The sequence below is a fragment of the Schistocerca cancellata genome, chromosome 2, assembly GCF_023864275.1.
Source record: "Schistocerca cancellata isolate TAMUIC-IGC-003103 chromosome 2, iqSchCanc2.1, whole genome shotgun sequence".
NCBI classification, from domain to species: domain Eukaryota; kingdom Metazoa; phylum Arthropoda; class Insecta; order Orthoptera; family Acrididae; genus Schistocerca; species Schistocerca cancellata.
In genome coordinates, this window is record NC_064627.1 from 211,554,072 (window position 1) to 211,626,160 (window position 72,089).

Here is a 72,089-nt window from a genome sequence, read left to right on the forward strand (position 1 = left end):
TACAGTATGCAAAACTGTATTAGTAATCAAGATGTTAAGTACACTGAGACTTTTTCACTATGCAGTGGGGTGTGCGCTGATATGAAACTCCCTAACAGATTAGAACTGTGTGCCGAACCATGACTAGAGCTCGAAACCTTTGCCTTTCGCAGGCAAGCACTCTAGCGACTGAGCTACCCAAGCATGACCTCTGACCATTCCTCACTGCTTTAGTTCCTCCAGTACCTCATCTAACCTTCCAGACTTCGCAGAAGTTCTCCTGCTAACATTTCAGAACTAACTGCAGAGTGAAAATCTCATTCTAGTAACATCTTCAGGTTAAGGCTAAGCCATGTCTTTGGACTATCCTTCCTTCCATTATTGTTTATTCCTGCAAGTTTCACAGGAGAAATTCTGTGAAGTTTGGAACTAAACAGATGAGGTACTGGAGGAAGTAAGGCTTTGAGGACGGCTCGTGAGCCATGCTTGGTTAGCTCAGTTGGTATAACACTTGCCCGTGAAAGGGAAGGGTCCCGACTTCGAGTCTCGTACCGGCACACAGATTGAATATGCCAGGAAGATTCAAGATGTATTGTGCAGGAGGTGAGGAACGCGATGTGATATGCTCACTGGGGATCAAGGGAGCTGAGCGTCTTCCATCTGTCTTCTGGGCAGCCCATCACGGCAGGGTAACACTCCACAAAGGGTACCATATCCACCGCTGCCCTTAGACAAGCAGAAGGAAGGAGAGGATGTCCACGCCCACACGCTCTCTTTCGCAGTGGCGCCGCGCCATCTGGCCAAAAGTATCGAGGACAAGGTGGTCTCCTAGTGATGAATTCCTTAGGGAGCCAGGAACGTGCCAGCTCATTCACTTTGACAATAACACGGCATCTCTTCTAGAGTGAGTCGCCACGCAGGGTTCTGAGAGCCATATCCATGACACGGCAGCTTAAGGTAGATTGTCCTCTGCCGCCCCGCAGAAAACAGGTGGGTTATCTTATCTCTAGAAGGGTATGCAAGGTGCAGAGCTGCAATCTCAAACTTCGCTCTGGCGCCTTTCTTTTCTGGAAGACGCACTTTTGGACTGCTTATAGTGATTATTAGCGCTTCACCACACAGGCATTCCTGTTCCTGTTTATGAAAGCCATGAGCCTCCTACGGTTGCAGAAGCATCGTCTCCTCTACCAATACCCTTGTGCAGCCTAGTTTGGTTCGTTGCGCTGCTTCTCAATATGACGAACCATGAGTCTGTCACAGATGGCAAAGTGGCCATGGAAGCACTGTCTATTCGATGATGTCTCTTGGGCGGACTAACTAACTTAGTAGAACAATGTAACGTTGCTAACTTTTTCCTTGATGGGAACCACGAGAGATTAGCCGAGCGGTTTAAGGCGCTGCAGTCATGGACTGTGCGGCTGGTCCTGGTGGAGGTTCGAGTCCTTCCTCGGGCATGGGTGTGTGTGTTTGTCCTTAGGGTAATTTAGGTTAAGTAGTGTGTAAGCTTAGGGGACTGATGACCTTAGAGGTTAAGTCCCATTAGATTTCACACACATTTTTTTGAAAAACCACGAGCCCCAGATCATTCACAAGGGAAAGGTACATGGAAGTCTCACTGGCTTCAGTCGCGGAACCTGTCAGCCTATCTCATCATGCGAACGCACTGACCAGACGCTTGGACAGCCACCTTTAGATGTTAGATTTGCACAGATATGAACTTCGTGAGGCCAATTCCATGATGCTACAGAAGCGTATGACTGAGGAAGTCCCTCTCAACTGAGCTGCATTGACTCATCATGTACATGTGTCTGTGTTTGTGAACTACAACTGTGTGCAAAGACTTAGCAGAGCTGCGCTAGGGCGAAGAAATGTTAGATCTGTGCTCTGTTTTTCTTTTCTGCTAGACTGTGACAGCAATGAATGTATATAAACATGTAGATGAATCATGCATGTCCAGTTCATCTCTAATTGCTTTGGAGTTACATTTGCCCTGCTTAGATTTACGCTCTATCGATCTAATATTTACAATCCGTTAGTCATCACCCCACAAAAAAATCTCCACAATAATTTACCCCTAAAAACCTGCAGTTCATTCAGATGCTCTACGCAGTCTTTAGTAACAGTAATTTAGATTTACAATTTCCGTAACTATAAGCTATTAGCATGGTGATGTCACAGTTTTATCTTGGAACACCCCCTGCCCAGTTTTACCTCTGTGCTGGAGGTGCTGAAAAATGGCAGTCTAACGGTGCACTAACATGTCTCATGTACCATTATTTTTGAAACATTTTATCCTAACTCGTATCATGTTTCTACCACTTGATGAATATCTGGTGATGGGTGAAACTGATGACTGGGAAGACAGAGCTACTAACAAACGTCTCAAGTTCCCTCTATGTCTGTAGTTAAATTCATGTCCTTTATTTGCTGTGCTGCATGAATCTTATGGAGTCTTGGATGAGACTTCATGGAAGGAGTGGCTGGAGGGCGCTGGTAACCAGCCCTCAGAGCTTGCTAGGAAGAATAGGCGGCTTCTAAGGACTAGGCTGCCTGGGGTAGGGGCGGAGACCTGGACACTGGCCTTCAGGCAGGCATTTACGAACCGATTTTTGTCTGGCTCAGCTACAACAGGACAAGAGCGGTGAAGAAAGCACCGACCATGGTGACCACGGTCTGTGTGGTCCCAGAGTCTGCCCAAAATGGAGCAGTGTAATTAACTGTGTCAAATGTCCATCCAGCTCAGAATAAATAATTTTTACAAGTCCATCTCTCTGCCTAAGGAACACGTTGGTGGAATGTTGTCCTGGAAAACTGGTGAATGAAAGTCTGGTAGGGGGATATTCATCTCTATTTTCTCATGTGAAGCTCGGTGGCTGTTTATTGTTCAATACTTTTTTCTTCTCGCCTAGTGGGGAAGGAAGTGTGAACTCCAAGTGGAATAAGATATTCTGTCTCTCACAAAGTGGGAAAGCAGCTCATTGGATGATCTAAAAATAAATCTGCTAGTGGAAGTTCAGGATGCCGTTTTATAGAAATTTTGGGTATCGGAAAACGGCCCATTTTGGGAACTAAAAATACACCTGAGAAATGGGAGTTTAGGAAACTCACTGGAGAACTTATAACACATTTACTTTGCTGGGTATTGGACCACTGTTTGAAAAATATCTCATTTTCCATTGTTTAGCGGAGCCTTCTCATTAGTGGAGTATTCTTTTGCACCGGTTAACTGCAGAGCAGAGACGATAGAGGGACTTTTTGCCCACTGTGGTAGGAGACACGAAAGTGGCTGCTCAGCTCTCGCAGACATGGAAAAGTGAACATTCAGGCTACGGAGATGTGGCAGAAACTGGGCTTGAATTTCTGACGATCAGCCAATCGTGCAATGCCTAGTGACTAGCAGCTGTCAGCGGACTCCGCCATTTGCAGTATTCGGCTCCCCGACTCGTCAGCTTGGTGACATTATTTTGCAATGCAGGCTAACAGTTCAAGAAACTAACCGTTAGAGAAACCAGCTCCGCATTTTTCGGTCTGTTGTTTATAAAACTGATTATGTTCCTTTATTCAACACCTTTTCAGAGATTTGAGCGTCCATCCATGACTGAGCAGACTTTGCCATTTACATCCAGATTCCATATGTCTCTGTGGCAGGATCGGCCCAATCATTGCACACCCATCCGTGGATATACTTTTTCGAGAATAATATGCTGAGAAGACGGCCACTCCCATCCCACTTTTTCCTTGGGCGCTTCGCCAAACAAACTTCTGATTTAAGTTCATTTCAATGTTTGTAACTGTTAGTTCATCTCACTTCGTAATTTATTTCTCACATTAATGTGTCATTATTTCTTATTTTTTATATATGTGCTTATGAGGAATAATTGAAATCGATTGGAGTTAAATTGGGACAAGAGTTTTAAGACAGTATTTCGATAAACTATCTTCTATTTAATTAAACCTTTAATGTTTTTGTGAGAACCAATACTCGGAATGTCGCTCAATCCGTTTCCCGACGTATTCCTTTCCAAATCTTAGTTCATGGGGATAGATGTGTCTCTCGGTCGGCACAACCAGTACAGATCATAATAGCAGCTAAAACACTTGCTAGCTTGGTTGACGTCTAATACTTTTAACCCCTTCTTATAATTTATGTAAGCTTTACTTTTAAACTTTGCACTGTCGTCCGTAACACTTTCACAAATCAGTGAGCTCCCTCAAAGTGCTTCCCCTTTTGAGCCTCACACTGATACCATGACGAGGGTTGGCCTCTGTGCCACCATATGGTCCAAACATTCGTCATTCACATAAAATTCAGAAAAAATTTCCTCATCTTTTAAGTGAAGCATGATAGTTAGAAGTGCTGGCGACATAACTGTACATCATGGCCACGCGGAGAGTAGCTTGTTTGAATAGCCTGTTCATCAGTGGTTGGCAGTGAAGGAGATGTCATCCGAGAAGGGAGCTCCCTAGCAAAACGTATGTTTGGCAGCATGGGGCATAGCAGTAGCTAAGTGGACCGGTGGCTAGTATCTCAATTCGACCTATGGGAATCAGTGCCCAATTGACGACCATAAGACAAGTGTTCCTGTTGAGTGGTCTGACTTACGTTAATGACTGCACCATCGAACGGTGCTTAAGCTACAATGATTTTACAGATGACAAGGCAGGAGCCTGTTCTACAGCAATCACTGACTTATTATCTTTTAACTGCTACGCAGGCGCTATTTACAAGGCCCTGGACCGGTGAGCTGTCGTTTGGACGCCACAGAAGTCAGTGACACCCAGAACAAGGATCGGGATTAATTTAAGGTAAGCACGTGGGAGGATGGCCCAAATTGATGCGTCATTTATAATTTCCAAACAAATATTTATATTTAACAACAATTCTATCATAAGCCGACTAACAGTTAACAGGGATCTTCCCAAATTCATACAAATAGTTAAGGTTTTTAAATTAATTTCCATTATGCATAAAATTACAAACGGTATTCGAAGAACATGTCAACTGTGCAATACAATGGTGGCCCGATTACAGACAGTTAACTGGCCCGATTACAGACAGTTAACTGATTCAGTAAACATGCGGCGGCACTCTGTCTACGGGACTAGCATCACAACTTTGGGCTAACCCCACAACAGCACTTGGAAACAAGTTCAACAAACGTTAAATAAAAAATATCTCCCGTGCAACAGTAAGCTCCAGGCCCACTACGATACAAGAAATTAGGCACAACAACATCTAATGTTGGTATCCAAAGTCCATTAGCCAGGTCACCACTAGGAAGTACACAAGCACGTTAAATTTTCCTTTTACTAACGACACTAGGGGGCATAGGGCAGACGACGACACTTTGGCGTTATAAGACAATGTTATTCGCTCCCGTATAGACAAGATACAAACTGGTCAAAAATGTACATGTGTATGATTACTCTGCTATTCATAATAAAGTGCCTGGCAGAGGGTTCAATGAACCACCTTCAAGTTGTCTCTCTACCGTTCCACTCTCGAACAGCGCGCGGGAAAAAGGAGCACTTGAATTTTTCTGTGTGAGCCCTGACTTTCCTTATTTTATCGTGATGATCATTTCTCCCTGTGTAAGTGGGTTCCAAGAGAATGTTTTCGCAATCGGAGGAGAAAACTGGTATTGAAATTTGATGAGAAGATCCCGTCGCAACGAAAAACGCCTTTGTTTTAATGATTGCCACTCCAATTCACGTACCATGTCTGTGACACTCTCTCCCATATTTCGCGATAATACAAAACGAAGTGCCCTTCTTTGTACTTTTTCGATGTAATCCGTCAGTCCCACCTGATGCGGATCCAACACCGCACAGTAATACTCCAGAATAGGGCGGGCAAGCGTGGTATATGCAGCGTCTTTAGTAGACCTGTTGCACCTTCTAAGTGTTCTGCCAATGAATCGCAGTCTTTGGCTTGCTCTACACACAATATTATCTATGTGATCGTTGCAATTTAAGTTATTTGTAATTGTAATCCCTAAGTATTTAGTTGAATTTACAGCCTTCATATTTGTGTGACTTATCGCGTAATCGAAATTTAGCTGATTTCTTTTAGTACTCACGTGAATAACTTCACTCTTTTCCTTATTCAGGGTCAACTGCCACTTTTCGCACCATACAGATATCTAAATCATTTTGCAAGCCGTTTTGATCATCTGATGACTTTACAAGACGGTAAATGACAGCATCATCTGCAAACAATCTAAGACGGCCACTCAGATTGTCTCCTATGTCGTTAATATAGATCAGGAACAATACAGGGCCTATAACACTTCCTTGGGGAACGCCGGATATTACTTCTGTTTTAATCGATGTCTTTCCGTCTATTACTACGAACTGTGACCTTTCTGACAGGAAATCACGAATCTAGCTGCACAACTGACGCGATACTCCGTAGGCACGCAGTTTGGTTAGAAGACGCTTGTGAGGAACGGTGTCGAAAGCCTTCTGGAAATCTAAAAATATGGAATCAATTTGACATCCCCTGTCGATAGCACTTATTACTTCGTGAGTATAAAGGGCTAGTTGTGTTTCACAAGAACGATATTTTCTGTAACCGTGCTACGTGTCAATAAATCGTTTTCTTCGAAGTAATTCATAATGTTCGAATACAGTATATGTTCCAAAACCCTACTGCAAATCGACGTTAGTGATATAAGCCTGTAATTCAGTGAATTACTCCTACTTCCCTTTTTGGGTATTGGTGTGACTTGAGCAATTTTTCAGTCTTTAGGTACTGATCTTTCTGTGAGCGAATGGTTGTATATAATTGCTAAATATGGAGCTATTTTATCAGCATACTCTGAGAGGAACCTGACTGGTATACAATCTGGACCGGAGGCCATGCCTTTATTAAAGATTTAAGCTGCATCGTTACTCCGAGGATATCTGCTTCTATGTTTCTCATCATGGCAGTTGTTGTTGATTGGAATTCAGGAATATTTACTTCGTCTTCTTTGAGGATGGAGTTTCGGAAAACCGTGTTTAATAACTCTGCTTTAGTGGCACTGTCATCAGTGACTTCACCGTTGTTATCGCGCAGTGAAGGTATTGATTGCGTCTTGCCATTGGTGTGCTTTATGTATGACCAGAATCTCTTTGGGTTTTCTGCCAGATTTCGAGACAGAATTTCTTTGTGGAAATTATTAAAAGCATTTCGCATTGAAGTACGCGCCATATTTCGAACTTCTATAAAACTTTGCCAATCTTGGGGATTTTGCGTTCTTTTAAATTTGGCATGCTTTTTTCGTTGCTTCTGCAACAACGACCTGACCCGTTTTGTGTACCATGGGGGATCAGTACCATCACTTATTAATTTATGTGGTATATATCTCTCAGTTGATGTCGACACAATCTCTTTGAAAACATAACACAACTTTTCTACACTTACATGATCAGATCGGAAGGAGTGAAGACTGTCTCTTAAAAAGGCGTTAAGGGCATTTTTATCAGCTTTTTTAAATAGATATACTTTGCGTTTCTTTGTGATTCTCAGCCTAGCAGCAACTGCCTTCTGGTCGCTAATCCCTGTATTCGTCTCAATACTCACTATTTGTCCAGGATTATTTGTTGCTAAAAGGTCAAGTATGCTTTCGCAACCATTTACGCTTCGAGTGGGCTCATGAGCTAATTGTTCAAAATAATTTTCTGAGAAAGCATTCAGTACAATTTCGGATGGCGTTTTATGCTTGCCGCCGGTTATTTGAAACGAGACTCAAGTTTTCTTTGAAATGTTCAGCAACTATATCTTCTGAGTCGCGGGGTCGGTAAAACGATCCAATTAATAGTTTAGTCCGATTGTCAGGTATAACCTCTACTCATACTATTTCACACGAACTATCTACTTCAATTTCGCTACAAGGCAAACTACCTCTGACAGCAATAAATACTTCACCACCAACTGTATTTAATCAATCCTTTCTGGACACTGTTAGATCGTTTGAAAAAATTTCGGATGAACTTATTTCGAGCTTTAGCCAGCTCTCTGTACCTACAACTACTTGAGCTTCAGTGCTTTCTATTAGGGCTTGGAGCTCTGGTTCTTTCCCGACACAGCTACGACAATTTACAACTACAATACTAATCGTTTCTACAACTACCTTCCTGTGTTTAGCTGCCCACTTTTAGACGGACGTCCCTTCTGTGGTTCCCTGAGACTGTCTAACCTACCCATTTGTAAAAACCGATGCAAACAGTAATACTTCACTGATTGGACGTAAGGCCGCTACACATAAATCAAGTACTTAAATAAACTAGGAGGCCCCTAGAACACTATTAAAAGGATAATGACAATTAAATCCTCATTTTTTAAACACATCAAGAAACTCAGTCCTCACTTTGCCCAAAGGCTTTCATCACACAAGGGTATTACAAATAATAGAAATAATGAGTAAATTACTTCCTCAAAATCACTAAAACAGTCCTAATCCGGCGAAACTCCCGCCGCGTCAGGATACCAAAAGAATGACAATAAATTATTCAAACTGAGGCCGGAAATCGGAGATCCGCAGAAGCTGCCAGCACCTAGGCCTCGTGCGATGACGGGAAAGCCGCCGAAGCAGAAGGAAAACGCGTCCGTGGGCCGGACCAGCAGAACAGCAACAACGCTCTAACCGCTGCCGATACAAAGCTGTCAAAATATACCAACCAGCAAACAAGTTTGATAGAAGTTAACATACACAGCAATACTCAAACAGGCAATTATTCTCAAGGAAAGCAATTATTAAAACTTCAGTCTAGGAGCGGCCTCCTCATAAAAACGGCAAGTTAACCTTCCTAACACTAACAAGAACTAATGTACAAAGTCATTTAATAGAAGAATTACATAACAATTCAAACAAGAATACATAAGTCAATGTATTTAATGTATTTTTTTTGGTAAGGAGCTACATCTTCACCTTACAGAACGCTCCTGAATGACTAAGTGCAAGGACTTGACCTTGGGGGAGGGAGAACTTCATTCACCCTTTACTGCACACAAAGTTTTATTCGTGCAGACAATAAATTCGAATAACAATTTTAGCGAAAAGTTTTCCAAAATGGGTGGTTACCAGATGTCTAAATAGGCAAAGTTTGCCCTTGAGACAATAATTCTGATACAGCTACAATCAGTAAAAGCAACAAACTAGGATTAAGCAACAGTTCTCTGAACATCTTGTCGTTATAGTTATCACTAGTTACACAGACGGCGGCAGCCGATTTACGATAATGCAACTTTCATGGAATTATTGTACCATGATTAGCAGTAGAATGATAGGGATTAATAGTTACAGATCAAACAGCAGAAGGCAACATACGTTAATGCAAATCTAATGGCATTGTAGTAATACAATTACAGTAAAATGGTTTCGATGTTAAGTATCTCGAGGACTAGAATAACGACAAACTGGACAGTGACAAAATTGACTTACAGACAGTAAATGACGCGCTGGGGATATGCTTTCATAAATGAAAAATTAAATAAGCAACATTAAACATGCAACTCTTTCATCTGAAACACAACTTAGCCACCGCCTGAAAAATACAGGCAATAATTATATTGGTAGAGCACTTGCCAGCGGAAGGCAAAGGTCCCGAGTTCGAGTCTTGGTCCGGCACACAATTTTAACCTGTCAGGAACTTTCATATCAGCGCACACTCCGCTGTAGAGTGAAAATTTCATTCTAGAAACATCCCCCAGGCTGTGGTTAAGCCATGTCTCCGCAATATCCTTTCTTCCAGGAGTGCTAGTTCTGCAAGTTTCGCAGGAGAGCTTCTGTGAAGTTTGGAAGGTAGGAGACGAGGTACTGGCGGAATTAAAGCTGTGAGGACGGGGCGAGAGTCGTGCTTGGGTAGCTCAGTTGGTCGCCGGCACGGTAGCTCAGCGTGTTCGGTCAGAGGACTGCGTGCTCTCTGTAATAAAAAAAACTGAGTTAATCGATCAACAACGAACTTAAACGGATGTCTTTCGAGTCCGCCCCGAGCAGATTCAACGAACAAAAGCAAAAAACATGAGATTAAAAAAAAAAGTTGGTAGAGCACTTGTCCGCGAAAGGCAAAGGTCCCGAGTCTCGGTCCGGCACACAGTTTCAATCTGCCAGGAAGTTTCAATAATTACGTATACAGAAATTCTTTTTAAACTCTGTCAATCAGTACCAAGGCCAATAACTGCTTGCATAAGAGGCAGAGGTGGACGACAGATTACTGACTTTCGCAGTTCCTGAAACTTTGTCTCTTCACTAAATCATCCACTGTTTCTGAAACTGTAGTCATTTGTTTGTCTGTGCATATACATCACATCCATCGATATCCGTCCCATTCGGATAATTCCTTCTTGGGGTGTCGCTTTTTGTCTTCGAATGTATTTAGATATGGGGACTCAAGATGTCGGATGTTAATCAAGTTTTATTTAAGAAGCTTAAAGAGGTTTCACCTAAAACATTCGGAAGGGGTTACTTTCCAGCACGCCCTAGTAGTTTTCTAGAACATATTGAAACTTCTTTATTAAAATATTTTACTTAAACAGCTGAGTGCAATTGAATGCTGTGAACCTACTTTCTCTTTACTTATTCTTATGCCGCGCGGGATTAGCCGAGCGGTCTCAGGCGGTGCAGTCATGGACTGTGCGGCTGGTCCCGGTGGAGGTTCGAATCCTCCCTCGGGCATGGGTGTGTGTGTTTGTCCGTAGGATAATTTAGGTTAAGTAGTGTGTAAGCTTAGGTACTGTTGACCTAAGCCGTTAAGTCCCATAAGATTTCACACACATTTTAACATTTTTGAACCTATTCCTATCATGTCAACACTGACCCACAATATTCTACCGCAACGCAATCTGACTGCTCAAAAAAATTACAACCTGACTTCTAATAATTAATTCAAAAGAATGGAACTGACTAAAAAGAAATCTTAACAATAATCTATAAATTTCATTAAGCACTTACCTCACAAAAATCTTCATTACGCGACAGCGAGCGTCAATACTGCCAGCTAAATAAAAGATTCTACCTACTAGAGCCACTAACTGCTAAAAGGCATGTGGTTAGCAAAGGAAAGATTTTGTTGGAAACCAAATATTGTATTTTTTTAACCTTAGTAATGTGACATCCAGTTCAGACACGATTCTAAACGCCGCCGCCACGTAGCGCTCTCTGTATGAAAATCACTGGCTGTGCTGTGTGCAGTCTGTGGCTAGTTTGCATTGTTGTCTGCCATTGTATTGTTGGGCAGCTGGACGTGAACAGCGCGTAGCGTTGCGCAGTTGGAGGTGAGCCGCCAGCAGTGGTGGATGTGGGGAGAGAGATGGCGGAGTTTCGAAATTTGTAATACTGGATATCATGAACTGCTATATATATTATGACTATTAAGGGTAATACATTGTTTGTTCTCTATTAAAATCTTTCATTTGCTAACTATGCCTATCAGTAGTTAGTGCCTTCCGTAGTTTGAATCTTTTATTTAGCTGGCAGTAGTGGCGCTCGCTGTATTGCAGTAGTTCGAGTACAAGATTTTTGTGAGGTAAGCGATTTGTGAAACGCATAGATTAATGTTAGTCAGGGTCATTCTTTTGTAGGGATTTCTGAAAGTCAGATTGCGTTGCGCTAAAAATATTGTGTGTCAGTTTAAGCACAGTCATGTATAAATTTTTCTATGCGGACGTTTCACCAACACTGCTGGCGATTAATTTCCAACTGCCCAACACTATGGCGATTAACTTCCAACAACGGCTCCAACCAGCCACAGAGTCTCTTACAAAGAAAGCGCAGTCAGAGATCCAATGCAAAGCGCTGCACAGCGCTGCCAACGCAGAAGCAGCCCACTTACAATATGAATGCCAGCGCCACTTCGCAATGCGGAGCAGCTGTCGCTCACTTGCTCAGTTGCATCGGTTGCAGAAGCCGTGGTCCGAAGAGGAGGGGCAACATGGCAGTGGGCGCACGCTGGCGGGCCAGGTGCTGTACCTGACGGTGGCCGGGATGTGGCCTCGTGGACGTGGAACCCCGTACCTACTGTATGTGGCGCTGGTGCAGCTGTGCGCCGTCTCCTACGTGGCCGTCGGTCTCGTCAGCATTCACACCGCCCGAGGGGATGTCAACAGCATTTCGTACACGCTGCTGCACACGCTCGAGGTCTTCTCCGGAATGGTCAAGGCGGGGCTCTTCTTCAGCAAGAGGCGGTCATTTTACCGGTTGGTGCGAGATCTGGACCTGATGGCGTCCGACTACTCGGACCGCGCCGAGCTTGAGTCGGCACGGCGCTGGGCCCGCCGGATGACCGTGTCACTGAGTGCCTATATATTCGTCGTCATCTTGCTGTGGCTGCCGACGCCGCTGCTGGCCGGCGGCGACCAGAACATGCTGCCGATGGTACAGATTCACGGTGTGGACTGGTCGCAGTGGCCGCAGGCGTATGCCGCGCTCTACGCCCTCCAGTGCGCCGTGCCCCTCACGCAGGTGCCCATCGTCATCGGACTGGACGGCTTCTTCGTGGCGGCCATGCTGTACGTGGGAGCCCTGCTGCAGCTGCTGGGTCAGCGTGTTTCAGGTCTACGGCTCTCCGGTGACGGTGCATCAGACCTGTCTGGTGACGCGGGTCTCAAGATGCGGCAAATGCTGTATGCGGAGCTCAGTGCCTGCATCAGCAGCCACCAGAAAATCACAAAGTAAGTTTGTATAAAGGTCGATAAACGCCTCCTGGGACATAATGGGAGATAGAAAGGAATAGAAAGGAACTGCAATACATTCAATAGTACATTTCAAATAATTGTAAGGGAAGGAATGTTACCGAGATTTCCAGGGTTGAAAGTTTTGATGCTAATGCTACTTACTTCTTACTTCTCAAGTAATAGAACCCAGTACGTTGTCGTCGATGGTGAGTGTTCGTCGGAGGTGAGGGTATCATCTGGAGTGCCCCAGGGAAGTGTGATAGCTCCGCTGTTGTTTTCTACCTACATAAATGATCTATTGGATGGGTGGATAGCAATGTGCGGCTGTTTGCTGATGATGCTGTGGTGTACGGGAAGGTGACGTCGTTGAGTGACTGTAGGAGGATACAAGATGACTTGGACAGGATTTGTGATTTGTGTAAGGAATGGCAGCTAACTCCAAATATAGGTAAACGTAAATTAATGAAGATAAACAGGGAAAAGAATCCCGTAATGTTTGAATACTCCATTAGTAGTGTAGCGCTTGACACAGTCACGTCGATTAAATATTTGGGCGTAAGATCGCAGAGCGATATGAAGTGGGACAAGCATGTAATGGTAGTTGTGGGGAAGGCGGATAGTCGTCTTCGGTTCATTGGTAGAATTTTGGGAAGATGTGGTTCATCTGTAAAGGAGACCGCTTATAAAACACTAATACGACCTATTCTTGAGTACTTCTCGAGCGTTTGGGATCCCTATCAGGTCGGATTGAGGGAGGACATAGAAGCAATTCACAGGCTGCCTGCTAGATTTGTTACTGGAAGGTTTGATCATCACGTGAGTGTTACGGAAATGCTTCAGGAACTCGGGAGGGAGTCTCTGGAGGAAAGGAGGCGTTCTTTTCGTGAATCGCTACTGAGAAAATTTAGAGAACCAGCATTTGAGGCTGACTGCAGTACAATTTTACTGCCGCCAACGTCTATTTCGCGGAAAGACCACAAAGGTAAGATAAGGGAGATTAGGGATCGTACAGAGGCACATAAGCAGTCATTTTTCCCTCGTTCTGTTTGGGAGTGGAAAAGGGAGGGAAGACGCTAGTTGTGGTACGAAGTACCCTCCGCCACGCACTGTATGGTGGATTGCGGAGTATGTATGTAGATGTAGAATGATTGAGGGGAGGTGGCACGTTGGAGTCGTCAAGTACTTATAAAATGATATCACTGAACGACACATGGGTCAAGAGATATGACGTCATAAATATGGAGCAGGGCGAAATTTGCTAGGGACGTAGATCAACGATGTTTACAAATATGTGTGAAACATGCTAAATACACTCCTGGAAATTGAAATAAGAACACCGTGAATTCATTGTCCCAGGAAGGGGAAACTTTATTGACACATTCCTGGGGTCAGATACATCACATGATCACACTGACAGAACCACAGGCACATAGACACAGGCAACAGAGCATGCACAATGTCGGCACTAGTACAGTGTATATCCACCTTTCGCAGCAATGCAGGCTGCTATTCTCCCATGGAGACGATCGTAGAGATGCTGGATGTAGTCCTGTGGAACGGCTTGCCATGCCATTTCCACCTGGCGCCTCAGTTGGACCAGCGTTCGTGCTGGACGTGCAGACCGCGTGAGACGACGCTTCATCCAGTCCCAAACATGCTCAATGGGGGACAGATCCGGAGATCTTGCTGGCCAGGGTAGTTGACTTACACCTTCTAGAGCACGTTGGGTGGCACGGGATACATGCGGACGTGCATTGTCCTGTTGGAACAGCAAGTTCCCTTGCCGGTCTAGGAATGGTAGAACGATGGGTTCGATGACGGTTTGGATGTACCGTGCACTATTCAGTGTCCCCTCGACGATCACCAGTGGTGTACGGCCAGTGTAGGAGATCGCTCCCCACACCATGACACCATGATGCCTCGGTCGTATGCAGTCCTGATTGTGGCGCTCACCTGCACGGCGCCAAACACGCATACGACCATCATTGGCACCAAGGCAGAAGCGACTCTCATCGCTGAAGACGACACGTCTCCATTCGTCCCTCCATTCACGCCTGTCGCGACACCACTGGAGGCGGGCTGCACGATGTTGGAGCGTGAGCGGAAGACGGCCTAACGGTGTGCGGGACCGTAGCCCAGCTTCATGGAGACGGTTGCGAATGGTCCTCGCCGATACCCCAGGAGCAACAGTGTCCCTAATTTGCTGGGAAGTGGCGGTGCGGTCCCCTACGGCACTGCGTAGGATCCTACGGTCTTGGCGTGCATCCGTGCGTCGCTGCGGTCCGGTCCCAGGTCGACGGGCACGTGCACCTTCCGCCGACCACTGGCGACAACATCGATGTACTGTGGAGACTTCACGCCCCACGTGTTGAGCAATTCGGCGGTACGTCCACCCGGCCTCCTGCATGCCCACTATACGCCCTCGCTCAAAGTCCGTCAACTGCATATACGGTTCACGTCCACGCTGTCGCGGCATGCTACCAGTGTTAAAGACTGCGATGGAGCTCCGTATGCCACGGCAAACTGGCTGACACTGACGGCGGCGGTGCACAAATGCTGCGCAGCTAGCGCCATTCAGCGGCCAACACCGCGGTTCCTGGTGTGTCCGCTGTGCCGTGCGTGTGATCATTGCTTGTACAGCCCTCTCGCAGTGTCCGGAACAAGTATGGTGGGTCTGACACACCGGTGTCAATGTGTTCTTTTTTCCATTTCCAGGAGTGTATATGTAACGTGTGCGTAACGTGGGTGAGAGACTCCTCCGAAAACCCTGGGTCGATTTCAACCAAACTTGCTACACATACTACTTACCATTTGGAAAGAAGTACTGTGGAGCTTAGAACCAGCAAGATCCTTTTGGGGCAGGGCTGATAACGTGGAGAGAGAAGGGGGTAGGAAGAGATGGACAAACGGAGAAAGCAGGAGGATATGGACTCAGACAAGGGGGGATGAATGGACTTAGAGGGGGTGCGGTGCAGATAGAGGGGAGAAGGAGAATGACTTAGAGGGAGGGAGGAGAAGATGGATAGAAGGGGAAGGAGCATATTGACAGAGGGGGAAGAGAAGATGGACAGCGGGAGGGGGACGAGGAGATGGATGCAGAGGGTTAGAAGAAAGTGGATAGAAAGAAGGGGTAGAAGAAGATGGCAAAATAGAAGATTGGAATAAACGCACAGCCGGGCAACGCAGGGTATTCGCCTAGTAAAAAGATAAAGTGACGAAATAATTTTCATGAAATAACTTTTCCTTAAGGTGAAAACAGCCAGTTATTTTCAAGGATGAAAATGAAATTGTTTTAGCTTTATTTAGTATTAAGCACTTGGAAAGATAAAACACAATGTGTAAAGTAAAAAGTTTCTTTATATTGCCTTCTAAATATTGTCTAAGTATGTGTATTGGTTGAGTATGTATACATTTTTTCCAGCAATCATTTTTCGATGTTTTAAATCGTTTCGACATATTCTTTTCTATTGTTTAACTTCTCAGAAATTTACCATATAAACCTTGTCAAGGACATATGTTCTGAATTTTGATTTGGCCGTTAATACACTATGTAATTCCTGGTCTTTTGATTCTAGTACTAAATTTCGGCACCGTAACCGTTCGGTGCGAGGTAATATGTCGACGTTTCATCTAGTGTGATCACGCCATTAACCTAAATTTCTAATTTAGGCGCATTATGAAGATTCTTTTCATTGTACATGTATCTTTCCATTCTTTTTGTGAATGGAGGGTACACACATGAGAAGTCTCACTCTTGGTAAACATGTTTCAGACAACGAACAGAAGATTCCAAACACAAAGTAAGATTATCTTAGTTAAACAGTACCATTCACGCAATCTTGTGAAAATAGCGAGTGTTACAGTTCCGCAACCAAGGATACTGTAGAAAATTTGCTGGCGAAATCGTAAGCGTGCTTCCATTAGAAGGACTACGTCTGATGCATACGACGAATCTGATAGTCATATCAATGAGAACTGTTTCAAAGAAAAAAGCTAGAAAATGTGGGTCGTATGTAAATACAAAAACATAGAAACCATCAGTACAGTGATTATCCTATCAAACTCGCAAATGAGCCATGCTGCATAAAGCAGCAATGGTACTGAAAATATTCATAGCAAAGAAGAACTTCCTAATAAATTTCGATACATACAATTCATAATCAGCCCCATGTTCTCAGTGAACAGAGTACACCCGTTTTCTATAAGGATAATGGATACAAAGAAATGCAGACTGGTCTTCCAGACGACCCTATGTTGCTGGGTTCTGTAATTGCATCTAGGGTGGGAAATAGTACAAACTACACGGAGTTTTATGTTCAGCTTGTTCGAAATTAAAACGAGGGATTTGGTCATACTGGTCCCCTCTCTTTCTTTAATTTCAAGGTTATTTACAAATCGTTTCGTATATTTTTTAATATTCACGGAATATTATTTTCTTTTTTAACTCGTCAATTCTCATGTTCTTGGCGCCCATTAATACACTCCTGGAAATGGAAAAAAGAACACATTGACACCGGTGTGTCAGACCCACCATACTTGCTCCGGACACTGCGAGAGGGCTGTACAAGCAATGATCACACGCACGGCACAGCGGACACACCAGGAACCGCGGTGTTGGCCGTCGAATGGCGCTAGCTGCGCAGCATTTGTGCACCGCCGCCGTCAGTGTCAGCCAGTTTGCCGTGGCATACGGAGCTCCATCGCAGTCTTTAACACTGGTAGCATGCCGCGACAGCGTGGACGTGAACCGTATATGCAGTTGACGGACTTTGAGCGAGGGCGTATAGTGGGCATGCAGGAGGCCGGGTGGACGTACCGCCGAATTGCTCAACACGTGGGGCGTGAAGTCTCCACAGTACATCGATGTTGTCGCCAGTGGTCGGCGGAAGGTGCACGTGCCCGTCGACCTGGGACCGGACCGCAGCGACGCACGGATGCACGCCAAGACCGTAGGATCCTACGCAGTGCCGTAGGGGACCGCACCGCCACTTCCCAGCAAATTAGGGACACTGTTGCTCCTGGGGTATCGGCGAGGACCATTCGCAACCGTCTCCATGAAGCTGGGCTACGGTCCCGCACACCGTTAGGCCGTCTTCCGCTCACGCCCCAACATCGTGCAGCCCGCCTCCAGTGGTGTCGCGACAGGCGTGAATGGAGGGACGAATGGAGACGTGTCGTCTTCAGCGATGAGAGTCGCTTCTGCCTTGGTGCCAATGATGGTCGTATGCGTGTTTGGCGCCGTGCAGGTGAGCGCCACAATCAGGACTGCATACGACCGAGGCACACAGGGCCAACACCCGGCATCATGGTGTGGGGAGCGATCTCCTACACTGGCCGTACACCACTGGTGATCGTCGAGGGGACACTGAATAGTGCACGGTACATCCAAACCGTCATCGAACCCATCGTTCTACCATTCCTAGACCGGCAAGGGAACTTGCTGTTCCAACAGGACAATGCACGTCCGCATGTATCCCGTGCCACCCAACGTGCTCTAGAAGGTGTAAGTCAAATACCCTGGCCAGCAAGATCTCCGGATCTGTCCCCCATTGAGCATGTTTGGGACTGGATGAAGCGTCGTCTCACGCGGTCTGCACGTCCAGCACGAACGCTGGTCCAACTGAGGCGCCAGGTGGAAATGGCATGGCAAGCCGTTCCACAGGACTACATCCAGCATCTCTACGATCGTCTCCATGGGAGAATAGCAGCCTGCATTGCTGCGAAAGGTGGATATACACTGTACTAGTGCCGACATTGTGCATGCTCTGTTGCCTGTGTCTATGTGCCTGTGGTTCTGTCAGTGTGATCATGTGATGTATCTGACCCCAGGAATGTGTCAATAAAGTTTCCCCTTCCTGGGACAATGAATTCACGGTGTTCTTATTTCAATTTCCAGGAGTGTATAACAAATCAAATGGCTCTGAGCACTATGGGACTCAACTACTGTGGGCATAAGTCCCATAGAACTTAGAACTACTTAAACCTAACTAACCTAAGGACAGCACACAACACCCAGCCATCAAGAGGCAGAGAAAATCCCTGACCCCGCCGGGAATCGAACCCGGGAACCCGGGCGTGGGAAGCGAGAACGCTACCGCACGACCACGAGATGCGGGCATTAATATAACATTTTTTGGTTAGTTAATTAATTGATGCAAGTTTGTTATTCTTGTGACCAGTTCGAAGATTGATTTGAGCAGCTCTCGATGCTAGACTATCACGTAAAATTCTTTCCAGTTCTGAACAATTACTGCGCCCTACATCCATTTGAGCCTGCTTAATGTATTGGAGTATTGGTCTCTTTCCATAAGTTTTACCCCTACGCTTCCCTCCATAACCAAATTAACCATTCCTTGGTGTCTGTATAAATGACCCATCAACCAATCCCTTCTTTGTCACGCTGTATATACATTTCTTTTTTCTCCTCCTTAGTTACTAGCTCTATCCATCTAATATTCAGCATTTTTCTTTAGCACTTCATTTTTAAATATTCTCTTCTTGTCTGAACTGCTTATCGTCTAAGTCGCTCTATTGTGAAAGGCTGCACTCCAGGCTAGTTCCTTCAGAAAAGACTTCCTAAGATTTAAGTTTAAATTCTTCTTCTTCTTTCGTTTCACCCTACTTGGTCGTGCGTTATATCAATAAATTTTTAATGTTTTCTGCCTTTCTGTTATCGTAGTATTGTTTCATATTTTCTGATCTTGGTTTCCTTTATTCTTCAGAGATTTGGATTGTTCTTTTGGTTTTCATTTCGACTTGGAACCTCCCTTTCTTGTCTGTGTGTTTATATGTTTTCAGTTTTATCTATGAGCATATATTCTCTGATTTGAGGTTTTCCTGAGTCCTTCTTCGTTTCCTTAAATCAATTTGGTCTATTGCCAAAGTAGTCAAATTTCTTTTGTTAATCCATTAGGGTTCATTCTGAGGATGTGTCCACAAAAATCAATTCTTTTCATCATTGTGTCTGTGAGTTTCTCGGTCGTTTGGTTAAGGTTTTCATTTTTCTATCTGAATTAGTTTGTGTTGTGGAATCTGGGACCAACGATTTTTCTTAATATCTTCGTTTCTTTGACCTCTAGCGTTCCAAATGGGCCATGGTTGGTTATAGACAAGGTTTCGTCCTCATACAGGGCTTCCGAGTTGCTTACTGTATTGTAATGTCTTATTTTTGCAGTCCATGAGAGGAACTCTTTGGTATATGTGTTTTTGGTGAGTTTTAAGGCCAGTACAGCGTTACTTCTTCTAGGTTCCCTTTCTTTTTTCTCGGGGTTATTCCAGCTGATTCATTCTCCAAGATATTTGACAGTGTCTCCACTTTAATAGGTTTTGGTGGTTTTTTATGTTCGTCGTTACCTTGGCCTTTTCAAATCACACTTTGGGACCTATTTTTCAGCTTGTTTTCGTAGTTTCTGTTATTTGGATTCATCCCAGGTTCGGCTAGTAGGACCATATCATTGGTAAAGCCTAGAAAATTAACTTTGATGCCTTTTTGTTCCCAGTCGGAGTCCACTATGGATCTTAGTGTTTCACTCTCTGGCTAATTTTATTAAGGCACAGTTAACTAACAGGGGGAGAGAACGTCTCCTTGCCGTACACTAGCCTTTATCTCAAAAGGGCCAGAGACTTCTCCCATGAATTGGACTGGTGCATGTATTCGTGAAGGGTTTCTCTGATTTGGTTTGTGGTTTCGTTGTCTACGTTTAATTCTTTTAGAATAATGTAGTATGCTTTCTGCGTCAATGAAAGTGATAACACATGATGTTGCTGTTGGCTTTTGATAGGCCATGAGGTTCTAGAGGTTTGTTCTGGACGGGATCTTCCCTTCCTGAAACCCAGTTAGTATTCTCCAAGCTGATGGTCTGCTGGGGTTCTGCCCTGTTTAGCAGAACTTTAGAGGATATCTTACTCATTTCATCTAGGATTGAAATCCTTCTGTAGTTCTTGGGGTCAGTTTTAGACCCTTTGTTATGAGAGCCTTCTTCTACTCCTCTGGGACTCTTCCATTTAACCAAATTTCTTCAAAGACGTTACGGAGACAGTCTATGGAATTTTTGTTGACATTTTTTCAGAAGTTCAGCTGTGGCTTGGTTTTCTTCTGGGGCTTTATGTTTTTTGAGATTTGAAATGACTGTCTCTGGTTACACAGTGGAAGATGGTTCAGAGTTTGAAATATTCTGGCAATATTTTGCAGTTATACCTATGGCTATGGGCAATATTTCCATTTTTGTCTTGGAACTGTAGGGTCGGCGGGCTGTAGTTGGTTATTTTTTGTTTAAAAGTCTTACAATTGGCCATTGTGCTTTTTTGATGAGTCTTAGTTGTTATTTAAGAGGAATTGGTCTTCTTGTGTTTTTTATTTTTTGATATTTTTTATCACTAATTTTCTGATGTTGAAGAAGTTTTGTCTGTTATTTTCATTTTTCTGTTACTGCCACTGTTGCCATGATTTTCTTTTTAGTTCGTAGAGTCTGTCACATTCTTCTTTCCACCAGGCATTTTTTTTTTTGGCTTTATTTATGGGAGCTAACTGTTCAGCTTTACATAATGGACTTTTTTTTCATACCAGTTTTGGTTTCGCATGTCTTTTCGAGGAAAACGTCTTGGTGTTTATTATCTTTTCTTGATGGTATTTTGCTCTTTTGGGGTTGTTGGTTCCATTTTTCCTTTTGGGTATGATTTTTATTTTTATTTTATAAGGTATTAATTAGAATATAGGTTGGTCTCTCTGAGGGCTTTGACACTTTGTATGAAACTTTAGCCTGACTGCAACGTGACCAAGTTGGAATTCGAGTAGGTGTGGGTTTGGTGATACCCATGTTTTCTGTTTTCGAAGTAGGTTTTTAAAGGCTGTGGATTTCAGAATCATGTTATTTGCTTGCCATAATTCTATTAGTCTGATGCTGTTTTGGTTAGTTCTGTTAAATTCAGCGTAGTTTCCAACAGTTTTTCTGTATTTCTTCTCCTTCCCTATCTCGGCGTTGATGTGCCCCAAAACCAGAAAATTGTGTTTTTCTTGAATTTTTTGAACAACTTCATCAGCTTGGTCCCAAAAATGTTTCACCTTCTCTTTGTCCTTTCTATCGTCTTGTCTTCATTTACTGAGGCATGTGCATTCACAACAGTGAACACTATGTTAGCAGATCTGGTGATAAGTGTGGAGATTCTTTCAGATTGTGGTTCAAACTCGATAATGGGGTACCGTACAATATGTTTTTGCTTATTCTGTAGACGGTCACAAGGTGCTGTGTGTTTTTCACAAGTTTTTGCCTATCTTCCCTTTTTATATCCTGAAGACTTCAAATCAAAACAATTTTCTTCCATGAATCTGATTTCTTGTAAGGCCATTATGAGAAGTTTTTGGTTCTTGAGACCCTCTGTAAGATGTTTTAATTTTCGAGTTTTTAGAAGAGAATTTCCGATAAAGATAGCTATGAAACTTGGTTTTCTATGCTTCGTCTATCTTGAGTTTCCAAGACGCTCTGATTCATCTCTGTATATGCTGCAGACTCCCAGAATCCGACTGTCCGCTTGTGCACTTTGGTGCGGTGGATTGCTATCTGGGTTTAATTTGTTTCACATCAGCTCTTCTATGATTGATAACGTTACGTTTGGGACGGTTTTTGTGATTAGAGCCACTGATTTACAACCACGGTTGTTAGCCCTGGAGGTTTTTCTCAGCCGTCCCTAGCCTCGATAATAGACGCTGACCAAAGGCCGCCAATCTGAGAATAGCCGCTGTTGGATTTTGAGTCCTGTGTCGGTCCGCGGGTGGTACTAAATTTTCAGTTTGGGACGTCCCCAGTAGGGGAACAACACCGCCCCCCCTCCCCCCCCCCCCCTCCCGCAGGTAAAATTTATATTCGCTCTGCTTCGGCCATCATCAGTTAATCTGCAGCCCATATATCAATTTTAGTCTCAGTTGCCAGCCTAATTCCATCACTATCATCAGTTTTTTTTTAATTCAACTACATCCAACGCCCATTTTTATACTTTTGTTAATATTTATCTTATAACCTCTTTGCAACTCCAATCCATTCTGTTGAACTTGTTTTGTAAGTTCTTTGTCATCTCTAACACATCTGCAGTATCATTTCCAAACCTTAGCTCTTGTTCTTTCTCCCTGAATTTAATTCCAATAACAGATCTGTCATTATTTTCAGTTATTGCTTGCTAAACATACAGATTCAATAACACTGGGTATGGGTTACAAACCTGTCTCATCTGTTCTCAACTACAGCTTCGTTTTCATGTCTTTATTATTCACTAAATATTATTTTCAAGTCAGTAAATTACATGCCTTTTGCGACCAGTAATATAACTTTCTATGAATACTAAATTAACTGATGCAAATTATCATCGCCATAAATGATGTCCTTCTCGTTTAAGTTAATATAAAGAAATTAGTGACCATTTTCGCATTACAGTATAGGAAAGCTTGTAGCTTGGAACACTTTTCAGACTTTCGCCTCTAGCTTAGCATGCAACGGAAGTTGAATGTACTTTTTTATTTCATTTTTTTTTCAAAGTGATAGCATTAATTTTTATGTGATGCAATTATTTCTTAATTTACAAAATTTACTTTCGAAAATTAAGGTTTTCCGAATTTGAAAAAAAACGGTTCCAAGTTACAAAATGATCATGTAGCATAGATAAAATATTGTATAGCTATTGAAACGTGTTGCAATCGAGAAAATTTTATTAGTACTGTATACTGTCGTTTGTCTGTTCGTTGTACATCTACTACACACCAACATTCAGTCAGGAAACCAACGTAAGCAGGAGTATTATCAAAAACTACTTACTAGTTAAATACATTTTAAAACTAAAGCTGGTGGAAGCTAGCACCGATTTGGATTTCAGAGACACATAAAACTGTTAAGATATTGACGAAACTCAGTTTGTTTGCAAATATCACACGTTCTATGTAAAGGAGATTTCTTTATTCTTGAATTTAAATGAATTATTCTATGAGTGGCCGGCAGATAGCGAAGTGTAGTGCAAGGTTCGCTTGATTAAGCAGGTAATGGTTGGCGTGGATAAAATTTCGAAATAGTAAGTAGAGATAAATCGATTAAACTCGCCACCGACTGCGGGCTCTCAATAGCGCCGCACCCTTAGCTGGCAATATGAACCACGCTATTAAATTTTAATCCTGAAAGTAAAGAAGAAGTAATCTTGCAATCTAAGAATAACTACACGCACACTGTAACACAGGGATACGTCTCATCATAAGGCAGTATAGACATTTATGCTCTAGGCGACAATCTGTTTTCCCAAGTTTACTCGCATCTAACTGCTATCATGAATCCATACAGAGTCCCTAATATTACATTCATTCGTAAGATAACAGATAACGAGTCAAAAGACTGGCCGCAGACAGAATAATAAGCACTTTACGAGAAAAGTCACTACAACTAAAAACCAGAAAAAGTTACAAATTTAACTTTTTTTTTATTTCCTTGATGACTAGTTTCTGCCGGGACCCATTTCCAAATCATAGTGCCAGATAGCCAAAATGATATTTCCAGAAATACCATGTCAAAAATACATATGTATTATGAAGTGCAAATGAACAGTTATAGCGTATGTAGATAAATGTATGCGTTGTAACTGTTCATTTGCACTTCATAATAAGCATATATTTTTGGAATGATTTTTGTATTTTTGGAAATACTGTTCTGACTATATGGCACGGTGATTTGGAAACGGATCCCGGCACGAAACTAGTCATAGAGTAAATTTAAAAAAAGTGAAATTTGCAACTGTTGGCTGGTTTTCCGTTGTACAGATTAACAGAAGTTGCTGACCTTTAGTTATTCCAGCATGCTGGAAGCTCGTAAAAGATCACTACAACACAGATAATAGGAACTCTGCTCAACAGAAAACTCGTAACTCGTAGCACACCTTGGTATACTATACATCGCAAAAGATCTTCTGCTGTTTCAAGTTACTAGATGGTAGACGACCGACGAAGTACGGCTTAAATGTCCACATGAAATAAAAGCAGTTTCAAAAACATATAGAACTTTCGTGGCCTAATATTCTGTAACTCAAGAATTAATAGTGTATTCCAAGTAGCTTTAATACGGTATGTTATACTGCACTTGAAATAGTTACAAATTTTGTAAAAACACGATCTCATTAGTAACAACAACAAAAACTGTTGAAAATGACGGAAAGTAGTTATGGTTCAAATGGTTCAAATGGCTCTGAGCACTATGGGACTTAACTGCTGAGGTCATCAGTCTCGTAGAACTTAGAACTACTTAAACCTAACTAACCTAAGGACATCACACACATCCATGCCCTACGCAGGATTCGAACCTGCGACCGTAGCGGTCGCGCGGCTCCAGACTGTAACGACTAGAACCGCTCGGCCACTCCGGCCGGCGTACATATGGTGATATCTAGTGGGTATTCCATCACGTGATTATCAAATCACCAGATTGAAATATCGACCAAGAAACATCGTGAGTTCCCAGGTACACTGTCCTCTAGGTACTACACTCTCCTCTACTTCACGTTTTAATCTTAATGTAAGATTTTTCTGCACCCAGCGTACAGACTCAAAGTTCAATAAACTTATTCTCTGACTGCGTATTCAAATGCCTGAGAAGTGGGGATGTAGTCTGCCATGGTCCAGAGTGTGATGTGATAGCCGCGCGGGATTAGCCGAGCGGTCAGAGGCGCTGCAGTCTTGGACTGTGCGACTGGTCCCGGCGGAGGTTCGAGTCCTCCCTCGGGCATGGGTGTGTGTGTTTGTGCTTGGGATAATTTAGGTTAAGTAGTGGGTAAGCTTAGGGACTGATGATCTTAGCAGTTAAGTCACATAAGATTTCACACACGCATTTCACACGCACCCAGTGTGACGTGATATGGCTGGTGCTGCAGGTTCCTGCGAGACCTGGAGTCCGCCATGAGTGCCATGGTGCTGGTGCAGCTGTCCTCCACCATGCTCAACCTCTGCATGGGACTCTACCACCAGACCAAGGTGAGCACAAGTGTCCACAGGGGCTGCTATTTGAGCAAATACCGTTTCTATTTTAAACAAACGCAAGTCTCACTTTTCAAAACAAACTAAAGTCATGTGACCTGATATAGCCACTTACCAATTGAGAGTAGTGAACATTATTAGACTCAGGAACACTGAAAACAGCACACCAAGAAGGAAGAAAGGTACAGATGCGAAACATTGCAAATAAGTTTACTGAGGTCCATATGTACACGATAGAAGTCTGGTGTGAAAGCGCATGCCCATAGACCCTGCAGTGGCGTTGCTACCGAGCAGGCCGCCTCATTTAAACGGCGCATAGTCGACGAGTCGTGCAGATGACGATCATGTCCGGAATCGAGGAGAAGTAGACGCAGAATGGCAGGTGTTAGAAGACATTTGTCACAGTTAAACCAGTCTGAGAGGGGCCTAATGCTCGGCGTGAAAACCGCAGCTGGTCAACACACCGGGTGACTCGTCAGGTCGATCGTTCGGAGTGTTCAGACAGACGATGTTGGCAGCAGTGGATACGAGATGGCACCCACGTGCAACATACCAGTCTGGAGCGCCGGGAAGACGATGAAGCGAGATGATGGAAGGATCGTGCAGCAAGTGACCAGGGATCCTGCAGTGACTAGCTCCACGATACAAGAGATGTACGGGTGCCAGCTGTTCCACAAACCCTTTCCAGACGCCTTGCGTATTCGAATTTACAATCTTGGCACCCTTGTCATGTACTACCGTTAACATCGAGACATCGAGGACTCTGTCTACACTGGCGCCAACCAGGACGACGTGGCCTGCCACCGAGTGACATTACGTGGCGTTTAGCCATGCATCCCGATTCGTTTTGGGGACAGATGATAACCACATATGGATGTGGAGGCAGCCGTGAACAGTACTCTTCCACACACGCATTCGCGCGCCACACCGCCCGCACTGCCGGTGTAATGCCTACGATGGCCTGTCCCCTCTAAATGCGAACATGGAACCTTAACGGGTCAGCGTTATTCTGATGGAATTTTTCAACGACATGTCAGACCTGTCCTACGCTGTTTACCAGAGAACTTTCCTAACAAGATAACGCTCGTCCGCAAGCGGCTCGAGTTGCTCAAGACTTTCTACATTATACGGTATTGCCGCGCCTTTGTATTCTGAATTACTGTGCAAAGTTCCTTTGGATATGTATGCATGTCCAGAGGAACTGTACATCGTAATTCAGAATAAAACAGGCACTGAAATATCGTATTTATTCGCCGACACCGGGCAAGCGACTTTCAAGTAAAATGTCTCACCTGTACGGGAATATACTTACTGGACGTACAAGTACAGATTGTAGATGCATGGTTCACAACATATACATACTAAACACCTTTTTCCAAAGCTGTTTCACAGAGGAGGACGGCACTGCAGTTCCTTCTCTAAATATTCGCACAAACGAAAAAATGGCTGACATCGAAATAAGTGTCCAAGGAATAGAAAAGCAACTGAAATCACTCAACAGAGGAAAGTTCACTGGACCTGACGGGATACCAGTTCGATTCTACACTGAGTACGCGAAAGAACTTGCCCCCCTTCTAACAGCCGTGTACCGCAAGTCTCTAGAGGAACGGAAGATTCCAAATGATTGGAAAAGACCACAGGTAGTCCAAGTCTTCAAGAAGGGTCGTCGAGCAGATGCGCAAAACTTTAGAACTATGTCTCTGACATCGATCTGTTGTAGAATTTTAGAACACGTTTTTATCATGTCATTTCTGGAAACCCAGAATCTACTCTAGGAATCAACATGGATTCCGGAAACAGCGATCGCGTGAGACCCAACTCGCCTTATTTGTTCATGAGACCCAGAAAATATTAGATACAGGCTCCCAGGTAGATGCCATTTTCCTTGACTTCCGGAAGGCGTTCGATAGAGTTCCGCACTGTCGCATGATAAACAAAGTAAGAGTCTACGGAATATCAGACCAGCTGTGTGGCTGGATTGAAGAGTTTATAGGAAACAGAACACACCATGTTGTTCTGAATGGAGAGAAGTCTACAGATGTTCAAGTAACCTCTGGCGTGCCACAGGGGAGTATTATGGGACCATTGCTTTTCACAATTTATATAAATGACCTAGTAGATACTGTCGGAAGTTCCATGCGGCTTTTCGCGGATGATGCTATAGTATACAGAGAAGTTGCAGCATTAATAAATTGCAGCGAAATACAGGAATATCTGCAGCGGATAGGCACTTGGTGCAGGGAGTGGCAACTGACCCTTAACATAGACAAATGTAATGTATTGCGAATGCATAGAAAGAAGGATGATTATATGATAGCGGAACAAACACTTTACTTCTGTAAAATATCTGGGAGTATGCGTGCGGAACGATTTGAAGTGGAATGATCATATAACATTAATTGTTAGTAGGGAGGGTGCCAGGTTGAGATTCATTGCGAGAGTCCTTAGAAAATGTAGTCCATCAACAAAGGAGGTGGCTTACAAAACACTCGTTCGACCTATACTTGAATATTGCTCATCAGTGTGGGATCCGCACCAGGTTGGGTTGACGGAGGAGATAGAGAAGATCCAAAGAAGAGCGGCGCGTTTCGTCACAGGGTTATTTGGTAACCGTGATAGCGTTACGGAGATGTTAAACAAACTCAAGTGGCAGACTCTGCAAGAGAGGCGCTCTGCATCGCGGTGTAGCTTGCTCGCCAGGTTTCGAGAGGGTGCGTTTCTGGATGAGGTATCGAATATATTGCTTCCCCCTACTTATACCTCCCGAGGAGATCACGAATGTAAAATTAGAGAGATTAGAGCGCGCACAGAGGCTTTCAGACAGTCGTTCTTCCCGCGAACCATACGCGACTGGAACAGGAAAGGGAGGTAATGACAGTGGCACGTAAAGTGCCCTCCGCCACACACCGTTGTGTGGCTTGCGGAGTATAAATGTAGATGTAGATGTAGATGTAGACATATGGAAGTTTGGGTCTGGCCGTGAATCTTGCGCGGGTAAAGCCATCGCTCGTTATAAGCGAGAAATTCGTATTAGGTCCCTATCCGACACAAATTTTCACTGTCGTCATTCCATTCTACAGCTGATGGTTGTCCAAATTCGCAACTGCGAATACACTTGATGTATTTATATGTTATGTTCCAACTCCTCCACGGTCGGCTTGCTCCCACGACTTGTCTCCTACTGAGCGTGTGTGGGACCAACTGAAACGCCATTTGCCTCTGTGTCACTCTGTACATTATATGGAAGTGACTCTTCAAAATTTGCAGACCAGTCTGCTTCAAGACAAAATCAGTTATCTAATCAATTCGATTCCGGACCACTCTGCGGCATGTATTGCAGCAAACGGTGCTCCAACGTGTTATTGATGTGGCGCTATATTTGTATACTTGTACTAATTGTGTTTGTTTATTTGCTTTGATTTTGGAATGAAGTGGTTCTCTCATCTCTATCATTGTGTCTAATAAATTTCATTTCCATTCGATGCCCCGTCTAGGTACGCTGTTTTCAGTGTTCCCGTACCTTCGCAGGTATTAAATTTGTTGACAACAATGAGGAGTAAATATTCACAGTTCTGACGAAGAAAGCGATGAAATATGCAAATGCTAAATTTGAGGAAGTCGTAGCATTCAAGAAAGGGCGCATACGACGCAGTGCAGAATTGGATTCAAGTGCCTGCCATAAAGAAAACAAGGAGCAAAGAGACCACAGTAAATGTTTCATTTACAACAGGATTATTATCTATTGTTTGATGGCAGTAGAAATACTAAATTATTATTTACAACAAACACACACATTTCTACACAGATACACTATCTCACCCCCCCCCCCCCCCCCCCAGAAACCGTGGACCTTGCAGTTGGTGGGGAGGCTTGCGTGCCTCAGCGATACAGATAGCCATACCGTAGGTGCAACCAGAACGGAGGGGTATCTGTTGAGAGGCCAGACAAACGAGTGGTTCCTGAAGAGGGGCAGCAGCCTTTTCAGTAGTTGCAGGGCCAACAGTCTGGATGATTGACTGATCTGGCCTTGTAACACTAACCAAAACGGCCTTGCTGTGCTGGTACTGCGAACGGTTGAAAGCAAGGGGAAACTACAGCCATAATTTTTCCCGAGGGCATGTAGCTTTACTGTATGGTTAATGATGATGGCGTCCTCTTGGGTAAAATATTCCGAAGGTAAAATAGTCCCCCGTTCGGATCACCGGGCGGGGACTACTCAGGAGGACGTCGTTATCAGGAGAAAGAAAACTGGCGTTCTACGGATCGGAGCGTGGAATGTCAGATCCCTTAATCGGGCAGGTAGGTTAGATAATTTAAAAATGGAAATGTATAGGTTAAAGTTAGATACAGTGGGAATTAGTGACGTTCGGTGGCAGGAGGAACAAGACTTTAGGTCCGGCGAATACAGGGTTATAAATACAAAGACAAATAGGGGTACTGCAGGAGTAGGTTTAATAATGAATAAAAAAATTAGAATGCGGGTAAGCTAGCATAGTGAAGGCATTATCGTGGCCAAGATAGACTCGAAGCCCACGCCTACTACAGTAGTACAAGTTTATATGCCAACTAGCTCTGCAGATGACGAAGAAATTGAAGAAATGTATGATGAAATAAAAGAAATTATTCAGATAGTGAAGGGAGACGAAAATTTAATAGTCATGGGTGACTGGAATTCGAGTGTAGGAAAAGGGAGAGAAGGAAACATAGTAGGTGAATATGGATTGGGGCTAAGAAATGAAAGAGGAAGCCGCCTGGTAGAATTTTGCACTGAGCACAACTTAATCATAGCTAACACTTGGTTTAAGAATCATGATAGAAGGTTGTATACATGGAAGAACCCTGGAGATACTAACAGGTATCAGATAGATTATATAATGGTAAGACAGAGATTTAGGAACCAGGTTTTAAATTGTAAGACATTTCCAGGGGCAGATGTGGACTCTGACCACAATCTATAGGTTGTGAACTGTAGATTAAAACTAAAGAAACTACAAAAAGGTGGGAATTTAAGGATGTGGGACCTGGATAAACTGACTAAACCAGAGGTTTTACAGAGTTTCAGAGAGAGCATAAGGGAACAATTGACAGGAATGGGGGAAAGAAATACAGTAGAAGAAGAATGGGTAGCTTTGAGGGATGAAGTAGTGTAGGCAGCAGAGGATCAAGTAGGTAAAAAGACGAAGGCTAGTAGAAATCCTTGGGTAACAGAAGAAATATTGAATTTAATTGATGAAAGGCGAAAATATAGAAATGCAGTAAATGAAGCATGCAAAAAGTTATACAAACGTCTAAAATATGAGATAGACAGAAAGTGCAAAATGGCTAAGCAGGGATGGCTAGAGGATAAATGTAAGGATGTAGAGGCTTATCTCACTAGGGGTAAGATAGATACTGCCTACAGGAAAATTAAAGAGACCTTTGGAGAAAAGAGAACCACTTGTATGAATATCAAGAGCTCAGATGGAAACCCAGTTCTAAGCAAAGAAGGAAAAGCAAAAAGGTGGAAGTAGTATATAGAGGGTTTATACAAGGGCGATGTACTTGGCAATATTATGGAAATGGAACAGGATATAGATGAAGATGAAATGGGAGATATGATACTGCGTGAAGAGTTTGACAGAGCACTGAAAGACCTGAGTCAGAACAAGGCCCCGGCAGTAGACAACGTTCCATTAGAACTACTGACGACCTTGGGAGAGCCAGTCCTGACAAAACTCTACCATCTGGTGAGCAAGATGTATGAGACAGGCGAAATACCCTCAGACTTCAAGAAGAATATAATAATTCCAATCCCAAAGAATGCAGGTGTTGACAGATGTGAAAATCACCGAACTATCAGTTTAATAAGTCACAGCTGCAAAATACTAACGCGAATTCTTTACAGACGAATGGAAAAACTAGTAGAAGCCGACCTTGGGGAAGATCAGTTTGGATTCCGTAGAAATATAGGAACACGTGAGGCAATACTGACCCTACGGCTTATCTTATAAGCTAGATTAAGGAAAGGCAAACCTACGTTTCTAGCATTTGTAGACTTAGAGAAAGCTTTTGACAATGTTGACTGGAATACTCTCTTTCAAATTCTGAAGGTGGTAAGGGTAAAATATAGGGAGCGAAAGGTTATTTACAATTTGTATAGAAACCAAATGGCAGATATAAGAGTTGAGGTTCATGAAAGGGAAGCAGTGGTTGGGAAGGGAGTGAGACAGGGTTGTAGCCTCTCCCCGATGTTATTCAATCTGTATATTGAGCAAGCAGTGAAGGAAACAAAAGAAAAATTCGGAATTAAGTATTAAAATCCATGGAGAAGAAATAAAAACTTTGAGCTTTGCCGATGACACTGTAATTCTGTCAGAGACAGCAAAGGACTTAGAAGAGCAGTTGAACGGAATGGATAGTGTCTTGACGGGAGGATATTAAGATGAACATCAACAAAAGCAAAACGAGGATAATGGCTCTGAGCACTATGGGACTCAACATCTGAGGTCATCAGTCCCCTAGAACTTAGAACTACTTAAACCTAACTAACCTAAGGACATCACACACATACAGGCCCGAGGCAGGATTCGAACGTGCGACCGTAGCGGTCGCGCAGTTCCAGACTGTAGCGCCTAGAACCGCTCGGCCACTCCGGCCGGCCGAGGATAATGGAATGTAGTCGAATTAAGTCAGGTGATGCTGAGGGAATTAGATTAGGAAATGAGATACTTAAAGTAGTAAAGGAGTTTTGCTATTTGGGGAGCAAAATAACTGATGATGGTCGAAGTAGAGAGGATATCAAAGGTAGATTGGCAATGGGAAGGAAAGCGTTTCTGAAGAAGAGAAATTTGTTAACATCGAGTATACATTTAAGTGTCAGGAAGTCGTTTCTGAAAGTATTTGTATGGAGTGTAGCCATGTATGGAAGTGAAACATGGACGGTAAATAGTTTAGACGAGAAGAGAATACAAGCTTTCGAAATGTGGTGCTACAGAAGAATTCTGAAGATTAGATGGGTAGATCACATAACTAATGAGGAGGTGTTGAATAGGATTGGGGAGAAGGGAAGTTTGTGGCACAACTTGACTAGAAGAAGAGATCGGTTGGTAGGACATGTTCTGAGGCATCAAGGGATCACCAATTTAGTATTGGACGGCAGCGTGGAGGGTAAAAATCGTAGAGGGAGACCAAGAGATGAATACACTAAGCAGATTCAGAAGGATGTAGGTTGCAGTAGTTACTGGGAGATGAAGAAACTTGCACAGGATAGAGTAGCATAGAGAACTGCATCAAACCTGTCCCAGGACTGAAGACCACAACAACAACAACACTATCTCAAGTACATAATGGGCTCCTACCTCTAAGCTCAGGTTTAAAATCCTGTCAGAAGCTTCTGCAGACTAATTGTGATGGTATTCCATTGTTCCTTTGATTCAAATGGTTCAAATGGCTCTGAGCACTATGCGACTTAACTTCTGAGGTCATCAGTCGCCTAGAACTTAGAACTAATTAAACCTAACTAACCTAAGGACATCACATACATCCATGCCCGAGGCAGGATTCGAACCTGCGACCGTAGCGGTCGCTCGGCTCCCGACTGAAGCGCCTAGAACCGCACGGCCACTCCGGTCGGCTATTGTTCCTTTGACTGCACTGAGGGAACATTCAATGTTTTGTAATGTACTGTATGGTGCTCTGATACGGTTCAGTATGCACCAGAGTCGTCGGGGTAAATGAAAACCTGCCTGTGGCTCCGAGGAAGTTTTGATTAATTGGCGATGCAAGTCAGAGTCCTGTAGACTGACTGCTGTGCGCCATGAAGGTTTTCTAGACCTAAGTTGCTGGGTTACTGATAGTGAAATTTCTGAAAGAGTTGGCAATTCTAGGTTGTTTTTTATTCTTGTCCACGCGCTTAGCAATTGCGTGTTTGCTGGACCAACACAACCTGAAACGAGGCGTATCGCTTGATTGAGCTGTGAGTGAATTACTTTAGCGTGAGCACTGTTTAGCCGTGGACCACTGCTGCTCACATCTGCAGGTATTACCTCTCCATTACCCTGACTTGTTCTCTGTTCTCTGGGTGGTGATAAGCGAGCGACTACTATTAAGATGAGACGGAACTGTCTTAAACGACTATCGGTCAGAGTCTAAGGAGGAAATATACCCAGAATTCTCAGGATACCCAACTTTGTAAGATTGAACCATCAGTGCCAATTTACCAACCGAACATAGAACGCGTAAGCATTGCAAACAGTGATCGTTTATCCAGAACACTAAAAGAACATGAGATTAATATCTTCTTGCTACACATAGGCTAAATGTAGTAATCGGCGCCAATACTGCAATATTATGGACAATGTATGGAAACACCATCTTTGACAAAACCGTATAGCTTTTGTCACAGATAACTATACTTCAGGAGAGACAAAAAATTAAAATTTGTTCTGGCTTCGGGATTCCGTATTAAAAGGTGCCAAACAGTATTGGTAAAGGAGAGGACACGAGTATGCAAAAACGATTTTCTAGACTGCATTAGAGTTCTACGACATACTGAAGTATTAGAATCAGAGTGCCCGGTGCTTTATTGAGATTATTCGTACAAATTGCACTATAAATAAATGTTCGCGAAGTAATAGTGTGTGAGGAGTACTGTCAGACAAAAGTGCCAGTTCACTTTTGATTGTTATGTATGCAGGCAGGTGATAAGAGCTTCGTTTTGGATTCATTTCTCATATATGACTATAAAAGAAAAACCTCATAATAACAAACAGATATGATCAGAAAAAAATTACCAAAACAAGTGTAGACCCAGCGTATTCCTAGATTACCTCCCAGAAGTAGATCCATCTTCGATAACGCTCCATATCAGAACATGCAAGAGGATAAAAGTTTAAATTATGCGGCTGACCAGAGCTCACCATACAGTGATCCAGACCTAAGGAAAACTGAACTTTTGGGACTAATTAAGAAGCATCAACCTTCTCCTGTTTCTTCTATCAATAAAATTTTTAGCGTTACCCCTGTCACCAACATTGCCTGGAAAGTTATTCTTGAATAATAAGAACAATAACCGTCAAATACGCTATGGTGTGGAACCTCTGTATTAATGTATTTTATGTGTTACTCAAAACTTTGTACTTCATTTGCTCACTCTGCACTCTATACTCTGTATTCCAGACATAGACTTAACCAGTCATTTGAAGTTGCTAGTATGCCTAATGATGCCTGCTCCTCTCAGAATTTTAGGACCGAGTGTGTTAAAGACATTCGCTTTGTACACTACTGGCCATTAAAATTGCTACTCCACGAAGATGACGTGCTACAGATGCGAAATTTAACCGATAGGAAGAAGATGCTGTGATATGCAGATCATTAGCTTTTCAGAGCATTCACACAAGGTTGGCGCCGGTGGCGACACATACAACGTGCTGACATGAGGAAAGTTTCCAACCGATCGTTCATACACAAGCAGCAGTTAACCGGCGTTGTCTGGTGAAACGTTGTTGTGATGCCTCGTGTAAGGAGGAGAAAAGCGTACCATCACGTTTCTGTCTTTGATAGAGGTCGGATTGTAGCCTATCACGATTGCGGTTTATCGTATCACGACATTGTTGCTCGCGTTGGTCGAGATCCAATGACTGTTAGCAGAATATGGAATCGGTGGGTTCAGGAGGGTAATACGGAACACCGTGCTGGATCCCAACGGTCTCATATCACTAGCAGTCGAGATGACAGGCATCTTATCCGCATGGCTGTAACGGATCGAGCAGCCACGTCTCGATCCCTGAGTCAACAGATGGGGACGTTTGCAAGACAACAACCATCTGCACGAACAGTTCGACGACGTTTGCAGCAGCATGGACTATCAGCTCGGAGACCATGGCTGCGGTTACCCTTGACGCTGCATCACAGACAGGAGCGCCTGCGATGGTGTATACTCAACGACGAACCTGGGTGCACGAATGGCAAAATGTCATTTTTTCGGATGAATCCAGGTTCTGTTTACAGCATCACGATGGTTGCATCCGTGTTTGGAGACATCGCGGTGAACGCACTTCGGAAGCGTGTATTCGTCATCGCCATACTGGCGTATGACTCCGCGCGATGGTATGGGGTGCCATTGGTCTCTTGTTCGCATTGACGGCACTTTGAACAGTGGACGTTACATTTCAGATTTGTTACGACCCGTGGCTCTACCCTTCATTCGAACCCTGCGAAACCCTACATTTCACCAGGATAATGCACGACCGCATGTTGCAGGTCCTATATGGGCCTTTCTGGATACAGAAAATGTTCGACTGTTGCCCTGGCCAGCACATTCTCCAGATCTCTCACCAATTGAAAATGTCTGGTCAATGGTGGCCGAGCAACTGGCCCGTCACAAAACGCCAGTCACTACTCTTGATGAACTGTGGTATCGTGTTGAAGCTGCATGGGCAGCTGTACCTGTACACGCCATCTAAGCTCTGTTTGACTCAATGCCCAGGTGTATCAAGGCCGTTATTACGGCCAGAGGTGGTTGTTCTGGGGATCTATGCACCCAAATTGCGTGAAAATGTTATCACATGTCAGTTTTAGTATAATATATTTGTCCAATGAATACCCGTTTGTCATCTGCATTTGTTCTTGGTGTAGCAATTTTAATGGCCAGTAGTGCATATTTGTGGGACGCTCATATTTCTCTAGTATCTCATTTGCGAAAGCTATTCTGGCTCACTCTCGACTTTTTCTACTTTGTTTAACAAGCTATACTCCGTTGAGGAAGTTAAATTTCTTTGGTTACTTGATTAGTCTTTCATAACTGATAGTATTATTTTTGTGAACGATGCCACCGAAGAGACGGACCAGTGGATATTTTCATTTTCTGTGTTGTCTTACATTAGTAAATGTAAAATTTTGCCTGCTGAAGATGGTCTATAAAGTAAACGGAAATGAAAGACTCATTAATTATGATGAAGGGTTAAGGGAACAACATTGGATTTGTAGCGCTAATTGGTTTCGCAAAGTGATCTCATGTGCTGTATGCATATTCTTTCAGTACACAGACATGGACTTCATCTATTATACACTGAAGCGCCAAAGAAATTGGTATAAGCATGAGTATTCAGAGGTATGTAAACAGGTAGAATACGTCACTGCGGTCGGCAACGCCTATATAAGAGTCTGCCGTAGCTCTTAGATCGCTTACTGATGCTACAATGGCAGGTTGTCAAGATTTAAGTGACTTTGAACGTGGTGTTATAGTCAGTGCACGAGCGATGGGACACAGCATCTCCGAGGTCGCGATGAACTGGGGATTTTCCCGTACCACCATTTCACGAGTGTACCGTGAATATCAGGAATCTGGTAAAACATCACAACTCCGACATCGCTGCGGCCGGAAAAAGATCGTGCCAGAACGGGTGCAATGAAGACTGAAGAGAATCATTCAGCGTGACAGAAGTGTAACCCTTCACATTTCTGCAGATTTCAATGCTCGGCCGTCAACAAGTGTCATCTTGCGAACCATTCAACGAAACATCATCGATATGAGCTCTCGGTTCCGAAGGCCCACTCGTGTACCCTTGATGACTACGAGGCACAGAGCTTTACGCCTAGCCTGGGCCCGTCAACACCGACATTGGTCTGTTGATGATTGGAAACATGTTGCCTGGTCGGATGACTCTCGTTTCAAATTGTACCTAGCGGATGGACATATATGGGTATAGAGACAACCTCTTGAATCCGAGGACCCTGCATGTCAGCTGGCGTAATTACGTGGCTGATTCTGTGGGCATCTCTGAATATTTGTGTGCATCTGCAAAAGTGTAATAGTGTGGTGTCACCAGCCGTTCCCCTCCCCCCTTTCAGGTCTGTTTCGTGTTTCGGCATTTCGGAATTTGGCAAGTGCATAAAATACACTCCTGGAAATGGAAAAAAGAACACATTGACACCGGTGTGTCAGACCCACCATACTTGCTCCGAGACACTGCGAGAGGGCTGTACAAGCAATGATCACACGCACGGCGCAGCGGACACACCAGGAACCGCGGTGTTGGCCGTCGAATGGCGCTAGCTGCGCAGCATTTGTGCACCGCCGCCGTCAGTGTCAGCCAGTTTGCCGTGGCATACGGAGCTCCATCGCAGTCTTTAACACTGGTAGCATGCCGCGACAGCGTGGACGTGAACCGTATGTGCAGTTGACGGACTTTGAGCGAGGGCGTATAGTGGGCATGCGGGAGGCCGGGTGGACGTACCGCCGAATTGCTCAACACGTGGGGCGTGAGGTCTCCACAGTACATCGATGTTGTCGCCAGTGGTTGGCGGAAGGTGCACGTGCCCGTCGACCTGGGACCGGACCGCAGCGACGCACGGATGCACGCCAAGACCGTAGGATCCTACGCAGTGCCGTAGGGGACCGCACCGCCACTTCCCAGCAAATTAGGGACACTGTTGCTCCTGGGGTATCGGCGAGGACCATTCGCAACCGTCTCCATGAAGCTGGGCTACGGTCCCGCACACCGTTAGGCCGTCTTCCGCTCACGCCCCAACATCGTGCAGCCCGCCTCCAGTGGTGTCGCGACAGGCGTGAATGGAGGGACGAATGGAGATGTGTCGTCTTCAGCGATGAGAGTCGCTTCTGCCTTGGTGCCAATGATGGTCGTATGCGTGTTTGGCGCCGTGCAGGTGAGCGCCACAATCAGGACTGCATACGACCGAGGCACACAGGGCCAACACCCGGCATCATGGTGTGGGGAGCGATCTCCTACACTGGCCGTACACCACTGGTGATCGTCGAGGGGACACTGAATAGTGCACGGTACATCCAAACCGTCATCGAACCCATCGTTCTACCATTCCTAGACCGGCAAGGGAACTTGCTGTTCCAACAGGACAATGCACGTCCGCATGTATCCCGTGCCACCCAACGTGCTCTAGAAGGTGTAAGTCAACTACCCTGGCCAGCAAGATCTCCGGATCTGTCCCCCATTGAGCATGTTTGGGACTGGATGAAGCGTCGTCTCACGCGGTCTGCACGTCCAGCACGAACGCTGGTCCAACTGAGGCGCCATGTGGAAATGGCATGGCAAGCCGTTCCACAGGACTACATCCAGCATCTCTACGATCGTCTCCATGGGAGAATAGCAGCCTGCATTGCTGCGAAAGGTGGATATACACTGTACTAGTGCCGACATTGTGCATGCTCTGTTGCCTGTGTCTATGTGCCTGTGGTTCTGTCAGTGTGATCATGTGATGTATCTGACCCCAGGAATGTGTCAATAAAGTTTCCCCTTCCTGGGATAATGAATTCACGGTGTTCTTATTTCAATTTCCAGGAGTGTAGATCACCCGGTAGGATCTCAGATGACGGAGTTTTGGACGCCCCTTGGGGAATTTGCGTCTTCAAAGGTACCTATGGACAAGGATTCCTCTCGATGATGAAGATATTGCTCCATACTATGACGCCAAGGGGATTTAAGAGCAGACTTGCTTCCAGTTTCTTTGCCGCCATCCAAATCTAATACCCTTCATTGTTGGACGGGTTCACGGTAGGCAGGTTTGTCTCTCTTAGTTCTGGTTAATCTAGTGACTGACGCAAGAGTAAACATTCTGTACTTCACAAATAACGATGATGATGATGCTCAAACCTTTAACTAATGATTTGTCTAAAGTACTTTATCGACAGATGAAAGCGAATGGTGGGTCTTGTCACTTTAAAGTGTAGTGCAGCGTACAATCTTCTTCAGCAAAATTGTGTAGAATGACTCATCACATCATAGTCAAATTGCCCCCGCAATTGTCGTCCGCAGTATATCTCCATGAACATTCGTTTGATGTTAACCCATCATTGGTGATGATCAGACTTTTCGAGATTCCAACGAGGTGGTGTCTGAACTGCAGAAACAAGTTTTTCAAAATTCCAATTGAAATCTGCTGTGAAATTACTTTAATCATTCGTTCAAACAAAGCTCACTGGTGTTCGACGAACACGATTTCCATAGCAGATACGATTTCTCGATGGTGTCAGGGGTCTAGGGCCTGACAGAAACCCTGTCAGATTCTGTACTGAACTTGTGGCTCAGTAAGCCTCTTTTTTAACTATAATCTACCGTAGATACTTCGAACAAAAATCTGCCCTGTAGTTGGAAGAATACACAGGTCATGACCATTTACAAGAAGGATATAAGAAGGGAGCCTCAAAACTGCCATCCGGTACCTTTGACATCCGTTTGATGTAGGAAAATTGGAAATTTGTGGTAAGGTCTTATAGGACCAAACTGATGAGGTCATCGGTCCCTAAGCTTACATACTACTAAATTAAACTAACTTACACTAAGGACGACACACACCACACACCCATGCCCGAGGAAGGACTCAAACCTCCGACGGGGGCAGCCGCGCGGAACGTGACAAGACGCCTCAGACCGAGAGGCTACACCGCGCGGCGTTTGATGTAGCATATTAGAACATTCGGAGCGCAAAAGAGATGAGATGTCTCAAATAGAGTGAATTCCAGCGCACCTGCCAGCATCGATTTATACAACGTCGATCATCAGGAACCCAACTCGCTCGTTCAACACCTGTCATGGGTCAAGGCAGTCAGGTAGATGCAGTATTTCTTGACTTCCGAAAAGTATTTGACTCAGTACTACACCTATGTTTGCAATCAAAGTACGATCGTGACTAAATTACGAAATTTTTGGTAGGGAGAACGCAGTAATTTATCTTGAATGGAGAGCAATTAACACATGTTGAAGTAACTTCTGGTGTGAGCCAGGGATGTGTGTTGAGACTCTTGGTATTCATGTAGTATACTGATGAACTTGCGGACAATATTAATAGTATCTTCATAATTTTTATTGATGAAGCAGTTATCTATAAAGAGGTGCTGTCTTAAATAAGCAGAACAACAGTCAGAGCTTGATCAGATTTAAAAGTGGTGCAAAGCATGGAAAACTGCTGCAAATGTTCAGAAATGCGAAGTCGTGCGCTTCACAAAACAAAACAAGAAGCCATAGACCAAATATGAATGAGACACGCCATCGGTCAACTCATATAAGTATGTGGGTGTAACATATTTTAGGAATATGAAATAGAACTACCACAGATTCTCAGCTGTAGATACAGTAAGTGGCTCATCAGTAACATACCGGGGAACTGCAATCAGTCTATAAATGAATTGAATACAAAACAGAAGTGCGACCCATCATGAAACATTGCTCAAGTGTGAGTGACCAGAATCAAACAGGACTAACAGGACAGGATTAACAGGGGATGTGAACGTATACAAGAAAAAGGGCAGCACGAATGGTCACAGTTTTATTTGACCCATAGAGACTCTCACGAAAATGCTGAAGGAACCGAACTGCAGACTCTTTAAGATGACGCAGACTGTCCAGTGAAAGCGTCCAGTGAAACCCTTCTTAAAATACTTCAAAAAGGGTTCAAATGGCTCCGAGCACTTTGGGACTTAACTTCTAAGGTCATCAGTCCCCTAGAACTTAGAACTACTTAAACCTAACAAACCTAAGGACATCACACACATCCATGCCCCGAGGCAGGATTCGAACTTGCGACCGTAGCGGTTCTGCGGTTCCAGACTGTAGCGCCTAGAACCGCTCGGCCATCCCGGCCGGCTAAAATGCTTCACGAATCAAACGTAAGTGAGGAATTTGGGGACACACTAAAACTCCCCACGCGACGCGAAGACAACTTTAGATTAAAGTCAGTGCGCACAAATGAGTTTAAACAACCTCATTTATTCATATGTAAAGCTGCAGAAGGCGTTGTACACTTCCTGACAAAAAGACTTGAGCATCCAGAAGGGAGGGAGCAAATGAAATGAAATATCACGACTTGAGAGAGTTTGTGATGTTATTTCAGCTATTACAAAATCAATTCAAATTTACAAAGAAGCTGGCATAATGAGATTAGATGTATCAGTTCGACGTTGCACGCTCTCCGAATTACATCTACGAGGGCGTGCTCAAAAGTAATGCCTCCATTTTTTAATTCAGTTCTCAATTTCGTCTGAGATATTACATGTCACGCTGACGCAAGTTACAACTCTCTGCCGCTAGAGCGATCCGAAATGTAGCCTTCAACGTGGCGGTGTGTATCGAAACTACCTCAATGCGTGAGATATCCTCAGAAAACTGAAAGCGCGAAATAGAATAGTTAGTCCGGACATGGAGCACCTTCTCTTTCAGCATGACAACACTAGACCACACACGAGTGCTTCGACATCTGCAACAATCCGACGCCTTGGGTTCAATGACATCGATCATCCTCAATACAGTCGCGACTTAGTGCCATCCGATTTTCATTTGTTTCCAAAACTTATAGAACACCTTCGAGGACTTCACTTCGATAGTGACGAAGCGGTGCAAGCCGAGTCAGGTTGTGGCTCCGTCAACAAAGTCAAATATTTTATAGCGTCGGTATCAACAAACTGACCTCTCGCTGTAAGAAATGTGTTCGTCGCCAAGGTGACTACGTTAAGAAATAAACATGTAGAAATGGTGAATAAATATGTAGAATTTTAATAAAGTTTGCTTCATTTAAAAAACCTTAAGAGGTTTCACATAAAAATTCGGACGCGTCACTCTTCACCACGTCCTCATATCGACAGTTTCAGTTCGTAAGAGTGTCAAAAAGCCATTGTATCCCCTCCAGAGGCAAGATGAACCACAGCTAATGGTTCTTTATACCCTGAGTATTGGCACCGGGCCCTTGTTGACGTCCGGACTGGTCCCATCTGTGACACATCTGGGGGTCTTACTTGCTACAGAAATATCTTAACATCACGCAGACAATTTGTAGAGACGCGTGGTATGTACAGCTATCACTCAACATCTGACACAGTTCACGACCCTTTCGTACCCCACGGGCCTGGTAACAACACTAAACACAACACCACCAGTGCATTCTGGCCGCTTTACCTGCCCGAGAGAAATACAGCTCTAGAGCGAAATTAACCTCTAATTGTAAGAACGTTTATTAAACTAAATTGTCATCCGACCATGTCTTCTACGTTCTTCTTTTCTCAGCCAAAGTACGTTGTAACTATTAGAATACAGATTGTACCGGACAGCATATTCTATCTTAAGTATACAGGGTGTTACAAAAAGGTACGCTCAAACTTTCAGGAAAAATTCCTCACACACAAAGACAGAAAATATGTTATGTGGACATGTGTCCGGAAACGCTTACTTTCCATGTTAGAGCTCATTTTATTAGTTCTCTTCAAATAACATTAGTCATGGAATGGAGACACACAGCAACAGAACGTACCAGCGTCACTTCAAACACTTTGTTACAGGAAATGTTCAAAATGTCCTCCGTTAGCGAGGATACATGCATCTACCTTCCGTCGTATGGAATCCCTGATGCGCTGATGCAGCCCTGGAAAATGGTGTATTGTATCACAGCCGTCCACCATACGAGCACGAAGAGTCTCTACATTTGGTACCGGGGTTGCGTAGACAAGAGCTTTCAAGTGCCCCCATAAATGAAAGTCAAGAGGGTTGAGGTCAGGGGAGCGTGGAGGCCATGGAATTGGTCCGCCTCTACAAATCCATCGGTCACCGAATCTGTTGTTGAGAAACGTACGAACACTTCGACTGAAATGTGCAGGAGCTCCATCGTGCATGAACCACATGTTGTGTCGTACTTGAAAAGGCACATGTTCTAGCAGCACAGGTAGAGTATCCCGTATGAAATCATGATAACGTACTCCATTGAGCGTAGGTGGAAGAAAATAAAATGAGCTCTAACATGGAAATTAAGCGTTTCCGGACACATGTCCACATAACATCTTTTCTTTGTTTGTGTGTGAGGAATGTTTCCTGAAAGTTTGGTCGTACCTTTTTGTAACACCCTGTATATTGGTACAAGGAAACACACTTTTCAACCACATATATGGCCCATCGGCTAAATTTAGTTACACTGTTCTCAATTGCAATACACACGCTCGTAAGAACAAGAGGAACAGAGACTGTTTGTTTGCAATTGAATTAATTGATCACATAAATTATTGCTTACATGTTAACCAACAATGTAGAAGCCTTTCTCGTTAATCCAGGATTCTGTTGCTTTTCTTAACATACAGCGTGTTAATTTGTTAATAAAAGATTTTTCTGTGTACAGAAAGTTTTATTTGTATATTTGTTAATCTGTTCCTGCGTTCTAAGCGCGAATTAAGTGAGAAGAAGCCTTAATATCTACTACGTAGAAAAACTCCCTCTGCCATGTACTTTATGGTCGTTCACAGAGTACAGAGGTAGATATAGATGTCGATGTTGTTGTAGGATAGTTGGGTCTAGCGCCTTATACAGTACATTTGTTTTATTCTTAATATAAGTGGACGAGGTGGGAAATCGGATGAGGATACAATTACGCAACTAGTAGACATTCGGAGACTATGTCAAGCCTGTCAAGTGATAGAAAAATCACACTACATAAAACTCTAGAAGCTCATTTATTGTCGGTCAGTTAACCCACCGACACGTGTGGCCGTAAGACATGAAAGAATAAGATCATGGAAACAGCATGTAGCACTGATATGCAGTGGTTTATTTCAGATACACCAGTAACATATTTGTCACTAAGCTCACTGTAATACCGAGATCAGGGCAACCTGAAAAATAAGAAGCGACAAAAGAAATTACTTGGTAATAACAAAGTGACCAAGTAAATGAAGTTTGCAATCGATACTTGAAACTCCATTCGTCTCTACTGTTTTGCTTCTATGGTAATATGACCTCAACGAGGATTCAGAAGATAAATGGCAAAGAGCACAGCTTACCCACTCAGTCACGGCTGGAAACCTACCGCCACAGAGATTTCTAGTGCAACCAGTGATGTTTGTCTAAATTAGATGTGGAATTGAGGACCATAGGCTGGCGACTGGGTTACGTGTCTTCTCCTGCTTGCTGTGTGATACTATCTTCGTCTTGACCACCGAATTTACGAAAGCACTCTTAAGGATTCGATAGCAGCTAAACATTTATGACAGGCAGGAGTATAAATGTCGTTTCACTTGCAGAAATTTAAGCTGTGTTCTTGGGTTTCCGTGTAACCACACCCTCGGAAACCACAATATATTCAGAAATAAACAGCCAATCATTTGTGACAATGGAGAACAACATGTCATTGTTGGTCGTTTCACTCGCAGCAATTCCATCTCTTGTTTTTTAATCATACTTAGATCACAAAATAGAAAAAACTCAGTCCTGGGAGAGTGCCCTCATGCATGTAAAAAGCATCGAATATTGCAGAAGACACTTCTATTACATGAGTAAAAAAGCCCTTGTACCTGATGCAAGTGCGTCATCCAAAACCAGCATTAACCGTCCTTGTATTGATTAACTAGGTGCAACAGGCATGGCACTCCATCCCACAAACAGACATCCAACACCTATATATATCTTCACCACAGTGAAGATATATAATTCTTAGCACTATTATTATTCATCTTATTGTCTCCTAAAGTCTTTTGCTGCTGATGTAACATCAACTGACATTTAATCATAACAAATTGTACAAAGAGTGACGTGTTTGTGATAAGCCTTCGAAGGATCATTGCCTTCAATCGGCATTCTGTCCTAAGGTGCAAGCTATAATACGGAAACAACTAAATAGACGGAAATCCAATATGGCGGTATCAAAATAGCGAGCGAGTCATCGTGTGACAGATTTTCAACACAAGCCAATAGTAGGCCATAGAGTGCTCATTTGAATCACTCATGGCACTCCAGCTGTGCGAATGTGCCGGCGAATGATGCTTAGACCATGTACCTTGCACAAATACACCAACCAACCCAAACGTTTGTCGAGTCCGACAAAATTTAGGGGTACCGTTTTGGCTGTAAGTGCAAGGAAAATGGCAGCATTAAGTCTTTGAACAAGATGCTGAGCGTGTGCTTTCCACTACAGAATGTTCTTTACTATTGCCTGTCGCTGCGCGTTTGTGATCGTCTGTTTGACTATTGCCGCTCTCTACTGTGGTGAAGTTTCTCTGTTTGCTCCGAGACACGATTTTCGCTGTTGTGTGACCTACTGTTACGCGGCTCGCGGTAATATGAACGGCATCCGTGCACCATTCACATAAGAATTTGGGATGAGAATGAAAAGGAAGTTCTCATATGAAGCATGAGATAAACCCATCAAAGATCCAAAAGAACAATGTACTCGTAAAATACGTTTCTTAAAAAAATTATAGTTGATCAAGCATTAAATTCGCTTGATAATATTTTCAGTTCTTGTATAACATATACGATTTAAACACCACTTCCAAAGAAATGCTACTGAAGCACAGTAAGCATATCCAATTATTTTAATAAATGGTGATTTTGTTGACATAGATGAGGCAGAACTAGCGGCCGCAATTTCAACGGTATTTGCGCTTTAGGGCAAAAAAAAAAAAAAAGAAATTTTAAGGAATGTACTGAGTTTAATTAGAAAGTTAAATTTTGCCCAACTTTTAGTAGTGCTATTGCTAACGACACGAATAACTGAAGCAAGTGACGAAATGAGTTTCTGTATGTTAAAATTAATTAAAAACCTTTTACGTTCGTCTACAGAAAATCATCTTAATAGTTTGGCCATTTTGGAAACAGAGCTTGAAACTGCGTATCAAGTAAATTTAAAAGATGTGATAAGAAAGTATGCAGAACTCAAATTAAGAAAAAACACTTTTGTGAGTAGCTGATTTTATCTTGTTTTATTTTCAAAATAATGGCATTTAAAAATGTTAATATTATGTGGTTAACAATTTGTGGCTGGACATAGATATTTCTTCTCTTTAGCGCTGCTTGATTTTAAATGTTAATTTATATGCTTTTATTAAAATTTGAGTAACATTATTTGATTATTTCGAAATATATATATATATATATATATATATATATAGGACGGTTAATGCTGGTTTTGCATGACGCTTGAGTTGTTGTATTATTATTATAATACAAATTTGGCCGTTAAAGACCGTGAAAACAGTTATTTCTTGCGCTTCTGGGAAGTCTTCTTTCTCTCAGTCCACACTTCTTTCATTCTTGCGCTGAAGGCGGCTTTTCTCTCTTCAGACCATTTAGTCTTCTTAATTTTCACACCGAAACCCGTGAATGAATTCAGTTTTTTTCTAAAATGGTTTCTGTTAAATATTGTTTCCTGATCTATGTCCATTTCTTTTAGATCGATTTCTGTGTTGATAAACCATAAATTTTTATTTTTTAGATTTGCGATGTACGAAAATATTTGTTTTGTAAGCCTACTCGGGTTCATCCTCATGATGTGAGCATAAAAAGAGCATCTTCTTTTTCTAATTTCGTCTGTAATTTTGCTGCACTTCGTATACACTTCTTTGTTGCTTTTTAGTCTGTATACGGGCTTGCCTTGATCATCTGTCATTTTCCTGTGTCCAAGAATTGTCCTCACAATTCTTCTTTCACGATTTTCTATCTGTTCTGCATATGTAAAATTTGCCAGTGTTTCTGATGCATATAGTATCTGCGGTCTAATGACAGTCTGGTAGTGTCTGAGTTTAATGTTTTTGGATATACATTTTTTTGAATACATTTGTCTGCAGTAGTGAGTTGCTGTCTCTAGTTTTTGTATTCTAGCCCTGCAGGCTGGATGACCTTTTGCCACAGGCTGAATTAGTTCACCAAGATATTTAAAATGTTTAGATACCTGTATTTTCCCATATTTCGTAGTTATTTTCTTTGGTGGATTTTTGATATTTGTAATGATTCTGTCTTTTCAAATGAAATTTGCAAGCCTGCTTTTTCAGCAGTTTCTTTAAGTAATTCTATTTGTTTTATTGTGTCTTTTTGTGTGTAAGCTAAACAGGCGAGATCGTCAGCGAAGGCAAAAAAGTTGGTTTCAATGGCTTTGTAGCACTTCCCCCCACTTTGGACTTTCTCAACTCCATGTTTTTGCGTGAGTTTTCTCCATTCTGCTATGACTTTATCAAGAACACAGTTGAAGAGTACCGGGGACAGCGCATCTCCTTGTCTGACGCCGGTTTTGACCTCGAAATGCCGTGAAATTTCTCCTTGGAATTTTACTTCTGATGTTGTATTTGTTAATGTTTCTTGGATTATGGTGATTGTTGTTTCATCTATTTCATATTCTCGAAGTGTTTTGATGAGTGTGTCCCTATCGATTGAGTCATAAGCTTTTTTGAAATCAATGAATGTTATGAAATATTTCTTGCTCCTTGTAGATAAATAGTTCATTGTTGTTTTGAGGTTAAAAATTTGTTCGGCACAGGATCTTCCTGGTTTGAAGCCAGCTTGATATTCTCCAAGTTTTCCCTCTATAATTGGTGGTACACAATTGTGCAGGGCTTTTGATAGAATTTTGTATGGGACTGGGAGAAGCGATATTCCACGATAGTTGTTAACATCCCTTTTGTCACCTTTTTTAAACAAAGGGTGAATTAGGGCAGTTTTCCAGTGACTTGGGATTTTCTTGGTTTCCCATACTTGTTCAAGTTCTTTGTGTAGTGCTTCTACTGATGTTTCTCCCCCAAGCTTGAGCATTTCTGCTGTAATTGTGTCTTCTCCACATGCTTTCCTGTTTTTGAGATTTTTGATTATGTTTGTGATTTCCTCTCGTGTCGGAGGTGTTGAATGTGTTGGTAATGTTTCTGGTTGCGTAAAACTGAGAGTCTGGATGGGTGTTTGGCAGTTTAGGAGTGTCTCAAAATATTCAGCCAGGATTTCACAGTTTTCAGTATTGTTGGTGGCGAGAGTCTTATTATTTCTCATAAGGTTTAGGCAAGGGGACTGGTATCCTCGGAGTTTCTGGTTGAATGTTTTGTACCAAGCTGCCGTGTTGCATTTCTTGAAATTCTCTTCGATTGAGTCCAGTTGTTGTTTTTCATATTGTCTCTTGGTGTTGCGAATAGTTTTCGAGGCATTTTTTCTGGCTTGCTTAAATTCATCAAAGTTGTTTTCAGTTTTATGTGAGTTCCACTTTTTCCAGGCTTTCAGTCTTTCATGCAGAACTTCAGTACAGTTGCTGTCCCACCATGGGTGTCTCGGTTTGCTCTTTTTTGGAAAGGTTGTTTCTGTTGCCTCAATCAAGTTGTTCTGAAATTCTTGGAGGTTTTGTGAAGGGGAGAATGTCTTTAGTTTTTTCTGAAAATCCTTGAGGTTAGAGTTGGGTTTAAGGCTGTAATTTCTCAGGGTCGTAAGCTCAAAATTTATTTTATTTCTGTTTTTATATTCACCGTTTCTGCTTTTCTGTTTGTTTTGTGGGATCAGTTTAGTTTTTATTTTCGTGAGATAGTGGTCGGAGTCGAGGTTTAGAGATTTTTAGAGATTTTCGGACACGTGTGTTCAATATTTCTTTTTCACATTTGGAGGAGATGGCAACGTGATCTATTTGAAATTCTCCGATACTCTTTTCGGAGATACCCAGGTTTTTTGTTTTCTGGGAAGATGTTTAAAACGAGTTGACATTAGCTTGAGTTTAAACTGCTTACAGAGCATAATTAACCTTTCTCCATTTTTGTTGGTTCGTTTGTGTGCGGGAAAGTTGCCGACAATATCGCGGAATTTCTTTTCTTTTCCAATCTGAGCGTTAAAATCTCCTAGAAGTATTTTTGCATTGTTTTCTGGGATTTCTGATATATGATCCTTAAGGTTTTCCCAGAATTCATCTGTTTCTTCCCTATTTTTAGCATTATTTTTGTCATTTGTGGGAGCGTGAACATTGATTAATGTGTATTTTTTATTCGCACATCGAAAAGTGAGGAAAGATGTTCTCGATGATGTTGACCAAAAATGTTCGACAGAGTTCAGAATTTTTGTGTTTGCAGCAAAAGCTGTGCCAAGCTGAGGGCATTTCTTCATTACAATTTTTCCAGGTTTTCCTTTAAATATTCTGAATTTGTTTGATTCAAATGTGTTTTCATCAGTGAAGCGAGTTTCCTGTAGCGCCACAATTTGTATATCTTCCGTGTGTAACTGGTCTGTAAGGTGCTTAAGTTTTCCCACTTTGAGAAGGGAGTTTATGTTGAGAGTTGCTATGTTGAAGATTTTTCTGGGTTTAATCTTGTTGGATTTGCATGGTGTTGCAGACTCCCCAGAATCCATGGGTCTGCTTGCGTCGTTGCCGACGGTGGATTGGCCACCTGGGGTAGTTTCGTTATTGAAAGACATTTCCATCATGCGTTAAGATTGTAACTGTTGAAATTCTTCAAAGTTGGGGAGATTACTTGCGTAACCCACCAGGAATACGACTAACGTTGTTAGCGTTAGAAGGTTTTCTTGAAACAGCCGCCTCTAACATGAGGAACAGACGCTGCCCACAAGCCGCCCAATCTGGGTACAGACGCTTGCAGTTATAGATTTTTGGTTCCTCCGCTCTCTCAGCCGTTGGGAGTTGAAAATTCCTCATCCGCCTATGAGACCGTTGACCGGTTTTCACCCGTAACCCTAGGCAGGGGCCCTCACAGGGTGCTACCATCCGGAGCCAGATGGACCCAGGTTTTTTTACGAGGTTGTTACTCCTCCCCCTCCTCCTCCCTCATCACTTGTAAGATGAGGATCCGGGCTTGGGACCGGCAATGGCGGAGTTTGAGTTGTTATATATATATAACAACTCAAGCGTCATGCAAAACCAGCATTAACCGTCCTTGTATTGACTAGCTAGGTGCAAAAGGCATGGAACTCCATCCCACAAACAGACATCCAACACCTGTATAACACAATCCATGCAAGTTTGCTTGCTTGCATTTAACATTCTGGCGGCTGCCCCGGTCATTAATGTACAAGTCTTTCACGGTTGCAAAAGCTTTTCTCGAGCGTTTAGATTAATTGTGATCTTGGAATGTTAATAACTTAAATGTGTTACCTAGACAAATGTAATTCTGAAGTTTAATTTCTCTGCATAAATTAATTTTTGGTGTTACAGTTTTTTTTCCCGTCAGTGAATTTCCTTGAAGAGAGCATTAAATATCGGGTTTTAAAGACCATTATCTGCAAATATGGGTGCTATATATGGACTGTTTTAACAATACAGATACGTGTACATGGTGACGGGTAGCTGATTCGGGACAGTTGTGCAATTGCTCGTCAGTTCCGTGCAGGTATGCAGACTATCGACAAAATGTTCACAAAAAAATTCTGTAGCTCGAAATTTTCTATAATCCTGCATATGAACAAATCCGTGAAAGAAACTGTTAAATTCTTAACTTACGCGGAGTAAGCGATTACGCTCGTTCTGAGAGTGTCTTCAAAAGAAGTACTGCAGTGTCGTGCCGGTCTGATAATTCCATGCTTCATTCATGGTTATAGTCTATAACACGATGAGTAAACAATCGTTAGTCACTCATAGAGAGATGGAAATACACTCCTGGAAATGGAAAAAAGAACACATTGACACCGGTGTGTCAGACCCACCATACTTGCTCCGGACACTGCGAGAGGGCTGTACAAGCAATGATCACACGCACGGCACAGCGGACACATCAGGAACCGCGGTGTTGGCCGTCGAATGGCGCTAGCTGCGCAGCATTTGTGCACCGCCGCCGTCAGTGTCAGCCAGTTTGCCGTGGCATACGGAGCTCCATCGCAGTCTTTAACACTGGTAGCATGCCGCGACAGCGTGGACGTGAACCGTATGTGCAGTTGACGGACTTTGAGCGAGGGCGTATAGTGGGCATGCGGGAGGCCGGGTGGACGAACCGCCGAATTGCTCAACACGTGGGGCGTGAGGTCTCCACAGTACATCGATGTTGTCGCCAGTGGTCGGCGGCAGGTGCACGTGCCCGTCGACCTGGGACCGGACCGCAGCGACGCACGGATGCACGCCAAGACCGTAGGATCCTACGCAGTGCCTTAGGGGACCGCACCGCCACTTCCCAGCAAATTAGGGACACTGTTGCTCCTGGGGTATCGGCGAGGACCATTCGCAACCGTCTCCATGAAGCTGGGCTACGGTCCCGCACACCGTTAGGCCGTCTTCCGCTCACGCCCCAACATCGTGCAGCCCGCCTCCAGTGGTGTCGCGACAGGCGTGAATGGAGGGACGAATGGAGACGTGTCGTCTTCAGCGATGAGAGTCGCTTCTGCCTTGGTGCCAATGATGGTCGTATGCGTGTTTGGCGCCGTGCAGGTGAGCGCCACAATCAGGACTGCATACGACCGAGGCACACAGGGCCAACACCCGGCATCATGGTGTGGGGAGCGATCTCCTACACTGGCCGTACACCACTGGTGATCGTCGAGGGGACACTGAATAGTGCACGGTACATCCAAACCGTCATCGAACCCATCGTTCTACCATTCCTAGACCGGCAAGGGAACTTGCTGTTCCAACAGGACAATGCACGTCCGCATGTATCCCGTGCCACCCAACGTGCTCTAGAAGGTGTAAGTCAACTACCCTGGCCAGCAAGATCTCCGGATCTGTCCCCCATTGAGCATGTTTGGGACTGGATGAAGCGTCGTCTCACGCGGTCTGCACGTCCAGCACGAACGCTGGTCCAACTGAGGCGCCAGGTGGAAATGGCATGGCAAGCCGTTCCACAGGACTACATCCAGCATCTCTACGATCGTCTCCATGGGAGAATAGCAGCCTGCATTGCTGCGAAAGGTGGATATACACTGTACTAGTGCCGACATTGTGCATGCTCTGTTGCCTGTGTCTATGTGCCTGTGGTTCTGTCAGTGTGATCATGTGATGTATCTGACCCCAGGAATGTGTCAATAAAGTTTCCCCTTCCTGGGACAATGAATTCACGGTGTTCTTATTTCAATTTCCAGGAGTGTATTTTGCTAAACTACAACAACATGGCGGCCTATGCACACTGTGGAAATCCCGAGGCACGCTGCAGTTCTGTGCTCAGAGACCGGAGTTCTGCACCCGGATAACACAGAGGTCACTGACCGCGAATCACATCTCAAAGAATTTAGTACAGCCAATATGTGTCTACCAGATATCTCAGTAACGGGGAAACCAATTAAGCATCGATATTTGCATAATGTAAACCTGTGTGAGATCGTGAAAGCAATAAAAAATATACTAGACTCTTCAACTTATAGGTCAAACACCCACAGAGCCCTACAAACCAACGTTCTCCACAGAAGTAAGAATAGACAACTTTACAGCAAGTTAATTATGATGCTATGTCCTCGTAAAAAAGTGGTCCCTTTGTTGTGGAACTGATATTTTCTTCCTTCTGGCAAGAAGTACAGGAAGTATTTGTGTTTGGTGCGTGTGTGCAGATAAGGGACGTCCTGACGGCTCTGCAGTACGCCATGATCCTGCCCTTCTACAGCAGCCAGATCTACTTCTACTGTTGGACGGCTGATGCCATCACACAGCAGGTGGGCCTTAGCTATGTTACGAGCAAAGTTTGGTCCTGTTTACGTGGCTAAGTGCCCACACTGGCTCTGCAGTGCCATCGTTGTCAGTGCTACGAGTGCGTGAGTATCCGTAGCGTAAGCTTTATTATGCGTCCTGCTATTAAGTTCCTGAGAGAAGGTGCAAGGAAATGCCCAGACGGCATGCTGTATCGGAACTGTGCTCAATAGTCCAGCATAAGGATTAGATACAGACTGAGCAAACATCATCTCTGTATATAGAAGGCTTTGGTTGTGCTGACGTCCCCTGTCTCGTTAACTATGCAGGTCACCCAGTGTTACGGTGTACTTGCACTAAGAGACAAAGTACTCCGAAGTCAGCTGCTAGTCTGTCAGTAAAGCGCGTGCCTAGAACTCGAGATCTCGCGGTATGGAATTCCGGTCGGACAACGGAAGTTTTCAATGTGACTTCAATTTAATTGTCACTTCTTAACGATGTGAAGAGTCGCTAGGAAAACGCGTGGTCCGTATTTCACGTTAAACTATAATACCTCTTTTCCCGACTGACAGCAGTAGCAAAATAGCCCACAATTTTATTTCTGGAATTACAATGCAATATAGAGTTGAGCACAAACATGTAGTTATTTTCAACGAGTAATCTCGGTAGAAAATGTTGTTTTATGACGTAAGTAATCAAGAAATTATTGTTTATTTTTGCAAAACATAGCTTGTTAGCATCGTCTCTAACAATGCTCCCACTAATACACAAATATTAATATAACCACAGCTGGGCAAAAATTTTCCGGCAGCAGAATAGCGCTTTCTGGTCTCTCTGAGCAGAAAAATTTTTAAATGAAAAACCACATCTACGATCCCTGGCCAATTAACATAAAATACAGGGTGGCTGTAATTAAACTTTCGCTAGTTGAGCAGGAAAATTATTTATCACATAGATACCAAACTTTAATGGAATGATGTTCAGACTGTGTGTTGCAGCCTTTGCGTTGTTGGTAGTGTTGGTGTCATGAACTGCTGTATGGCGCCGGTACTGAGGCGGCGGCATAAGGTTAAAACACAAGCATTGGTGAGCATTACAGCTGTAGACAGTCGAAATTGGCCTGGACACCAGACACTCGTAAAGCTGTTTTATCTGAACAACATCAGCAGTGCTGCTGCTCTTGTCGAGTGTCGAAGCATTAAAGGAATACGAAGACATCGTCTTCCCGCACCGAGCTTGAAGAACATGAGCCGGAAATACGAATTAACTGGCGATTTGAAAATTGTTCCTGGGATAGGCAGACGACCAATTGCACAACAGATTTTTGAAGAAGTTACTGTTGCCAAAGTTGAGAATGCTGGTCGCGCTATGTGACCTCCAAGCACTGCATGAGCTGTGTCACGACAACTAAACATTCCATGGTCCGTCTGAAAGTTTTCGGCCAACAGTAGAGTAATCTCTAGTGCGGATACTGGTTGTGGTGAAATCAGATGGTCGTCACACTGAGCAACGTTTGTAACCTAGGACGTAAATATGCTACGCAATTAACAAATTTACCCTCTTATGTGGGAATCAACATTAGTTTCTTTCAGTGGTTTATTTGTTGTTTCTCTCACACGTATCCTTACAAATGTTTCAAGAAAGTTTCGTTCTCCTATGATCACTCGATCACTCTTTTTCCACGGGGGACTTCTTAAGTAGCGGAAATTTAATATAACGACGCTGCACACCAACTTCACAACTGGTCTACACGAGCATCTAGGACATACATTGGCCAGACGGGTAGGGATTTTGCCACAAGGTTTAGAGATCATAACTATAGTAATAATAGTGGGCTGGGGTGCCATATGACGGAGACTGGACATTAGCTGGCCCCGATAGAAGATAGCCAAAGGATTCTGCATTTAGAACCAAAAGGGGAGATTTTAGATAACTTTGAAGATCTGGAGATCTATGCGCGTATACAGTACGCTGCCCCCCAAGTCTTTAATGAACAGGCTTCCGTTGGGAACAATTGGTTTCTTGGCTTGTTTGAACGGATAGTAATTTGAGTTTGGTGTCTATTAGTCCCTCGTAAGAAGTTATGATAGTGTATTTCATAGGAGCTGGCGGTGTTCTGTGCGCGTACCGTTGTGATATGCTAGGTTTTTTGCTGATTGGTTGGCTAGTTTAACGTCATACAGGGAACGTTAGATGGGTAGATAGGTTGTCATATACGTATTTGTTCACCACCGTACCCTTTGGGTGGTCCTTGGTGACAGAATGGTTTATTTTATTGAATTTAGACTTTTAACTTTTAACACTTTTAATGTTTTGTTTTTTGTTTTTAAAAATCTAGAGCTCTCCAGTATCCGGATAGCATAGGTAGGACTCGGGAAATTGTCGTGCCACTAGTTTATATAAGGAATGTGTGAGGTATAACCGAAGTGTGTTTTGGGATTTTATGAAAATGTTCTTCCTCTCACCATTAAACATTTTCCCATGTGGTAGAACAGTGTAAGTTGTTGTTTGAAGGCTTCTATTTGGGCAATCATGGCCCGTGAATATCACTTGGCTGTAATTCGATAGGCGGATGGCTGCCGCCGACGTGGTTGCCATTGGCTTTAACAGATGGCGCCTAAGACGTTTGCGTACGCGAGCTGATCACAGGGTTTTGGTTCATGATGGATGATGTTGGTTGTATTTAATTTGGTGGTATTCTTTTACAGATCTGAGAGATTGAAAGGTTTATTCATGAAAGAATTCCCCCCTATTATTTATTTTATATTGACATATGGTTTGAGTTGTGCTTAGTGCCACAACTGGCTATAGGTATAGTATGACAATGTAAAAAATTTTGGAGTTTTTCAAAAAAATTTAAAAATTCCTTTAATGTTAACGTGGACGGAAGTACTACTCCTGTTAGATGTTATATGATGAGTATATTATTATTAAGTTACATGTGAACACATGGAGCACATGACCATGCAGCGCCCCCTACCGAGGGCACTTCGCTGCTAATTGACTTGTTTAGCATCAGTATACGCTCTGCTTCAAGATTGCTTGTGTCACAGTTATAGTCATACGTTATTGGACACTTTCTTTGAGTTGTCAAGGCTGTACGCCTGGTTGGTTAGGAAGAAGTTGAAGTTTGTGGTATGTAACTCATACGACCCGATCTCATTTTCTGTAACGTTGAGACGTGATGAGTGTGGTGTTCACTTACGTTTTGTACTTTTTTGTAACAGATGTCTGAAGATGGGTGTAATTCCGGAACGCATAACATGTTCTAATAAAAGTGTCAATTGAACACCTCATGACTATATTGTGATTGTACAACGTTGGCTGCCAATTATCAACTAGGACCAACTGTAGCGCTTTCCCCTACCGTTATAATTACAAGAATATAAAGCTTGGTCACGACAGAGCATTGTGCTACTCATCATTACTTTATTCAGCAACGTTCTATGGATAATATTTTCAACTGCAATTTCAGTTTTAGCTAGTGGCCTCTCCTGGCGCTATCCATTCCTAGCGTATTCGATTTTAATATGGAAAATTCTGTTATCACACAATGAAATATGTGAACGTATGTCATAGATCTAATCCTCAACTCTAGGACTCCGTTCACGGACCCTGACCGATCGACCGCCTTTTCATCCTCTACCAATGGCGTCACTGGATGTGGTATGAAGTAGTGTGGGGTCCTCACTCTGCTCTCACGAACTTTGTCAGTTTTCGTGTAGTGTCAATAAATAATATCAGAGAATGGCTTTCTAGAGTCTTTGCCGTGAGTGGTAGGTAATCACTATTTTACGTTCATTTCCTTAAAATACGTATGTTCTTGAACTTTTTTGAAGTCAATTTAACTTGAAGCAATTTTCTGCTTCTAATTTTTCTCTCAGACCTGAAAATAGTTGTTTAACGACTGATGTTAGAAATAAAAGTAATATGATACATTGGCCCGCCCGGTTAGCTTAGTGGTCTAACGCACGGCCTTCCGGAGTGGGAAGGAGCGCCTGGTCCCCGGCACGAATCCACCCGGCGGACTTGTGTCGAGGTCCGGCGAGCCGGCCAGTCTGTGGATGGTTTTTAGGCTGTTTTCCATCTGCCTCGGCGAAAGCGGGCTGGTTCCTCTTATTCCACCTCAGCTACACTATGTCGGCCATTGCTGCGCAAACAAGTTCTCCACTTATGCGTACACCACCACTACTCTACCACGCAAACATAGGGGTTACACTCGTCTGGTGTGAGACGTTCCCTGGGGAGTCCACTGGGGGCCGAACCGCACAATAACCCTGGGTTCGGTGTGGGGGCGGTGGAGGGGTGAAGTGGACTGCGGTAGTCGTCGTGAGGTTGTGAACCACCGCGGTTGCGGCGGGGAAGGAGCCTCTCCGTCGTTTCTAGGTCCCCGGTTAACATACAACATAAAATATCATATATTTCTGCGATCAAGACATTTAAAAGATTTGGAATTTTTCTAATTTCAAAAAAGTTTTGTGTCATATTTTACAGAAATAAAATGAAACCAGTGAGGATGATATACAGGCGTCAATATATGTTTTTGAATAAAGAATAGAAAAATAAATACATTGTGATTTGCAGAAGATGGAATTTCAAATCCAAACTGAAATCTCAAAAACGAAAAAAAAAAGTCAGCAGGAGCTTCTAATATGTCAGTAACATGACAACTATCAAGTTCTTATTACTTTGTGTTTACAATTTCTCTCAGGCACATATACTAATTTTTAAATGAAATGCTGCGACGTCTTGTCATACAGCCTCCGTCCACTACATTGTCATCTCAGTATTTTTGTTTCACTTCCAAGTAGCTGACAGCTTCACGATATGATAAGAGGCCTCATATGTACACACAATAAATCTTAACAGTTGGCTAGGAAATTAGGAAAACCGCACAGATTTCACATCGGTGCATATAAACTTACTTTCAAATTCTTGCAGGCTTTGACTCTCACAATGTCAAACCACTTCCTCCGCGGCCTGACACCTACATTCAGGAGGGCTGCTTGCAGACTATCTGGTTTCGCTGTGTACGGTCAGTTCCAAGAAATTGTTTTCACGTTTGGGCCTTCCTGGTGCCCATCCTCAGGGGCAGCATGCAGACACTCTCATTCGTCAACTCCTCCTCCAACTAATAGCACTTCTCTGGAGAGTGCTGCTTCCCACCAGGCCTTCCACAAGTTTATACCCAACAGGTGGCGGAAATAATCTGCTACGGCGATAAGACTCGCTAGTTCTTAAGCTAGCACATGAGCCTCTGGTCGCAAACCACTTCAGCCGGACTACAGAAATAGGCTACTGCACACGTCAGCTCCAGGCGGGATGCAGATGGAAGTCAGATTCTGTCGCAAGAGATGCGGCTAGAAATGATGTGTTACAGTGCATCTTTTCATTGATCAGTTAATAACACTCAGTTTTTGAAAAATTTTATTCTTGATACTGTAAATCAAAACAGGTAATAAACATTGCATGGGGGCTTTTATATATATACGGAATGCAAATTTTTTTTTTTAGCTGTCTGTCCGATTACGCAAGTCTCGTAAACGGCTGGCCCTGACTAGTATTAGTACGCAATCTGACTGCATGAACAACAACAAAGAATGAAAGAAAACTTTCGTTAACACAGTTAATTAATTAAGTCCCCAGCAACCATAAAATCTACGAAGCCAACATAGCACAAGTGTAGCTGTTCTGTGTGTGGAAGTATGACTCAACGTACACATCTGGCACGGTTCTTCTTCAACAAGACAAGAATTTTTAAATACCAATTATACTGACGTGATAAAAGAAAATTAGAAATACTATGATTGCGCAAGAAAATTAGAATTACACTCTAATACAAGAACACACGCCAGATGCTTTGTTGACTGAACCTGTAATGACACATTATTCAGGTCACTGAAAGAATAAAAGAATAAAAGAAAATACCTCCATATATATTGACGAAATGCACTCTGACCATTACAATATCTCCATTGGAATAACATCTGCAATCTCTCCCATCAAACCACTGCATAAAACATGGAACAACACTCTCCACTACCACATCTCACTCTGACTTCACGACAAGCAGTGTCCACCACAACTTCTCGGTAAGAACTGCCTGCCGCTACGTCTCAATAAGCACTGCCAGTGGAGGCGGCGGAACAATACTCTCTGGCGCGATCTTTGGCGCTGTGGCTCAGTGTAGCCACCTTTCATATGCCCTTCCTCCACGGGCTAGAATTTGATGGTATTTTTGCCAGCATTGGTGGTGAAAATACCACCAAATTCGTCAAAAAAATACAGACAATAATAAAAGATAATATTAATACGTAAATATCATATAACTAGATAAAATTTTGGCTTTGCACTGACCTTACAATAGCCTAATATATAAAATACAGTAAGGAATACAAATTCTTTCATACATATGACTTTACATAATAGTTTACACAAATATCATGTGGTTAAACAATTCAATCGATAGCGTCAGCAATGACGAATATGAGCAGGTAAGAGTCTTATAACTTTTCACAAACAGTAATACACAAAAAATCAGTTTATACAAATATTCACATAAAATGTTTTCATAACAAGTAGTTGACAGTTCCAGCAGTAGCACCCAGCATTGTGGAACAGGTGGAGACTCCAACAGGTGACATCATTTCAGTAGAAGCAGTTCATCAGTGGCACCCAGCAATGTCGAGCAGGTGCAGACTCCCACAGGTGACATCATTTCAGTACAAGCAGTCCATCAGTGGCACCCAGCAATGTCGAGTAGGTGCAGACTCCCACAAGTGACATCATTTCAGTAGAAGCAGTCCATCAGTGGCACCCAGCAATGTGGAGTAGGTGCAGACTCCAACAGGTGACATCATTTCAGTACAAGCAGTCCATCAGTGGCACCCAGCAATGTGGAGTAGGTGCAGACTCCAACAGGTGACATCATTTCAGTACAAGCAGTCCATCAGTGGCACCCAGCAATGTGGAGTAGGTGCAGACTCCAACAGGTGACATCATTTCAGTACAAGCAGTCCATCAGTGGCACCCAGCAATGTGGAGTAGGTGCAGACTCCAACAGGTGACATCATTTCAGTACAAGCAGTCCATCAGTGGCACCCAGCAATGTGGAGTAGGTGCAGACTCCAACAGGTGACATCATTTCAGTACAAGCAGTCCATCAGTGGCACCCAGCAATGTGGAGTAGGTGCAGACTCCAACAGGTGACATCTTTTCAGTAGAAGCAGTCCATCAGTGGCACCCAGCAATGTCGAGTAGGTGCAGACTCCAACAGGTGACATCATTTCAGTAGAAGCAGTCCATCAGTGGCACCCAGCAATGTGGAGTAGGTGCAGACTCCAACAGGTGACATCATTTCAGTAGAAGCAGTCCATCAGTGGCACCCAGCAATGTGGAGTAGGTGCAGACTCCAACAGGTGACATCATTTCAGTAGAAGCAGTCCATCAGTGGCACCCAGCAATGTGGAGTAGGTGCAGACTCCAACAGGTGACATCATTTCAGTAGAAGCAGTCCATCAGTGTCACCCAGCAATGTGGAGTAGGTGCAGACTCCAACAGGTGACATCATTTCAGTAGAAGCAGTCCATCAGTGGCACCCAGCAATGTGGAGTAGGCGCAGACTCCAACAGGTGACATCATTTCAGTAGAAGCAGTCCATCACTGGCACCCAGCTATGTGGAGTAGGTGCAGACTCCAACAGGTGACATCATTTCAGTAGAAGCAGTCCATCAGTGGCACCCAGCAATGTGGAGTAGGTGCAGACAGCAGTCTATAATATTCACTATCACTAATCACACTGTTCATCAGTTTATAAGCAGAAAGTAAACATGTCCTATTGGCACCAATCATGTAGAAAAAGTACAAGTAACAGTCCATAATATTCACTATCACTGATCACACTGTTCATCAGCAGAAATTAAACATGTCCTAGTGGCACCAATCATGTAGAAAAAGTACAAGTAACAGTCCATAATATTCACTATCACTGATCACACTGTTCATCAGCAGAAATTAAACATGTCCTAGTGGCACCAATCATGTAGAAAAAGTACAAGTAACAGTCCATAATATTTACCATCACTGATCACACAGTTCATCAGCAGAAATTAAACATTTCTAAGTGTCACACATCATGTTGAAAAGTGCAGGTAACAGTTCATAATATTCACCATGACTGCTCAGACAGTTCAAGCATGAACAATAGTTTGAATACACATACAAATGCTTTTACACTAAACATACAAATCATAACAAACACACAAATGATATCAGATAATTGTCATATTACTATCACAAATACACAAACATCAGTAAACCTGTAACATTTATGGGTGTCAGTGCAAGCCACTACAAACAAATAAAATAATATTTAGGAGATAGGTGGGTAGGATTAGGAAAGGAAAACACACCAAACGCACTCACTCATCTTTCATCCACATTAAGTACTACTGTGTAATTGAATAGTGTTAACTGTTTAAATGCAATTCTGTCAAAATTTCATGTTCATCATGTGTATCAAGTAATAGTGGCAGCAATGTATAACAGTCAATAATAGTTAAGTCAACGTCATAGTCATCATGTCAAGACCAATGTTTGCCAAGCCAGATCAAAATGTACGGTTGCTGAACAACTGTCAGTGTGCCAAGATATGCAACTTCCTCTCTCCAAAAAAAAAAAGTACATACTGCTTAGTGATTTAACAAAGTGTGTGTAGACAATCTTCCTTCCATTTTAGTGTTCTAGTCTGCTATCTTCATCCTCCTTGTTCCATATAGACCAACAACAAAAAAAAAAAAAAAAAATATGCACCTCACTTATTTTACCTTTTATACAGCATAACTCCAAACAACTTCATATAATCTCAATACCTCCATAATCCTTCTCAATACGTCGATACATATAAACCTTATTGCCAGTATCATTTCACTTCCATAACAACTCTTTCCTCTAGTCAGTCTCCTCGATCGAGTACAGATAAAATCCTAATGCAAACCTCCTCATCCCATACAATCCGAAGACACACTGTCAACACACAACCTCTGTGTAATCCATCTGACCAAAATCTTCTACTCATTACGAATTATAAACAAAGAATGCATACATGACTTCTAACAGACTTAGTTCGAATAACTCTCAGTAATTAAGTACGATTACGGAGTGTGAATGATCCTAATATTTCACAGTGTGTACACCACTTCAAGAATTATGGCAAACAGAAGCAAACATGTGGAGTATTTCTTGTGTCAAGTGTCACTTCCTATTTCAATTGCTCACGAAAAATGCAGTGTAATAACTGTGTTGGTATGTCATGTCGTTAGCTTCCTTCCTATTGGCATACATTTATACAGCTTTCATAAAACCTCCAGCTCATGTGACTTCTATGATGTTTCTTGTACTAAAGTCGCTCGTCGAATTACTGCAGTTCATTTTCTTATGTTAAAATATAAAGCACTGAGCGTAAGCAAAACAAGCAACAGCGAGTAAATATACCAGTAGTGAACAGAATGTCAACAAGTGGATGCAGCACAATTTCTATAACGAGGCTTCGCCAAGCGAACAATCTGTAACTAGTACCATAGTGTAACCTAAACTCTATGTTTGTACACTGTACATCAGCATTGCTATATACCAAATTAAAGTATAGTTATGACAACAAGCAGAAATGTGTAAATGTGCAATCCATACGCATAGCAGTAAACATATATCTTACGTACTAAACAGGTCATTAGCATCGTATCTTAATAAGTAAACATGAAGGCGCAAGCAGATAAATCACAAAGTATAACTTACATACCTAACCACATCAGCACAATTAATCAGGTGACAATTATAATTTAAATAAATAAGCACAGCAGGCACATAATTAAAAATATGACATCAGTGAAAAAGCAGTGCAGCCAAGCGATGCATAATATACACAAGTAACAATCCAGTTCATTAATAATCATTGTCAAAATCAGTTAACGTACGCAAGCACGTCGCTTCACAAGTAATTTCATTGAACATGTAATTAGCACAAAGTATGAATAACGTAATCGCGAGCAGCAAATTACGTCGAAAGTACGTACCTAAGTGGAAATATGTTACCTGAAAAATAAACTCAATTAATAATTACCTTTTTAGTTTATTACTTTCTTCTTCAAAATGACATTTTTCCTGAAATTTTCTCGATAGCAAGTCGTCTTAACGTCGGACACGCACAGAATTTACCTGAAGTTCTTAAATATTTTATAGAACCGTATCCTGAAAAATACTGAATGTTAATAACATAATTCATCAAGTCACTATAACTTTATACTGATTTTATTCGGAGAAAGACTGTGTATTTGTTTACGGCTGTCAGTGCATTCGTACCGAGCGCTCGATCAGCTGTAGGCACGTGACGTAGGAAGCAATTGTTTGCGGTCAACGACTGCCCTGTGCGGCGCGCAGACTTGACTGTTGCTTTGAGTATGTGCCGCCGCCAAAACACAGCGCGGTATCCTTGTACTCTCCGCATGTTTACATACAACTGTTGGTTTCTCGAAAGTATGTCATTCCACAAAAATTTTAACGTTTGATATATGATGTATTCCCTTAGAGCGTCGTGATTTAAGAGTTTCTACTTCAACAGTGTTATCATGAATAATTTTGCGAATCCTATATGGACCGTTATAAAGCAGAAAAAATTTCCGACACAAGCCTTTTCCTTTGTGAGACAAACGATGAGCCTTAATTAACACCTTCTGACCAACTGACAAGATTTTTAAACGACCAGGACGCTTAGCTGATTTCTCTCTTCTAGCAGCCGCAGATGCAATATTTTGTAGAGCCAGGTTGACAACTTCAGAATGCCGCAGTTTCCGTGTAGGCGGAAAAGGAACGATTTCAGAAATGCGATTTGTCGGTGCTTTGTTTTTTAATATCACTATAGGTGGTAAAGAAGTTGAGTCGTTAGGAAGTTCATTCAGAATGTTTTGAAAAATATGAAGATACTGATCCCAAGTTCTGTGATTCTGATGACAATAAAGACGACACAATTTATTGATTTCCTTCATCCATCTCTCTGAAGCGTTAGATTGAGGGTGAAAAAGTGAAATGAAAATTGGTTTAATTTTACGACGCCGTAGAGTACGAAGCCAAATTTTAGAACGAAACTGTGATCCATTATCTGATATAACCTTATCAACATGACCAACTTCTTTAAGAAAATGTTTGATGAAAGCGTTAGATACTGAACGAGCTGTTGCTTTGCGTAACGGTGTAAAACACACATATTTTGATGTCAACTCCACTGCTACGAAAATATACGCAAAACCATTAGTAGATCGAACCACTGGACCGAACAATCAACTGCACCCATGTCCTTTAATTTCGCTGGAATGATAGGAAACAACGGTGCTCTGTGAGAAATAGTTGGCGGCTTTTGACATAATTTGCATAAACGAGGTGTGGCCAAATCGTCCAATCTAACAAAACGTCTAAGAAAATTACAGACGCCAAGGAAACTACGAACATCACGTTTTGTGGTAGGAACAGCATAATTACGAAGAGCGTCTAGTTTCTCTGGATCAGGAAGAATACCTTCTGTAGAAATAATGTGACCGAGAAATTTCACCTGAGAACGACCAAATTCGGATTTTTCTAAGTTCACTGTAATGCCAACTCTTGCAAAGATACGTAATAATGAATCCAAAATTTTGTTGTGCTCACTCCAAGAATTTTTAGCAATAAGAATGTCGTCAACATATGAAGTAATATTGTCACGAAGATAAACAGGTAAAATTTCATTTAAACTACGAATGAATGCTGCTGAAGGTAAAGTCCAAACGGTAATTTACGAAATCACATTTAGGTAAATAGTCATATCCGGTTATTGTTTACTTACTCACTAGATAGATTGATAGTCGAAGAGTTGTTTTGATAGATGCAAAGAATAGTAAAAGAGTAGGCAGCGGTACAGAAAACTAAAAGAGAAATAGCACCACTACAGCTCGGGGCCCTATGCTCGCTACGGCACATATTCACTTAAGAGTAGTGAATCCCCTGAGGACTTAAAAAGCTGCACATAAATTCCAGTTTGTGACTTTGTGGCACATCTGGCGGAAGTGCGTACGTAAATTGATCTAACCATGAACATGGATGTATCTCATTCTTAGAATTACGAAAGATCTTAAATTTCCGAACAGTCAAAAAGTGTTTATAGTCAAAGTTTTCGCCTCGTGACGACAAAGACCTACCGCGTCTGTCCCAGTCCGAATGTCGATTATTGTCAAGTTCGCGCGCCTGGCGCTCTCTTGTTGCATCCCGTAAATGAAACAAATTATTTTCTTCAAACTCCTCTGCTATCTGTGATTCCAAATTTCTTTTGCTATGTTTTCCTACAATTTCGCCTTCGATTTGTTTGACTTGTTTTCGTAATGCCTCAACTTCCCTTTTAACGCGTTCATTAAATTCTCCCTGATTTTCAACATGCTTATTTATGTTCTGGTACTCTTCGGTTTCTGAAAATGGCAATGGAGTTGTATCATCTGAATCTGTGTCCCCATTTAAACTAAGATTTGACAATTTATCTGAAATCTCCTCCACTCTTTCCGATAAGTTTACGTCTTCCGTAAGTGTCACGACTCGGGTTTCAGTATTGACACATTTGGTAGTTAACTGTTCATATTGTTGTGTTAAGTTATTTAATGTCATTTGGTACGGATTCCTCGATTCTCTCAAATATTTCTTTCTTATCGTGTGCACGTTGTAAATTTAACTCTGAAAATTTCTGTACTATCACGCGATCTCTTTCTTCCTGTTCTCTATCCTGTTCCCTTTGTCTAATCTCTACTGCAATTAATCTATTACTGTGAGAATTCAAAATCGGTTGTACTTCTTCTCTAATTTCTTTCTTTAATTCATCTTTCATGTTTTTGAAACATGTCCCTATTCGTGAGTCTAGCCGTGTTTCCATTGTTCCCATATCAGTTTTAATTGCTCCCATCTCAGTTTTAATTGTTCCCATCTCAGTTTTAATTGTTCTTATCTCCGTTTTAAATTCAGATCGAAAATTTAATATTACACTCATCAACTGCTCCATATTAACTTGTTCGAAATTCCTTTCGCCCCTAACATTTCCCACAAAACCAGCTTCCTTCGTCATAGCTGTAAAGCTATCTGTGTTCGATACTATTTCAGAATCTTCTATCGTTAATCTCGGATTCTGTGAATTTTCTGATTGAGAAAAATTTTGAAATGGTTCCGGACTATTTTCCCGACTTATTACATTGTTTTCCACTTCATTATCCATCATACTGTTTTCCTCTGTTGGCGAGTTCGCCATGTTAACAATTTCGTCATTCTCACTATTCATCATTTTTGCCTTTTTCATCGATCGCGTAATCATTTACTAAATGTACAAAACTCGTCACTATATGAAAATTACACACAATGACACTTTACCATCAACAATATCATTCACACGAAATGCTTCCCTCAAACACGATTAACGAACAATAGAAGAAAGACAATTACCAAATCTACACATGCAACATAGACTACAATTACTAAACTACAGATTACTACAACAATACTACTGTCTACTATTTTTACAATCAGAAGAATTCCAAGGGACGATCCGAAGCAGCGGTCGCCACGTGCATGGGGGCTTAATTTAAATAGAATACAAATATTTTTTTAGTAGCTGTAAGTCCGATTACGCAAGTCTCGTAAACGGCTGGCCCTGACTAGTTTTAGTACGCAATCTGACTGCTTAGAATGACAACAAAGAATGTAAGGAAATTTCTGTTAGCGCAATTAATTAATTAAGTCCCCAGCAACTATAAAACCTACGAAACAACAAGCACAAGTGTAGCTGTTCTGTATGTGGTAGTATGACTCAACGCACATCTGGCACGGTTCTTCTTCAACAAGACAAGAATTTTTAAATATCATTTATACTGACGTGATAAAAGAAAATTAGAAATACTATAATTGTGCAAGAAACCCAGAATTACACTCTAATACAAGAACACACGCCAGATGCTTTGTTGACTGAATCTGTAATGAAGCATTATGCAGGAAACACAAATAATAAGAAAATAAAGAACAGTAGTTAGTTACCTTAATTTATATTGACGAAAAGCACTCAGATCATTACAATATCTCCATTGGAACAACATCTGCAATCTCTCCCATCAAACCACTGCATAAAACATGGAACAACACTCTCCACTACCACATCTCACTCTGACTTCACGACAAGCAGTGTCCACCACAACTTCTCGGTAAGAACTGCCTGCCGCTACGTCTCAATAAGCACTGCCAGTGGAGGCGGCGGAACAATACTCTCTGGCGCGATCTTTGGCGCTGTGGCTCAGTGTAGCCACCTTTCAACATCGACAGAAAAACTGTGTTTAGACAACGTAAAAAAAATTGTTTTGAAACTGTGTGTAGTTTACCAAAATCACTCCGAGTCGTTTCTGCTCTTCGTTCCTTTCCTGGAGCGTGTACCCAAATGAAAAGATGAATCTAACGAAAAAAGAGACTGGGGTCAGTTCCATATAGCAACACAGAAACCATGGAAAGTATAGCACCAGTGCAAATCTTGTACACTAAACCAGTTTTTGGGAATGAAACATATATGCACCAACGGAATGTAAATTGTAGTGATACATTTTGATACAAAACTGTGTGCTACACTGCCATTCAAGTCCGTCAAAGAACCACACTCATACACTACAGTCGCCATCAGGGCGCAGTAGTCTCCGCTTCACCCTTTCATCCATTACCCCGTGATGTACCCATACGAAGTACGGGCTGGTTTATCGACACCACACACTACTTGCGTATCCCTATCGTTTTCTTTCGTGAAATCATTCTCCTTTGCAAGTGAGTAATAGTCATACTGAATACTAACCGCCTGTGCACACTACAGGTACCGGCCAATGTCGTCTTGACATTCGCCAAGACCAAAATGACATCAGAAAACAACGTGGAAACATAGGACAGTTTCCATTTAAATTTTCGCTATTTGAGACGGCTCCCATGACGAAACGAGTGATCGTAGGACAATAAAATTTTGTAGAAACATTTGTCAGGACATGTGGCAATAAATAACGAATAAACTGTTGAAAGAAACACATTTTAATTGCCACACTAGAGGATAACACTTGTTAACTGCGTAACATGTTTACGTTCCAGCCTACAAACACTGCTCAGTGTGATGACCATCTGCATGCACGGCAGCCTGGAACCGCACTCGAGATTGCGCTTCTCGTACCCGGAATATCTCATATGGGAAGTTACAACTTTTTAAACTCCCATGGGTGTTAGTGCCTCGCTGATAAACCTTTTCCTTCAGGTAACCTTACAGCCAGAAATCACACGGCTTCATATCGGGTGATCTTGGAGGCCACGCAGTTTGAAACAATCAGCCAGTGATTTGGTTTTCTCCGAATGTGTTACAGAGTAAGCGAGTGGTCTCAGGAGCAGTGTGATGTGGAGCTCCATAGTGCATCAAAACAGTTGCGTCCAAAGCATTTCTCTCCTGTAGAGCAGGGTTCACATGTTGGCGGAACAGATCACAGTGACGTGTTCCATTCATGCTTCATGTCCTTGGTCCTTGTGGTCCGATATCCTCCTACGTCACTATACCAGTACCGATGCCTAAGAGCAAGTCATGACACTGACACTGCAAACAACGCAAATCCTGCAGTGCACAATCTCAACATCATTGCTATAAAGTTGGGTACCCGCACGGTGAGTACTGGCTCGAGTAATGAAAGTTTAATTGTAACCACCATGTATAATGTCTAATTTCTTAAAAGTTTTCCAGATACAGTAACTGTCCTTGGATGTAAAGGCGGATGAATTATTCAGAAACAAGAAAGATGCAATGGGAGAGAAGTATGTAATGGCTGCCTTCTCAGTGGAAACATAAGGAAGCATTATGACTCCTCTGCTAAAAGTAGACCTGTACAGTGTTGTTGTTGTTGTTGTTGTTGTTGTTGTTCGCAGGGGGGAGGGTGCGGTGTCAGAGGCAGCATTCACCAGGTACTGGCTAGGAAACAGCGGTATTCTGTGTCGTGTTGGTGTTATTGATGGTGTTGTGGGTGATGCTGGATGTGTTGGTGTGCAAAGTTCAAGTGGCTCTGAGCACTATGCGACTTAACTTCTGAGGTTATCAGTCGCCTAGAACTTAGAACTAATTAAACCTAACTAACCTAAGGACATCACACACATCCATGCCCGAGGCAGGATTCGAACCTGCGACCGTAGCGGTCGCTCGGCTCCAGACTGTAGCGCCTAGAGCCGCACGGCCACTCCGGCCGGCTGGTGTGCAAAGTATGTGGCAGAGTACAGCAGCCACTGGGGTGAGCGCTGGAACCAACTTCCTGAGGGTGCTCTCTACAGTTTTGTTATTTTTGACTGCCTTTGGCAGCGTTCAGCAGGTACTGGGTTTTGTTGTTGGTATTTGTGGGGTGAGGCGCTGTCTCTGATGGCATACAGCAGTCGCTTGTTGAGCACTGGCATCAGAGAGAGGTTTGCATCATGTTGTCGTTTCTATTTGTAGGGCAAGCCGCTGTCTCTGACGCCATCTGACGGCATGCGGCAGTCACTGGGTGAGCCCTGACATTCGCTTAAATAGAGTTTTCGCCATTGTGTTGTTGTTGTTTGTAAGTCGAGATGCTGTCTCTGGCCGCGTACAGCTTTCACTGGGTCACCAGAATAAACAGCTTGCAGAAAGTGCTCATCACCGTGTCATTGTCGTTGTTTGTAGGATTAGCTGTTGTTCTTGGTGACACATAACCACGGAGGTATCGTGAGGGTGAAGACGCTAAAGCCTTACGCTGTAAATTGCTTCGAAGCCGGCACTGCTATATTAGTTTGTCCAAAACATTAGCAGACCATTGCTTCTTGTTCTTAATTTCCGTCGTGTGCATGCAACAGTTGTTCTAAATAGTAAATGTCAGTGTTTTTGTGGGTTATTCAGCATCAGGAAGGCATTATCAGACGATTTTCCTGTCTTAAGTGCCTATTTCATCCCATAATACGACACATTTCGACTCGTTGATGTAAATTTCTTTTTGTTATACGTTTCGAATAACCAAGAATGTAACATGAAAATGCTGCTTTCAATACCCAGCATTTTTCTTAATACGAACTGACGAAAGTCATGTTACCTTTATATCGTCTCCCCGAAAATGCTGAGAATGTATTTTGCCACGTTTTATTGGTTTCCGGTCTTTTCTTCACAGAGTGTTCGCAAGAGAGATTTTCGAACAGGATTGATAGGAAATCTAAATACCAGAAATAAAACCACAGCAGTAAAAGTAACCAGCACAGCTAAAATTCATGTAGATAAAAGAAAATATCGCTTGAACGAGTACACTTACGAAATAAATGTGATTCCTTTACACTTTAGACTATAACCAGAACGACTAGTAAACCTATTAATGATGCAAACTACCATTTTTTTATCGACACACTTCCATGATGGTGGTCGGCTTCAATTTTGTGACTTCATGACAGCTCCCCTTTTTATACTCCATACATACAACAGTCACTGAGTGCTGTGTCTTTGGAGGCGTACAGCAGCCGCTGAGCGAGTACTGACTTCATTCTCGAGAGTGTTTTTCGCAGTGTTGTTGTTGACTTTAGATGTCTATGGCGACGTGCAGCAGCCTGTGGGTCAGTTTCCATATAGTGCCCTCGATAGTGTTGCTTGTTTAGTTCGCAAGGGGAGGCTCTGTTTCTTATGCCGTACAGTACCAGATGTGTGAGCACTAGCATCATGTTCCAGAGACTCTTCTCCATCATATTTGCTGTAGACTGTAACACGAAGTGCTGTCTTTGGTGGAGTACAGCAGCTGCACTGGGTGAGCATTGGCATAAACTGTGATGCTTTGCATCATGTTGTGTTGTTGTTCTTTACAGGGTATGGGGCTGTCTCTGGCGGCATATAGCAGCTGCTGGGTGGGTGCTGGCTCCAGCTTCCAGAAGGCCCTCTCCATTCTGATGGCACGCGCTCACAAGCCACTGGTGATCACGGCAGGCCGCCTCTACCCCATCAATACAGCTGCCTTCGTAGCGGTCAGTCCAAAATATCTCGATCTGTATTTTCTTGGTTCTGTTTAACGCTTTCTTCATGTTGCCAAAACTCTTGAGACTTTTATCAGATAGTGAAGTGAGCACTTCGCAACATACTGGTGAACAATTTAATTTGAGGTAGTTACCTAGCTGCTTGGCAGCTCTTTCAGCCTTGATGATGAAGACACATCATGGGAAACCGTAAAGATGACGCTACGATTAATACATTTGACTCCAATATGAAATTTCTGAGGCTTAAATCCCAGTCGAGCGATTCTAATTTATAGCCCCTAATGGGCCTCTTGTTTGATGAATGCTGGAATGGTCCCTTCGAAAAGAAGACGATTGAGCCTGTGCTCATGTCAGTTTTCTTTACAGGTTTTTACCTTGTATACATACATGTGTGCAAGTGCGTCTGTGTGTGTGTGTGTGTGTGTGTGTGTGTGTGTGTGTGTTCTCAGTATGAACGGATATTCGTACATCCGTTTCTCTGAACGCTATACTTCAGAGATAGTACGCTGGATCTATGAACACATGAAGAAAATTTATGTGTATCCAGGGTGTAAATTTTAAGTTGGCAAATCAGAATAACTCGAAAAATAAGCTTCACACGAAATAAATGTGTAGAATCCAAAGTTGATTATTTTTGGAGGGGTTATCTGCTGGTGCTAAAATTAGGCCACCACCCCTTCCCCGTGGGAGTTGGGTGGGAAACAACTTTAAAATTTCAAATTGGAACCCCCATTTTTTATAGCAGAATCAGATTCTACATAAAAAACTACGTACATTTTGTCTTAAACATTTGTTTTGATTCTTGGTAGTTGGCGCTGTAATTCAAGAAAATCCATGTTCTCATTATTGCGTGGAAAATGGTTACAGATAAATAAAATATACTTATTTACTTCGTAAATTTTGATTCGCGAAAACTAAAACTCTCCCTCTCTCCCCATAGGGTGGGGTTTGAGAGAGAGGAATTAGAGTTTTACAAATGTTGACCCAAACAAAACTTATCCGAATCTGCGAAAAAATATTTGGGTCAAAATTTGTAAAACTCTAATTCCTATCTCTTAAACCCCACCCTACGGGGAGAGAGGGAGAGCTTTTGTTTTAGCGAATCAAAATTTA

At 42.8% G+C, this 72,089-nt stretch overlaps 1 protein-coding gene across 1 annotated transcript; it reads left to right on the top strand.

The window, feature by feature from the left end:
- The first annotated feature begins 11,822 nt into the window (after positions 1-11,822).
- On the top strand, positions 11,823-52,984 carry LOC126152602 (uncharacterized). Its single transcript, XM_049916017.1, has 3 exons — positions 11,823-12,634; positions 25,529-25,628; positions 52,832-52,984. Exons 1-3 carry the CDS (start codon positions 11,823-11,825, stop codon positions 52,982-52,984), a joined length of 1,065 nt encoding a protein of 354 aa, XP_049771974.1.
- The last annotated feature ends 19,105 nt before the right edge of the window (positions 52,985-72,089 follow it).

Coding starts and splice junctions, on each gene's coding strand:
- LOC126152602 (XM_049916017.1), top strand. CDS start 11,823: ATGCGGAGCAGCTGTCGCTCACTTGCTCAGTTGCATCGGTTGCAGAAG. Junction 12,635..25,528: donor AGCCACCAGAAAATCACAAA/GTAAGTTTGTAT, acceptor CTGGTGCTGCAG/GTTCCTGCGAGACCTGGAGT. Junction 25,629..52,831: donor GACTCTACCACCAGACCAAG/GTGAGCACAAGT, acceptor GCGTGTGTGCAG/ATAAGGGACGTCCTGACGGC.